The sequence below is a fragment of the Mytilus trossulus genome, chromosome 7, assembly GCF_036588685.1.
Source record: "Mytilus trossulus isolate FHL-02 chromosome 7, PNRI_Mtr1.1.1.hap1, whole genome shotgun sequence".
NCBI classification, from domain to species: domain Eukaryota; kingdom Metazoa; phylum Mollusca; class Bivalvia; order Mytilida; family Mytilidae; genus Mytilus; species Mytilus trossulus.
In genome coordinates, this window is record NC_086379.1 from 51,288,594 (window position 1) to 51,360,682 (window position 72,089).

The window sequence follows — 72,089 nt, forward strand, 5'->3', positions numbered from 1 at the left end:
CTCTATGCAGTTGTTAATATCTCTTACGACGTCGCATGTAGCTTCAATCTTATACCAGGTCCATGAGAAAACAAATCCACTAATCAAATCCTGACCATCGCAATGTATTGCAGACAACGAACCGCAAACTTCAACTGTTTTGATATACTGACTTTTAGACCTCCACCATCCTTCAATGTAAAAATATCATATACAAAGAAATACCATTTTGTGGAAAGAAAGGAATTTAATAAACAATAAATTTACAATATTTGTGAATAACAAACATAGATTAACTTAGCTGTATTTGGCAATACTTTTAGGAATTGTGGTTCTCAATGCTCTTCAACTTCGTACTTTTTTTGCATTTTATTTTTTTTTTGGATTCGAGCGTCACTGATGAGTCTTTAGTAGACAGAACGCGCGTCTGGCGTATATACTAAATTTAGTCCTGGTATCTATGATGAGTTTATATACACGGTATAATCTTACTGCACTAGATGCGCATTTCGACAATAAATGTCTTTTCAGTGATGCTTAAATAAATATTTGAAAAAGCAATACTTTATACAAATGTTGATGAGGGGAGAAGACAGGTACACGTATATAAATAACCATCTATAAATCTATGAAAAAAGACATCACCGTAAACATAATGATTTTGCAACAACGAAACGTGAAACTGAAGGATCATGATAGATCATTCTTCCATAGAACATCTTGTTAAGCACAGTCTGAATTATGCGCATAAAGGAAGACGTCGATAAGAAGAGCGGTTGTTTCTCTAAGGAATTGTAACCATGTGATCAAATGAACGAAATCAGAACGTAACAAATATAGTGTCAATAGAAAAGAAAACATCTTGTTTTGCTTAGTTTTAATCACATTTTCGTCACACAGTAACATTGATTAATCTCTACCAAAGACAACGTATTTCACTTGCCCCACTGAATGGAAAACGATAAAATCTAGATTAACATATTATTAACTAGGATGAATGAAGTAAAGGCAACTCGCCCCACTCATGGAAAAAGATGTTATCCCGTTGTATATGACTTAAATTCCGTGAATATTACTCCTGCCAACTCGCCCCACCTAAAAGAAAGATTTATATTATATTATTAACCAGGATAAACGTAGTAATGCCTACTCGCCCCACTTATGGAAAAAGATGTTATCCCATTTAAGTGGGGCGAGTTTTAATTTTTAATTCTATATTAATCTAAATATTACCGATTTCCATTAAGTGGGGCGAGTTGGCAGGAGTAATATTAAACATGATTTAACCAATTTCACATGTAGGGCAATTTTTTAAAAAGTGGGGCGAGTTAGTGATCCAGGTTGGGTTGGGTTTTTTAAAAGTGGGGCGAGTTGGTGATCCAGGTTGGGTTGTTTTTTTTAAAGTGGGGTGAGTTGGTGAAAAAGTGGGGCGATTGGGTGTGGGGCGACTTGTCCTGCTTCCGTAATTGTATCTTCATTGTTTTGTCTTTTTTTGGTCTTTTTTTTTGGTGAAGGGTATAGATTTTTTTTAGTGAACATGTAGTTATCGCTTTGTCCGTCTGTTTAAAAATTCGTTAGTCCATTTGGTACTTTATCCGTCCATGTGTTCGAAACTGATTGTTTCCCGATGATAACCAAAATACTCCCTACTTTTTTTAGGAATGACACCTTTGCAGATATAATGATTATACAGAAAAATAAAACAAGCTTTTTGCATTTAATTTTGAGGTCAGTAGGTAAAATTTTACAGTCTTTGTTACCATAAATAGATATATTTTGGAAAATGGTTTTCGAATGGTAACTTCAGTTTCCCTTAATTGTTTGGAATACGATGTTTAATTAAACTGATCTTGCGTGTTAATTCTTCTCCGGGAAAGGTTGCTGGATTAACGCCCAATAACGTGGTTCATAACGCCACATTCTAACTTAGGTTAGAAACCTGATATTTAGTAGTTTCCGTAAGTCCCTTTCTGTCATCTTTGTTTTTGTTTATAAAATAAAGTTGGTTTCTTGATTGAAACAATGTGAAAATCTGGGTACCACTTTTTGGGATCATAGAAGTTCCAGTTTGCCATATTGTGAACCATTTCAAAAATCACTTCAATCTTTCTGTAATTGTATGAGGTTTATCATTGGAATAACTAATAATGCAAATGATTGGATTTTTTTTGGGTAATCAAATGTTGGACTATTATAGGATACCTATATGAAACAGAAATTACAATTATTTAACAAACACAAAACTTGCGTTTATCTTTTGATAAGAAAACGTTATGCAGATTTGTAGAAAGGAAAAATACGTTCACATTCCTATTTTAGAGTACATATTTGAAATTTCGACCCAATTTTAAAGAAAAGGTAGCACATAAAGTCGTATTTTTTTTTATTACATATTTGATTTTTATCAGGTACAAATTAGCCTATATGTAAATATTCATCAAAATTTCACCATGAGATCAATGAAATTGAGAAAGAAATAGGGATTATTAAAGAGACAACAACCCGTCCATAGAGCAAACAACAGCCGAAGGCCATCAATGGGTCTTAAATGCAGGGAGAAACCCCCGCACCCGGAGGAGATCTTCAGCTGACCGCTAATCAAATATGTATACCAGTTCAGTGATAATGGATATCATACTTTACTCCGAGTTATACACAAGAAACTAAAATTAAAAATCATACTAGACTAACCAACGCAAGAAGCTCCTGACTTGAGGAAAAGCGCGCAAACATGCTGTGGGGTTAAACATGATTTTTGAGATCTATACCTTTAGCTTTTGTAGAAAAATCAAACACATTATAATACTAAACTGTATACGTATCGTATGCTCTTAACAACAATCTCCTTTGAAACAAACTGACAATATTTAACCAAAATGTTCCTCAATCTTCAAAAAGTTATCCTGTTTGTACAATGTGCCCGATGACCAAGCCTGTCAACCAAGATGGCCGATATGGGTTAAATAGAACATACGGGCAAAATTAAAGTATTTCCACTCTTTAGAAAATGACTATTCAGTCTTAGATGCATGATAATTTTATTAGATGTTAGTGGCTTTAAACTAGCTGTCCGTAACTGCGAGTACTCTCAGATCTGTACGGTGTGTCATTTTCTTGTTATGATATACAAGTAACCGGCCACATCCACTCTGTGTTTTTGTTATATATTTCTATGTATATCCATCTGATGAGTTAAGCCTTTTTCAACTGATTTTTATAGTTCGTTCTTATGATGTACTCTAACACCACTGTCCCTGGTTTGGGGAGTGTTGGGATTCCGCTTATATGTTTAACCCCGCCACATTCACTGTATATATGCCTGTCCCGAGTCATTATACTGTGAGTCAGTGGTTGTCGTTTTTAATGTGTAACATATTTGTGTTCGTTCAATTTTTTTTTGTATATAAATTAGACCGTTAGTTTTCTCGTTTGAATTGTTTTACATTTGTCATTTCGGGGCCTTTTATAGCTGACTATGCGGTATGCGCTTTCCTCATTGTTGAAGGCCGTACGGTGACCTTATTTTGTGTCATTTTGTCTATTGTGGAAAATTGTCTCGTTGGTAATCATACCACATCATGTTTATATAGATAGAAAAAAAACTGACAGAGACAGGAATGTTTAGAATGTTGAGTTCTACCTATTGACTGTTGACTGTTGAACTATCAGACGAATTTTGCTATTTTTTTTTTCCATTTTTGCTTTTATGTTAATAAACACCAAACGTGTTCAGCAATACACGATCTACAAATAAGTCAAATTTGCAAATTCGCAAATTCTTCAATTGAACTTTAATCTTGTAAACTATTGAAGTAAAACCAGATCTTCAATTAGCCAAAATTATGCAGCAAAAAATAGCAGATCGGAGTAATTGCCTTTAAAATACGATTTCTGTGTACACTTTTGTGTTTGGTATTTTGCGGGCAAAAACTTAATAAGAAAGTGAAAAACTGTAAACAAAAATTTCAGCAATTCAAGATCAACTGTTTACCATTGGCTGTTGTCGGTTAGATGATATAAATCTTAAATTTTGTTTGGTTTCACTTATTTGCTTTGGTTAAAATCTATTTCGAATGTATCTACATTCAATATTTTATGTTTTACTTGCGAATAAAGTGCTTACTTTTCTTTGTGCAGTATAATTCTACAAACACACGTCTAGGTTGCTTATTACACGACATAAAGTCATTTTCGCTCAAAGAACAGTTTTTCCTGGTTTTTTATTATTTTTCTCTTTTAATAATTGCGTTTGATAACTGCAACTGGTACCTTCAGCAGTAGAACATCCATACCGCCACAAACGACAATTCACATAATTTATGTCAACTGTTTCGTTCTGGTGACATTGAAGATTGGATAACTTCCTTCCACATATATAAGAATATTCTAAAAAGAAAGTTAATCATTCAAAGATAAAAACTAGAAAAATCTCCGAAAATCTATTGGATTGCTTGTTAATTGATAATATGTTATGATAACTCTTATTCTTGGTAGCTTATTGTGTTAATAATTATTTTACTAGTTTGGCCAATACATGCGTCGGTGGTAAAGTGGTAGAACCCCGGGTGCTGACGTTACAAGATAGAAGGACATGTATTCCATCGGAAACGGACGTAATAAAAGTTATAAAAAACTAGAAATGTATTTTGGTAAAACAGAGTATCTCATTCGTATGCGATCATTCTTTTATAATACAGCAGAAAAGTATTCAGCTTGCTCAAAGTTTAGAAGTGAAAATAAGTAAAACATAGAAAACTCAAATACAGATAGTACATGACCTCAAGATTAAACAATAAACTATTGTAAAAGTCAGATATGCGCAAAAGTATATCAACCCTTTAACGAGATTTTTTTTGTGTAACTGAATACAAGGAAGTAAACAGATTTATGTTTGTATATATAATTAAATAGCATTTGTTTTAATTAAACACAACATTGCCAAATTTTCTATAATTTTAAACACTTTTAAAATTCCTTACCTGTCCAAACCTGAGGAACCAAGAAGGTAAAAATTAAAATATATTCGGCATAGTGACTTTTCATCCTTTCTAAACTTTCAAAGAAGTATTAATATATACGCTGTTTTGTGTACTACTAAATACCGCCTATTTCCTTCCTTACTATTAATTGTGGATAAATATATGTAAACATATATACTATTGTCATTGATTTTTCAAATGAAAAACAAAATATATCTTCGCACTTCCAAATTGATATTTTGTATTCAGTCTGAGTACGAGTAACTGTTTCCGTATACCAGCCTTCTTAAGTTTTGTTTAATTTTGTCTCGTATGACTGCATTGTCAAATGAAATTTTGACGTTGATATTCCTTTTTTCAACATATTTACTTGTTTCACTTAACCTGTTTTGTTAAGGCAATCGAGGCATATCATAACACGTATGTGAGGTTTTTGTACTAATACTGAGGAATAGTTTTTTGGCGAAGATTATTATTTTTATATATTTCCAAGAATCCGTTTATGAAAATGTACCAAAAATCTCAACAACATTTTTTAAATGATATCTTAGTTTGTTTAATTTCTGCAGTTTAAATACATGCCGCAATATTCATTTCCTCAACATTGTTAATCTCTCATTTGCGTGCGTGCAAATGTCGTTTCAAATTCTCCGAACTTCTCTATTGCATAACAAATCTTTATGGGGAAAAGATAGAATGCATCATCGGTCAAAATGTTATATTCTTTTACTAAAGTTAAGGTTTTACACTAGTGATTTTTAGTGCCTTGTATAGCTTGCTGTTCGGTGTGAGCCAAGGCTCAGTGATAAAGGCCATTCCTTCACCTTTAATAGTTAACTTTATCATATGTTTTTTAGATGGAGAATTGTCTCATTGGCTCTTATACCATATTGATTTCATTAATGCCCGCGTCACACTGTCCCGATTTTTACGCCGATGGCAACACGATTATGTAAATTTTCAAAATCGGGACTGATCGTATCCAGATCGGGCTATTCGTAGTGCCATCTTTAACCATCGTAGAACCATCGGCCACTTTTTCTAGACTTCGGGGACAACTTCGGGAAGGGTTCTAAATTTTTTAACATGTTAAAAAATCCACGAAGGTGCGTTCGATGTTGAGGTTTCGTATTGAGTTCGTATCACCCTCCTGACCATCGTAATGTCACCGGAAATGCATCTTTGAACATCGTTTTGCATTCGTGTTTCCTTCGTTTCAATCGGGCAGTTTTGACATTACGATGTCTACACGAATAAATCACGAAGTTACCCGAAGGTCTTACGATGGCAACACGACTTCGTGAAGACCTCGTGATCCCGTTGTGTTGCCATCGAATAAAAGTACGAAGGCGACAAGATGGAACTACGACGGCAATAAATCCAGCTAAATGTAAGTTAATTTTCGAGCTAAAAATACATTTAAAGTGCCATGTGCGATATGCACTGGTCAGTTTAATAGGACAGTTAAGAAAGACGTTCACAAAACATGGAGCTCATATCATATGATTCTATGAGATCAAGAAAGGCGATAGCGTTGTTTCTATTAATTCAAATGGAACAAGAAGAGCAGATATTACAGGCTCAGGATTTACTTTTACAAATATTATTTTTTGTCAATTTTTCATAGCAAGTAACATAATGAAAATCCCAAACGCGCCTCGTATACCAACACTACAGGTACACCACGTATATAGGAAAAACCAACTTTTCTTCATTATTCCGATTTTTTGTATGTATCGTCTCAGTTGTTGTCATACGGCACACGAATGTTTACACCATAACCATTTTGTTTTCTATATGTCATATTTTGCCGCATTTGTTGCTTTCTCCACATCCTTCCTTTTATCTATATTAATATGATTTTCACCTGGAAAGAGCTCTTTTTGAATAAAAGGGACCAACGAACCCATTATCTTACCTTAAAGATAGATCAGTAAACATGGGCATAATTATGAGTGATTCTTCAGACTAGTCCACACATTTTACAGTTCAAACAAGGCAATGCCGAGCGTGGCATCCCATCGTATGTTACATATTGGGGACAAATATGGACACTATATTTGTATATGACACATGCAGAAAATGGTAAATTGAATATGCATATTTGATACATAAACCTTTTTTTTAGAAATCAACCAAAACATTCAGTAACTGGAAATACCTTTAATATTGTCTTTTGAACCAGCAGGTAAAAAATTGAGCAACCAATTGCTTGTGTATTATGATATTTGAAGGAGAAAAACAAGTTCATCTGCATGACCTTGACCTTTGGCCTTGAACGTTAAAAATGTCAGATCATTATAAGGAGAAATACTATATCAAATGTTGTTAAAATCTTTTTAAGCATATTGGTTTTAGAGTATCCACAAGGGTGATATTGTGTTGTATTACAACTATCACTGTGACCTTGACCTTTGAATTTTCAGCATTTTGGTTCTAGAGTGTCCATAACAATTTTATCACAACTTACATGTAGTAGGCGATGGGGAAAATAAACTAGTTTTTATATTATTAAGAATTAGACAAAAAGATCGATTTCCCGTCATGCATGGCAGATTGTACAGAAACGAAATGTTGTCGAAATTATGTTCGTATCATAAAAAAGTTCAAAACAGGTGAAACGCATATCAGACATCGTATGGCCATCGCGCCATCATCGTAATCTATCGTATAGCCTTCGTCATCCATCGTGTAGCCTTCGTCATCCATCGTGTAGCCTTCGGCTGATATATGAAGCCTAAATACCCGTCTTCGGTTAACCTTCGTATGTCCATATTTTGCTATCGTATATAATTTCGGCACCATCGTATAGACTTCGTTATTCATCGTACTTGCTTCGGTCACATTTTGGTATTTTAACGAGATCGGGACCAACTTCGTACGAACTTATATTTTTCGCATTCGGGACAGTGTGACGCGGGCATAAGGAAGAACAGCAAAAAGTATCGGCATAGTTGCCTTTTTTTTGCGAGGACATAAACATGAAACACGTCGTACTACATTATTACTATAAATATATATTTCATTGCGTTTTCTCATGTTTTATGTTTTATCCGAAGCAAAACACCGACAGAAAAATAACAACAGTAACGGTAATCAATTTAATAAATAGTCAATTATAACTATTCAACCATATGTGATTTCCGACAATAAGAATTATTTTGACATTATTTTTTTTATTTCAAACTTTTTTGACCACTTGAATATATCTCAAAATATGTTATCATTTAAGGATGTTTGCTGCTCAGTTTCAAAATAAATAACTTTCCATAAAACAAGTATATATTGATAGGGGATTCATTGAGGAATTGAGATATTATCCATTGTAATTTTGGCGGAAAATGTTCTCTCTTGACTTTTCATAGCTTTATCATTGACAAGTTAAAGTTCTCAAATACTATTAAAAAATAAATAAAATTTTATAAGACTTTTACAAATTGCTTATAATTATACATGTAAAAGATAAATAAAAAGAAAAATGGGGGTTCATGGGCAAATTTTTTTAAGGCATTCAAATGGATAAAACCAGAGGATTTCGAAAATCTGACCAACATTCCAAAACATGACAAGCAAACATCCTTAATAACCTGAACAGTGACGTGTACACCTCAAGTGTGTAGGCCGTTATTTTCTTTTGTTAAAGTCGTAAGACTCTAAATGATGAATTTGCAGCGTGTCATTGATAACCTGACATTTAAGAGTAAAGGCAAAGTATTGCCAGCTCCTAGTTTTTATGATTATAAAACTAATCATGAATATAGAAGGCAGCATGACTGTTTTGGGAAATCTGAAAACAAATTAAGATTAGACAGGAACACACCATTTAACTAAACCAACATCACTATACTGCAGTATACCCTACAACAAAACTATTTTCATTTACCTGTGTACAATATTCTATTTGGCGGCATTTTTTTTAAGGTTGTAGTTTGCTTTCTGCATTGTTTTAATATCTCACAGCGGTTTACTGCTGTTGCCTTCATTTATTCATCCCTTATTTTTACATGTTCCATCAATATTACAAACAGGCCAGTAATATCTGTTTGTCAGAAGTTTATTGTTTAATCATTTTGGTTTAATATTTATCCCCGAAAACATTTCTTTTAAATCGGCGATTGGTGGTAATAGTCCAGTCAGTCTATTTAGGAAACGCTTAAAAACTAAAACTACGAAAAAACACCCTACTTTTATGGGTAAGTGTCCATGATATCATCATGTATAGGTCTTCCAAGTTAAAAGTGGTGGAAATAGATGATTTTGGGATAAAATCATAGTTTTTTTTTTTAATCAATAAACATTGAGAAATATTTGTGGCATATATGATAAACTATAACTAGTATCTTTTATTACAATATGCAACATCACTGATTGTATAAATAAATTGGGGGGGGGGGGGGGGGGGAATCCCGACTAGATCTGAGTACTTTCAAACAAAAACAAAGATTTTTCCACTAGGTCGATGCCACTGCTGATCGACGTTTCGTCCCCGAGGGTATCAGCAGCCCAGTAGTCAACACTTCGGTGTTAAAATGAATATCAATAATGTGGTCATTTTTTTTATATAAATTTCCTATTTACAAAACTTTATTTTTTCGAAAACTAAGGATTTTCTTATACTATGCATATATTACCTTAGCCGTATTTGGTAAAACTTTTGGGAATTTTGGATCCTCAATGCTCTTCAACTTTGTACTAGTTTGGCTTCATAAATATTTTGACATGAGCGTCACTGATGAGTCTTATTTAGACTAAACGCGCGTCTGGCGTACTAAATTATAATCCTAGTACCTTTAATAACTATTATCATTAAATTCTCAAAAAGGAAAACCGAATATAAATTATTCTAAAATAGAAAGTGATGATTGTATACGGATACTGACAAAATGTCATGACCAATAGTTACTATTTTCTAAGAGCGTAATGTCGTTAAGCACCGGTTCTTCCTCAGTGCATTTTTTTTCTGTCTTTGCAGATAAAGAGCAGTAGTATGTTATCTATTATGTCGTTGATTGATGTCTGTCATAATAAGTTTTCGTTTATGATGTAGTATATTTCAGATTTCCTTCGCTTTAATGTCTTGCTTTATAGAATAAGGTTTGCAGATTATTAACGATGACCTGTAATTGTTCATATACGGGTGATTCCGGGTTAAATGATTTAACGGTTTGTTTTCTCAAGAGCAATCAAACTACATCTTATTTCTAAATCTATAACTTGTCTTCTGGTACCTCGTGAATATAATTTGTGTTAACCTTCTTTTCGATACAAAAAAAAAAAATTTTGCATACAGTCACCAAACAAAGTGTTATTACATCAACTAATTATTTTATTATTATCATTGTTTGATTGTGGTAAATGGTCGTATGTAATGTCTACTGTTTTAGTCCTCATCCATGTCATACTGTCATAGGCGTCATCAAGAGCCCGATCGTAGATATTGACGTCATTTTGGTTAACGTGACGTCGATTATTAGTTTCATCATACACACCTTCTTTTGAAATAGCATAATGGTCATAATTGTTTGATATCGAGGCTTCATTGTTTTCTTTTACGGTTGGTGGAAAAAAATCTTTTATTTCCGAATAGTTATCTACATTGTTTGGACGTCTTGTTTCATTCGGGTTTAGAACAAAATAATTATTTTGGTCGAGTGAATTTCGTTGCAATCTACTTGAAGAAGATGCAACAGTATTATATATGTCTGAATAACTATGGTCTATGGTTGCTTCTGATTCACTTGGTTCAATAAGAAAATAATTGTTCTCCATATTTCCTTCCATTCAATGCAAATGGTCCACAAATTTATTTCCCCTTTGAAGATCATATATTGGATATCATATATTTCCTGTTGCTGCATTTGCAACACTGTTAATAGCATTTCCATCTTCATACCAATGAAAAGACAGAACATCTTCACTAGACCCATCGCTTCTGTGTAAATTCTGGTAATTTGTTGGTGTTGATATGTTCAATTCAGAACTAGGTTTTGAACTTTTTTTTTCTATAAAATTAAAAATTGAAATCAAGAGTAAACTAAGAATGACAATATAATATGGTTATTAAATTACCTGGCTACAAGTATTTGGTATTTCTTACTATTGGTAAAAAAAAACTATTAACTGAAATACCAAACTCCAAGGTAAATCAAAAATGGGGAAAGTCTATATGTATCGATTTGCGTCTACAGTAGATTGCTAACTTAATGTTCAGAAGTATACATTTTATGAAAGTATATGTGAGACATTCATTTATGAAGTGTCATTGTTTAGGGCAAAAAAAAGCATGTGAATTTGATTAAAAAACCTCATCAAATACATGTATATCATATATATATATATATTTAATTTATTTCGTCAGACGAGGGTTTTGACTTCATAACACTCATTTGTGGCACTTGAGTCATAATAATGGTATACATTACATAATGACTACTGCCAAATTAAATACTATGTTTTGGAATTTTGGGTCCTCGATGCTCTTCAACTTTGTACTTGTTTGGCTTTATAAAATTGAGAATGGAAATGGGGAATGTGTCAAACAAAACACAACCCGACCATAGAACAGACAATAGCAGAATGTCATCAACAGGTCTTCAATGCAGCGAGAAATTACCGCACCCGTAGGCGTCCATCAGCTGGCCACTAAACACATTTATATACTAGTTCATTGATAATGAACGCCATACTAAAATCCAAATTGTACACAAGAAACTAAAATTTAAAATAATACAAAACTAACAAAGACCATTGGCTCCTGACTTGGGACAGGCGCAAAAATGCGGCTTATATGCGGCTTTACAATTATTTTGATCTAAGCGTCACTGATGAGTCTTAGGAAGACGAAACACGCGTCTGGCGTATTAAATAATAATCTTGGTACCTTTGATAACTATTTACTACGCTGGGTCGATGATACTGTTGGTTGACGTTTTTAGTCCCCGATGATTTCATCAGTCCAGTAGTCAGCACTTCGGTGTTGACATGAAAATCAATTATATGGTCAATTTTATAAATTTCATGTTACAAAACTTTGAATTTTTCGAAAAACTCAGGATTTTCTTATCCCAGGAATAGATTACCTTAGCCGTATTTGGCACATTTTTTTTATATTTGAGTCCTCAACTTTGTACTTTGGCTTAATAACTATTTTGATTTGAGCGTCACTGATGAGTCCTATGCGCGTCTGGCGTATAAAATTATAATCCTGGTACCTTTGATAATTATTTATGACTTGATTACTAGCAACTCTTTGAAGTATCTCAAATATAACTCTTATGGTAACTTTTCTGAGTCACATCTTGTTTATAATTAAGTGATGTAATTACTTTATCTAATTAATACTTTGAATCGTTACTTTGAACTATTTACTTAATTTGCTTCCGACTGCAATACATTCTGATGAATGACTCACGATTACACTTATATTATTATAAAACAAAAATATATTAATCTTAATAAACCATGGAAGTATTGTATGTTTTTTTTTGCTTATCAACAGGTTGGGAGCTTTGATAACTATTTAACCAAAATATGAAACAACTTTAGCTAGCTTCCTGCAGAAGCAAACACATTTTGAAAATATTTTCAAAAATATGCATATGACAATGACAACTCATACTATGGTGTCATAGATATATGTAAATCGCAATTGACAATTGCTTTACACTTTTACATAGTAATTTATAATAAAGACTCCCTGGATGTACAAAAATCTATTTAACAACTCTTGCTGAGGTTGTACGTTTTATTATTCGGGACGTAATGAAACAAAGACCCGTCTTACATGGGCTGGTGGCTTTTATGTTGTGTATAAGAACAAAATCACGTCCGCATTGGGGTGTTACTTCATATTCATTATTCATTTTATCAAAGGCGTGCAAACGGAGTAGGTCAAATCATTTTACTTGGGTGTGTTTAAATGCATTCACGACTGGAACAGTCGGTAACAAATTATGTGTATATCATCTTTTAAATTTTCTGCACACACAGCTCATATATAAAATTAAAAAAAAAATCGAAATAACAAAAATAAATAATGAATACTGAAACGTCTATAAAACTTCACAGCTTTACCAGTTATACAAAGACAGACGAATATAAAAACAAATGTTGAACATGTAAATGTGGTGAAATATTTAATGTTCAGTATGTTTTTGGTATTGAGATGGCATTAAATTTTTTATGGAATGGAACGATAATGGTCTTTATGTGGTCAAATTATATTTAAAACGACAGATATTCACGACCTAAAAAAATCAGGTTTGTTTTGTTCCTCTAATCTATCAAACCACATAATTACCATGTCATAAACAGTATTGTATGATCTTACTTGTTTGTTTTTTTTTAATTTATTTCCATTACACCACTTAGTGAAAAGCAGTGTTATTAAGAAATCATTTGTTACTTATATAAAATTGTAATTTGATGAAATACTGTTTTCTCCAAGAAAATCAGAGCAAATATTAATGCTTTCGTTTGGATAACTTGTAATCTTAAACTGAACAAATCAAATACCTGTAAATGGCGACGATGACAAACACTACAGTAGCAATAAGTACTATTGAAGAAATAACACCAATTGCTGTTCCTAAAAAAAAGTGTATAGCCATTTATCTTATACTTAATATTATAATATTATAAAATTCGATTTGATCATGAAAAACAGTCAATATGTGGTCAATAAAACAAACTGTAGTCTGTTATATCCAAACACTTTTTTAGTCCGAAATTTTAATGTCATTGCAATATTACAAAGTCTACATAAACAACTGACATCAAAACCTGAGTCTCTAAATGAAAAAATGAGAATTTATTAACGTATTTCTTGTAATTAAAACATTTCTCTACGAAAACGTGATATTGAAAAATACAACCACATATCTTAAATAAACAGTTATGATTATTTATTTCATATAATATTTCGTGCAATTTTCCCGTCACAATGAAATATCTTTAAAATGGAAGAAGCAATTACAACGACAACAAATAATTTGAAGCGGGTAATCTGTCTCTTCAACAATAAACATTTGCATAAAAAAAATTGCAATGATAGTTTAACATCAGCAACTAAATAGAAAATAGAATAACGGAGTTTAAGAAAATACATAAATAAATCAATGGAAGATACTATAATTTACATCTTCCTACTTACTTACTTACTAAATTACTTAGTCATCTTCATGTTCTTGAACACATAAGGCATCAACAAGGGACCATCTTCATTCATGTGACATATGATTTTAGCACTGTGCATTACAGAAGTGTGACTATTAATCGAAACAAGCATAAATATTAAACGAAAGAACAAAAATAACTTATCTGTTGTGTTGGAATGAATTTGTGGTGGTATCATCTCAGTTGATGAAACAGGACTTGTGTTTAATGCTGCAATGCAAATTGATAACAATTCATACAATTAAATACATCAGGCAAAGTTGGCTTTAGATGAATTGGGCTATTTATTTTAGGTATTTTTGACATATAGCTCTTCAACGATTTCCGGTACTTGTCTATCTTCGGATTTCAAATGTTTGATTTGAGCTTTCCTCGTTAAGGTAAATCAAGAAAAGCGCTTCGGTGGCAAGAAATTATTAAACGTGTTCACCGTGTAGAACGCCACATGCGGGGTGTCGGCTATGTTTGACACAGGGTGGCAATTTCGATGCAAAGACAAACAATAAAATAAGTTCAAGTATCAATATTTCTTTTTTTAGAATTTTTATTACAATATAATATATTGCACGTAAGGAACTGGAACATTATCTCTTTTCTATAAGCAGAAGCAGTCGTTTTCAGTGCTCTGTTTCCTCAAACATCTCGCCCTAGTTTTCCGTGTTGCAAATTTTGAGGCTTCATATGCACTTTCTGGATAAAAAAACTACTTTAGACAACTTCCTCCGTATTATTTATATAGAACTAGATTCTTTTTTATGGAATTTAACCAAATACCAGCTTCTTTCTTAAAATTCGATGGTTTTAAAACTAGTTTTTCATCAAAATATAAAGTGTCGCTCGGGGTGTTAGATTTTGCATCTCAAGGGGTAGAGGCTTCTGATAAAATAATATAATATTTTTGCATATTAATCGGTCTTTATCTGATAACTTTGAGTTCAAACACATCTGCTTTATTCATATTTTGATAACATATAACAAACTGAAGGTGCTTGGTTTTTCCTTGTTTTTAGTCTTATGAGACATGTGCTTTTGATTTCATAAAAAGTAAAAAAAATACTCAAAATATTTTGTTTTAAAGCCGGAATATGAGTAATTTTCACTTTCAGTTACTATCATGGTCAGAAAAAGTCACGGCTGTGGCTCAATGCAACGAAACATGGAGGAAAATACCAGATATGGAATTCCTACAGCAAAAAAAAAACCCAAGTTATCTCTTAAATTTTGATTCCTGTCTGTCTTCTTCTATAATGGGACCACTCTGCATCTAAATTTTTTAATGTATGATTCAGTCTCAAATGTTTACTTAAACCGTCTGTACATTCGTAGTGCATTTTGTCCGTTTACACTGACGATGTTACGTATGGTGCAATCTGCAATTAACTAAAATGGAGAAGCGTCCAAATCCTATGTGTGTGTTCCAGTAGGATTTTTATTTACAAAAGAAGTGAAGCATATTTTCCTCTTTTTGAAACCTTGGTATTTAGAAAAGTTAATAGATTTTACAAATGTCGCAGTAGTTGTTTCGAATACTACCTTGAAATGCGGGAGTTTCTCGCTACATTGAATACTCATTGGTGGCATATGGCTGTTGTCTGCTCTTTGGTCGGGTTGTGTCGCTTTGACACCATTCCCCATTTTCATTCTCAATCTAATGTGCTTATATGGACCGTAGCTTTAGCAAGAGTCAAGGTACGCCGTATAGTGTACTCGTATACAGAACAAGTTCCTCACGCTATATATATGGTTGACAATATGAGCTAGTAAGTGACTGGCGAAAGTTTTAATCAGGCGTTAGATTTGACAAAAGAGACTGACGATAACGTACTATTTATAACCCAAATTATCATAAGTCTACAGAAGGTCGTCAAGAATGTACTTAAGTGTTTATCAACAACAAAAAAATAAAGTTTCCCCATATATAACCAATAAAAAATTAGTGTGATTTTGTTAAAACAAATGAACGAGATCTGTGACTCTATTTTTTTATTTCGAAATTTTAAAGTCCAGAAAAATAAGACCATTTACCTAATTTGTTATCACATAAGCAACACGACGGGTGCCACTCGTGGAGCAGGATCTGCTAACCCTTCCGAGCACTTAAGATCAGCCCTAGTTTTTGGTGGAGTTCGTGTTGTTTATTCTTTAATTTTTGTATGTTGTGTCATGTGTACTATTGTTTGTCTGTTTGTCTTTTTCATTTTTAGCCATGGCGTTGTCAGTTTATTTTCGATATATGAGTTTGACTGTCCCTTTGGTATCTTTCGTCCCTCTTTTACAAAAAATCAATCGTCCACGTTGAAACAGCTTATTGTCCCAGTAATCAAATGACTGTATGAAAGAATATTTCGAAAGATTTAGGATAATAACGCAAAATTTTAATAGGATTAACATTTTCTGTGTCGAACTGTTAAATAAATCATTTAAGCCGCAAACTAATTAAATAAGATATCCACTTGCCTCCCCCTGTGGTCACGTTGCTAATAAAATTGCCTTAGCCAGAATAAAAAATAAAATATTCAAACAGATGATGTATGACCCTTTTTGCAAATTACAAGCAGAATGAACAGAATATGTATTTTTTCAATATTCCTGATCAATCTATTTTCTGAGTCTAATGTTAAAGGTATTTACATTTATAGCTCACTTGAGAACAAATTGTCTACTACCTTTCATTTTGAAAAGTGGGAGTTCGGGCACTCACTGGCCATCCTACATCATGGAACAGTTGAAAAACATACAATTACTATTTTGTAATGAAGCCAAGAATAAAAATTATAAAAATAAACGTGTTTTCTCTTGTTCATGAGATGAGGGTGAGCTCTCTATTTCTTTTTGTGTGGTAATTTTGATGATAAGTTATGTCATCGTGTTACTGCCTCATGTTTTTTTTCCCTTCATATATTGGGCTAATATGTAAAAACTTCGTAACAATTGTCATGGATCTGGAGATTGATATAATGTATTTGACTGAATACAATATTTTTCAACATTAACCTTTTTAGTAAAAATAACCCCGCTCGTGACAACCTTCAGTTAAAATCCATTGTTATTCGTACATGTAACAATAAGTATCTTCAATTGACACTTGTTTCAGAAAAAGAAATTTTAAAGTATATCAAAATAACTACACAAGCGTTTCACAAGAATGACCATAGTGTTGTCAAGACATTATCACTTGAGATTGCATCATAACTACTTGTGAATGTATAAAAAAATAAATATATTTCCTGGTATTTTATTTTTGTTTCTTTAAAAAGCAAACGATTAATGAAAAAAATACGTAGAATTCAAATAGAGATAAATATCCTAAACAAATAAGGAAAGTTGAATAATATATTTTAAAGACATTTTTTCACATTTATACATTAAGATATTATTCACGTCATAATAATAATAATAATAATAATAGCTTTATTTAAAGAGAGTAACTTATTTGGATTAAACCAATTTTCAATAAGGCTCTCTATAAAATACATACAATGTTAACAATATGAATAAAACATAATTAATCTACTATTACACACATGTTAAGAATAGATGTATAGAAAGTAATATATCAACAACAACAACAACAAAAACACCTATGGTATACATTGTGGCTTAACTTTAAAATTTAACACTTTTCAAAATAAAATGACTTGTAAGAGTTTTTAAATGCAGAAATACTTTTCGATTTTTTAATTTCACTGGACAATGAATTCCACACTTTTGGACCACTAAAAGAAAAACTTGATTTGTATAATTCTGTATTTGATTTAGGGACAATAAAATTATCCGATGATGAAAGTCGAGTATTGTATGATTGTTTACTACTTGTAGGCACAATAAGATTTGATAAATATTTTGGTGCCAGTTGGTGTTTTTATTTAAACATTAATAATGATTTGTGGTAAGATATTCTCTTAGTAACAGGAATAATTCCAGATTCCTTAAATAGTTCACTGGATGGTTTACGAATATCGTGTTCGTTTAAAATAATTCTAGCTGCCCTTTTTTGCAATTTTAGTAAACTGTCAACTAAAAACTTGTTACAGTTTCCCCATACTGAACAACAGTAATCCAAATGTGAAAGAATATACGCATTGTAAAATAGAATTCGTGCATTGTGATTCAAGAATTTCTTGATTCTTTTTAATAAAGCTAATGAAGAATTAACTTTTTTGATTATATGATTAATTTGATCATACCAAGAAAGAGTTTTGTCAACAAAAATACCTAGGACTTTCTCACAGTGACTTTCATTAATCTTTTGGCCATTAATGGATACATTTAATGTGTCATTACACATCACAGACAGTTTTTGTTTTGAACCTATACACATTGTCTTTGTTTTTGACACATTAACTAACATTTTGTTTTCATCAACCCATTGACAAATATTTTCTAATACAACATTAAGTGTCTGACTTATATACCGTTTGTCTTTTCCAATTACAGAAATAGTGCTATCATCAGCAAAAAGATCAAGATTATGATTAGGATTACACAAATACAAATCATTAATAAATATCAAGAATAATATAGGACCTAAAACGGACCCTTGAGGTACACCTGCTTTTAATGTAGATACATCTGAAAAAGTATTTGAAATTGATACGACTTGATGTCTATCAGCTAAATACGAAGTAAACCAATGAATAGAATTATAAGAACATTTATATTTTTTGTAATTTTTGAAGGAGCAGTTTGTGATTTAGAAGATCAAAAGCTTTACACAGATCTAAAAATACTGCTCCTACTAAATTTCCTTCATCAATGGCTTTTAACCATTTATCTAACAAAGAAGTCATAGCAGTTTGACAGGAATGGTTTGCACGAAAGCCTGATTGCATGACATACAATAGATTATATTTGTTTAGAAAATTCATCAAATGAGTTTTTACGTGTCGCTCAAGGATCTTAGATAGTAATGGTAAAATTGCAATAGGTCTGTAGTTAAAAACATCATTTTTTTAACCTTTATTTTTAAATACTGGTAGAACTTTAGCCAGTTTGAATAACGATGGATATACTGCTTTTCTGATGCTTAAATTAAAAATGTGGCATAATGGAACTGAAATTAGGTGTGATGACATTTTTAAAAACTTTGCACTGATATTATCAAGACCTGTTGCTTTTTTTCTCATCAAGTGTGATTAATTGATGGAGAACAAATTCACTAGTTATTTGTGGTATGGTAAAAAAGACATTTTCTGGTACACGACATGAAATATAATTATCAAGTTTTCCAGAACAACTGGTGCTTGAGTTTGAATTAAGATTAACATTTTCAGTAATATTTGTAAAATAATTATTGAAAGTATCAGCAATGCTTTTAGGGTCTGTAATTGGTTTATTGCTACAGTTATTTAAGATTGCATGGTTATGATGATTTTCACTACCATTTACATTATGCAAGTGCTTCCATAATTTGCTGCTATTTCCTTTTCTTGTTCTAATACTTCAGTATAAAAGTTTTGTTTTGAATTTTCTATGAGGTATTTAACCTTGTTTCTCCAAAATTTATAGTTATATGTGTCTTTTTTCTTATGATAATAATCACGTTTTTTCATGCCCTCCATAATTTCATCATTTATCCACTGATTTTGATAAACATGCTTAACTCGCTTTTTAATGAGAGGAGCATGATGATTTAACACTTCAGTAAAACTATTTATAAAACTTAGTAGCGCTTCATCAGGGTAATCAATTTCTAGTATACTGCCAAAGGGACACTGAGATAAATGGTGAATAAAATCAGTCTCGTTGAAATATTTTTTAGATCTATAAGTTATATAATCATGGATTTGCTTTTTCGTTTTAAACCCTCTTTTATGAGAAATACATACTGGATAGTGATCACTGATTGAATATTTTGGAACTGCAATATAATTAATATTTTCTGGCAGATTACAATACACATGGTCAATTAAAGTAAATGAAGTTTTAGTTACTCTGGTAGGTTCTGTAACCATTTGACTCATGTTGAAAATATTTTTGATGTGTGACCACTGGTTTTTACTTGACATTATATCAATATTAAAATCTCCCATAACAATAGTTTCCTTTTCTTCAGTGTCAACTTTTAACATCATAGTTTCAAACATAGTAACCCAGTTAGCATAACTGTTAGGTGGTCTATATACATAACCTAGTAAAATAGGCTTTTGATGAATATTAATAATTTCTATCTACATTGACTCAATTTCTTGCATTTCCAAATCGTCCCTTCTAAGCGTATTTATTTGTTTTGAAGTATAAAGTAAAAGCCCACCCCCAGATTTGTCAATTCTGTCTTTTCTATGTAAATTATACCCTTGAATATTGATCTCTTTATTTTTGACACTGTTTGACAAAAAAGTTTCACTCAAACACAAAATATGCGTGTTTGATTTTGATTCCGAAATTAAGTATTGTATTTCGGCAAATTTTGGTAAAACATGGTTTATATTTAAGTGACAAATGTTAAGGTATTTGTGTGGGAATATAAAAGGATTTATCTGGGTATATTTGGAGCATTCTGATTTTTGCTCAAGAAGAAAAATAGCAATACACACATATACAATGAGAATAACTATAGAATGATATAAAATACAATCGTTTGCTTGACTTGAGCAGATTTTAAAAGTTTCTTCTAATTCCAGACGTTTGGACGAAATGAATGTGGATGTCGATAATCTTGATTGGTTGTCTCTAACGGCGCATATCTCCTCCCTGTTATCCTCTCCGAATAAAAATTGTGTTCAAATTGTGAATTTGAATTGTACAATCTAAGCATTGTGTTAACACAAGAAATAATGTTATGGCTTAGAACTTTAGCACCGTCTACGTTGGTATGTACATGGTCCTGAAAAAGCAATTGATTAGGACGATTGCCGTACAAAAAGTCTAACGTGTTATCCAGTATTTTCACTTGATTGTCTTCAACTGTTAGTAGCTGCTGGTTGACTTCAGAAATAATTTGGTTTGACTTGTAATCTGTAGGCCTTAGTAGAATTGATGAAATAATTATTTGCGTTTCCGGTAAGCTCTGTTTTACCGTGTGAATAAGATTTTTATAATCATTTATTATAGTACGAACAGAATCTCTATCAGACACATTGTTGGTTCCAACATGCACAGCTATGACATCAACAGAGTCGAGTTTGCCTTCAGATATATATTCTATAAGGCAATTCTCAATATCCCTTATTCTTCCTCCCCGGATTGTCTTTACTTTTGTTGTGATGCTATTTGTTGTCATTTTTCTAGCCGACATTCGTTTTAGTGTAGAACTTCCTATTAGAAATAAGTTTTTCTTGTTATTTTTTTTCTCAAATAATGCATATTTGGGACGTTCCAATTCTGTTACATGGTAATGAACGTTTGGTATTTGTTCATACCTTTGCCTCAAAAACGGCTCTGGTGTGTTTGGAGTAGTTGGTTGGCTTGTTCTATACTGTAATCCACTTTTTACTGCATTACTGTATGTTCCAGGTGTCATTTTTGCTGTGGTTACATTTTTGTTTTCACTTTTGCTGTTTGGGGTTCTGGTATGTATTTGGGAAACTTTTTCTTGCATAGCGATATTTTCGTTAGATGCCTTTAATGATTTAACTTCTTGGAATACTGAGTTAAGTTTATCCCACAAACTCTTAGATTTGTCAACGAACGTTTTGCTATTAGAGTTAATGTCGGCTTTTATGATCTGAGTTTGTTCTAACACTTCTTCAACAGAGGCTGATGTTGAACTAGTTTGCACTTTTACTGTGTTTGCCAAGTACCTTGTTCTTGCTGTAGAGGAGAAGTTCTCGTTCAGCATTCATTTTTGCCGCACACTCTTTGTGCCAGTTAGAATAAGATGTTATAAGTTATACCATTTCCTTTCTCAATTTTAAATAAGGCCAATATCGTATTGCATGGTAATATTTAGAAATAAACGACTAATGTACCATTCCTCTCGTATCTAAACCTGCCACCACAATAATCGCAAAATCCGACTGCGTTTCAACGTTTATAATCGTCAATTAGATTATTAGTATCTTTATAAGCAAGTGATTATTAAGTCCATTTAATAACTGTATATTGTCTAACGTATCTTGCAAATAAGTGTTCTTTAAATGTATATTCGTAGACCCATGTGTGATTAAAATTGAACTCAAAGCTCAAAGATTTGTTTTGTTCAAAATATATAGATGCTTAATATTTTTCCCTTTTAGCAATACTATTATTTTTTCTTAACTAGTTACAGAATTAATAGGTACTTGTGTTTGTGCGATAGAAAAACAAATGTTATTGTTCTGAATAACAATGGGTTACAATACGAAGCTTAGAGAATAAATATGAAATAGAGAAAAATGAAGGAATAAAGAAATAAAGTGCCGCCTATCCTGACTCTGAAAGACTATAAAACAAGTTACTATCATTAAATGAATTCTTTGCTATAGAAAAACAAAATTTATTGTTATGAATAACAATGGTTTGTGCTCTTCGGATGTATAAACGTTATCTTCCAGAAACCCCGCTCGTGACAACCTGTAGTTAAAATCCATTGTTTTTCGTAACAATTAGTCTATTTAATTTACACTTGTTTCAGAAGTAGAAACAATGACGAAAACAAAAGAACTGAGGTGTAACTTCACTGGCGTCATACAACAATGAATATTTACTGAGATTGTATCTTAACTAATTGTGAATGTATAGAAAACGATATCTTTCCTGGTATTTTAACTTTAAAAAGCTAAGAATTATTGAAAAAAATAATCTTAGAATTCAAATATCGATAAATATCACAACCGAATATCAAAGGAATTTGGATGTAACCCCACTGCCGTTATACAAAAAGGGCTGTCGTCAAGACACTATCACAGATATAGCATCGACAATAATTGTGAATGTTTAGAAAAAAAGATATATTTCCCTATTTTCTTTTAAAAGCCAATGGTTAATGAAATAAAAAAAATAATAATCTTAGAATTCATATATCGATAATCAACTTGACAGAATAACTTTATAACTTTATAATTTCCGTCTATTTAACATGTTCTAGTATATTCAGTGTCCAAAAGAGAATGTTGACGAAGGATTAATACTGGGGCCTAAATCTTTGATATTTTTTTCAAAATCGGGCCAAAAAATTACAATTTTGAAAAAGAAATACTTGTCATTATACTATTTTGACAAAAATATTATTTTTTTTGGCAACGTCGTTTAAAATTTATGAAGCTAGGACCCCTTAAATGAACATTATTTATTATTTGTATTCTTAGGTAAATTTTGGTAATTGTTAACACAACTTTAATTGTATTTGGCATTATTCAACTTGGCCTCAATCCACGATCCAAAAAGTTTTTATATTGATGATTTTTTTTTTATCAAAATCGGAATCTTTTGGTTACAATACCTTTGGATCGTAGGTGGCGGTCAAGGTGTTTCTAAAGCTTTTAGGTCTGAAATTGCACACAGTCATTTGACAAATTGACAAAGTAAGCTTACTTTGGAGAATATCACGTACTTTTATAAAAAGAACTGATTCATTTAGCATTATGACTTTTGAAAAAGACATATTTAGGAACCTAATTGTGACCTTTTGGTGTTTTATGATAAAGTTGATATTTTAGGCCATGTTGTGCCATACGTGAACCTTGACTAAAAATTAAACGTTTGCAGGACACATTTGTTATAAAATATACAAAATATGATCAAGGTTATATTTAGATGAAAAAAACAAATAATGGGTCATAAAGATTTGCAATTAAACAGGAATACCGTCAATTAGTATAGTCTCAATTGTAAATGAGTATTATAGATCCAATCGTCGTTTCAAAATATTCTCAGACTAAAGATTGGTCTTTTATTTACAACAGTGATTCACTATTATGAAGCTACCCGGTGTTGATATTTATAAGGTAATCATTCAATGATATTCATGAGATGAGACCGTGTTTGATGAAGAGGTGTTGGTTATTTATAGATAATGAAGTGATTCCTATGTTTAATTACAGTGGGGATAAACAAGAAAATATATCTACGGTTCTTTAATATCCTAAATCAAATGATTATATTTAATCTACATGTAGCTTTAATTGAAAGAATTTTGGTTGATTTTTTATACTGATCAAAACTTTGATGACTATTACCCACTCACACATTGAGTGTATATTTCTCGCAAAAACTAATAGTGTACACAAGACCTAATGTACATTATGTAAATTAGGCCGTGTTCACACCAAACGCCGTGTAGAGTAAACATGTTTACAATTAGTTTAGTGTAGTGTACACTGGTTTCACATTGTTTAGCTACCTGTACATACGATTTGTTCACACTTGTAAACTATATGTCATTTAAATGTTCATTACGTAGAACTGAATTCAAAATTTTTGGACAATTTTTCTAGCGGTAAGGGGACAACCATTTGTCTTCAAAAGCGGGTTGGAGGTGGAAATGGAAATATTCCAATCCCAAATTTGATAAAAAAAATGGTCTTACAGATGATATTTTTTTTTATTCTGAATCAAGAGTTTCCCCATACATTAAAGTGTTAAATATTGAAAAAAAAGTATTTGATCACCAGCATCGAAAAAAAAGGAATAAAAACGTACGGGCGATAAAAAAAATCTGACTCCGATAAAAAAAAATAACCCTCCCCCTTTTTTTAAGTTAAGTGGTTGCTACTTTATGAAAGCCATTTTTATTATTTGTAGTAGTTTGAATACACTAGAGATGTCTCGATTACGCATTAGAAAACGTTAGCTGCATCAGCGTGCTTACAGCCGAAGAAAAAAAAAAAGGATTGAGATATTAGGGATCACTACATTTTTATCTTTTCTGTTTGTTTCAAATGGCATTTCTTCTCCAAGGAGTATTTGGTAAAGGAATAGGGTAACGTTTTTTTAATTTATTGTAAGTGTTATTTAACGGATCTGACAAACATATCATTTACCTCACACTTTTTTTAAGTCATGCATTTATGCGTGAATCGTTGTTTGAGTAAAAGACCAGTAAAAGACCAGTGGCGAATATTTCTGTGTACGTCAAGTCGATTCGGGAAGACCTTTTCAAATGAATTAGGCAGCAACTATTTACTTAATTTTTGGGGAGGGGAGGAGGAGGGGGGGTAGGGGGTAGGGGGGGGGGGCGTGTGCTATTGGTTTTTTTTTCAGGACAAATTTTGGTGACAAGTCGAAATCAATTTTAGCATGATATATAGTGGCAGCTGAGGGTGAAACAAACAAAAAAATTTCAGGGCCAAAAACTGGAAACATTTTTGGTTTCCAAAACAAAATCCGTAGCTCACCATCCAACCCCCTTGCCTTTATGTTATATACTCTCAACTATAATACCCTCCCCCCCCCCCCCCCCCCCGAAAATCAATTGGTTGCTGCCTTATGGGTTCGGCAATGATGCTGCTTTGAGTCTTGATCAGGGGTTAATAAAGTACGTTAATTTTTTTAACAAAAAAATCTGTAAAATTTAGACAATAATTTCTGTAAAGAACTATACTAATTATTATCAAAAATATCAATTTTACTCTAAAATAGTTTCCTCCTTAAATATATACACGGAAAAACTAATGTCCTAAATGCCTAGTTTTGTGTACATTTAACCTACACAAGGCCTACATTGACTATCGACTGTGTGTAGATAAAACATGATTTAAACTACATGTAAACATTGAGTTTCATCAATGGGAACGCAATTGTGTTTAGTTTACGTATGAGTAACACTAACACAACACCGAATTTATGTCAATGTGAACACGGCCTTACATAAATAATAAATTATGACAACATATATAAACAAACTGAAATACATGATGATTATTATATTCGAAATCTGAATTTACAAAAAATATGTTGCAACGTTTTCCCATTCAGTTTGCGATTGATTGATAATGGTCTCCGCCAGTCTCCATTATGTCAGAAGGGATAAGACATCCGGATGTATCAACGTGTTGTATTTGATTTATTTTCTGATGTGCTGCGGATTGACCTTCTGAAGTAGGTATTACCGATAATGGCGATTCCTCATAGTAATGTTCTGCCATGTGGTCTGACATTTGATGTGGTATTTCGTTGTAGTTGTTTTCATCTCGTCGAACTGTCAATGTTGTGTAGGAAGCTTTTATCAATTTTCTTCTCTGGATATAGATACTGAAAAAATACTACATATCTGTGAATTAATGCAAATGGAAGCAATCGACAACCTCATAGTCACATTACTTTACAATACCAACTTTAAGGTGGTACCAAAAACCTTAAGGTATACTTATTTGGCAAGTACAATTTTCATAAAATGTTGACCCAGTATTTACTATTACCGTTTGACAATAATATTATTATTTCCAAAAAAATTGAACCACATACTTGATCAGAAAAATGTCATTGGCTATATCGCAGTTTGACAAACACTGATTTTGATCATTGAGAAGGTTGATATTTCCTTAGGAATAAAATGTGATAAAAACGTTCAGCTGATTTCTACAGAGTTATCTCCCTGTAGTGTTACGTACCACCTGAAATGAATTTACAGTTGAATGTATCTCTAGTTTGCCATTGAGATTATTCACGTGTTTGCGCATCACGGTTTGAATAATAAAAGTATTTGTAAACTAGTTTGATACCAACTTTTATCTATCATATAGAAAGGATTTATTGTGACAACATTGAATAGAGTATCAAAATTGAATTATTCAATGTTTAAAAAAATGAGTGAAAATGGAAAGAAGTTTCAAGTGAAGTTGTGCATTAGCATAATATCATATCCTCTTGCATCAGCATTTCAACATCTATCTTTGAAGTGTGTATGTCTACTCTCTGCCTGTACTACTCACAGGCGCTTGAGGAATACTAAGATACCCCTTTCTTTCTTTCTTTTTTATTTATTCTTTTGTCATGAAATTGTAATTCATTTTGATAGATATTCCATAAAATTTTGATGAGCTACCATCTCCCAGTACAAAAGTATAAGTTCCTTCTTGTAGTTCATATATCCTTATTATATCATTTCAAAACTTACATGACTAACAGAAAAATAATAATAATTGCAAAGAGTGAAGCGCCTCCAGCTATACTTTTGATACACAAATCTAAAATATACAAAACAATTCCTCGTTAATGGAAAAACACAACCTCTTTGAGTGCTAAAGAAATCTTGCTAAAAATTTTTGAGGACTTTGAATTATATTTGATGAAGTGCATAACTTCTGATTCATATTAGAAAATAATATTTTTGTCACTGATAGTCAAAATATTCAGACATTCGCTCTGGTTGTCAACATGTTTAGATATCAAAAATGATTTACTATTTATTTGCGTAAGTCCTGAATATGGATGAATTACTTAGATCTTTGCGTCAAGCCAAAAAATGTTTGTAAAACAGTCAATCTGCAATATATATATTATTGATTTTATCATATCTTATTCTTATTATTCTTGAGTGTGTTTAAGAACTAAATGAAACGAATTGATTTTTTAAAAGATTGGTGTAGCATTTTAAAGTTTTAGAATACATAAATGAATTCTTACACAATAGTATTTTTATATACTAGTATACTGGGGGAAAATATGACAAAGCACATTGCTATCTGTTTATTCTAATGCATTAACATGCTTCAACACAAAAATATTACAAAGACAACAATTTTACAGAGTATAGAAACCACGTCCACTCTTTTTTGTTAGATGTATTTCTGCATTGTATTTATCTGATGAGTTAAGCCCACTTTATCTGCATTTTATAGTTTGTTTTTATGTTGCACTGTTACACTACTGTTCCAGTTTAGGGGGAAAGTGTGCGTCTTCAAACTAGTTTAATCTCACCACATTCTGTATGCGCCTGTTCGAAGTCAAGAGCCTATGAATCAGTAATTGTCGTTTGTTGCTGTATATCATATTTGTTTTACGTTCATTTTTAGTACATAAATCAGGCCCTTAGTTTTATCGTTTGAATGAGTTGTTCACATTTGTCATTTCGGGGCTTTTCATAACTGACTATGCAGATTGGGTTATACACATTGTTGACGGTTGCATGGTGACCTATAGTTGTTAATTATGTGCCAATTGGTCTTTAGAGGAGATTTGTCATTTGGCAATCAAACCACATTTTTTTTATATATATTAAGTAAATTCAGTTGATACTGCGTTACTGGAAAGTGTTGAGAATTATTTAACCATTCATTATATGCCGTGTTTAATCGGGTAGTGTATTTTACTGCTTACTTAACATTTTTTTTTATAAAAGTGTGGAATGAAATGTCTCCTTTATTGCTGAAGGAAATTTTCTCAAATTCATTCTATATATGGATATAAGCTTTTAAACTTAAAATAAGATTTTCAGTTTATCCTTTATAAATAAGATTAGCGACAAAAGAGATACTGTTGGTATTCTCATCGTGTACCTTCCCTAGATATAAAGCACCTGCTGATGTGGTATATAAATGTACACTCCCTTTTTCCCCTTGATATAATTTGTGTTTTCAATCATGATAACTGCTTGTTATGAAACTATTAACAAAGGACTCCTAACGGTTACATATCTTGAAATATATTTGGTGACACCATTATGAATTGTTTGAACTCTACTGATTATATGCGTCACAGATTTGATCGTTTTGTGATAGTAACAATTTCGTAATCTAATAGAGTTGACCTATATTTAAGATTTATTCTTACCTATTAAACTTCTAAATAATTTGTAACAGAACTAAAAATCTAAAATGAGACTGTTACAATCAGTTCCAGTGAAGGGCAATCAAAATCAGCTGTATGATAGATCTGTCAGCGGTCACGTCTACTTGTATTTGTAGTTTTTGTATTTTATCCATCTGATGAGTTAAGCCTTTTTCAACCGATTTTTATAGTTCTTATATTGTTCTGTTATACCACTGTCCCGGGTTAGGGGTGGGCTGTGATCCTGCTAACATGTTATACCCCACCACCTTCTCTATGTATGTGCCTGTCCCAAGTCAGGAGCCTGTAATTCAGTGGTTGGTGGTTGTTTATGTGTCACATATTTGTTTTAGTTAATTTTTTGTACATGAATTAGGCCTTCATTTTTCTCGTTTGAATTGTTTTACATTGTGATTTCGGGAACTTTTAAAGCTGACTATCGCGGTAATTCGAATTGAAAGGAAGAGCATGTGATCGCGATTAGCGAATTCAATTCGAATTTAATGTACGTATGCAATAGTAAATTGGACGATTTCCTCTATGTTGTCTTATTTGTATTTTGTCCTGACCTACTGATAATTTTTGCTTGATTAAATGTCAATTTATCTTTATAGACATTATATTTCTTTTTGAATAAGGCAATAAAAATAGATATTGTAAAAAACATAATCAAAGGGCATTAACTCTCATAAGGAGTAGGCTAACGATTTCGAAAATATAAAAATTTATTTGTAGAACTTGTCATGCTGATCATTTTTGTAATTTAATGTGTTTTCAAGATAATGGATAAAAATCGCCGCATTAACCAATTCGCAGTAGAAATCCATTTTGTTGATACGAATTAAAAGTTAAATTTTGGACAATTAAAACAAATTTGACGCGCATTGCAATTTGAATTTGAATTTACGTTCGGACGTAAAACGCGAATTACTATAATTCGAATATGTTAATGCGAATCTAATTCAAAGTAGTTAGTGCGAATATAATTCGAAAAAGTTAATGCGAATTAGATTCGAAATAGTTAATGCGAATTTAATTCGAAATAGTTAATGCGAATTAGATTCGAAATTGTTAATGCGAATTTAATTCGAAATAGTTAATGCGAATCTTATTCGAAATAGTTAATGCGAATCTAGTTCGAAATAGGTAATGCGAATCTAATTCGAATTAGTAAATGCGGATCGAATTCGAGTAACGTGTGAACGCAGCATAATTACAAGTTTCATTTCGCTGATAAAAGTTGTAGGCTGTCACTTTTATAAAAGGAATTGTCCAGACCCTTAAATTGGTTTAATCCAAATGAGTTACTCTCTTTAAATAAAGATATTATTATTACTATTATTACATAAAGACTTTGTACCCTCTTTGGTGTTTAAAGCCAAAACTTAAGAAAACAGAGTAAAACAGACTAAATGATCAGTTATTCCAGATCAACAAAACAGATTTTTCTTATGAATTCTACTCTTGTCATCAACGTTGTAGAGTGTCCGTTGTTGAATATGCACATAGAATAAGGTGAGCGACACAGGCATTTTAGAGCCTCTACTTTAAATACTCAAAGTATGTTAAAAAAAAATATGATTGGGGAGGTATGTATTTATGCATTTGTTGTGGTTACGGGCTCAGAAATATGTAAAATTATTGTTAAAATCTTGCAGCATATCAAACTGAAGCTGTTGATCGTATATTAAAGTTTTTTGGATTGAAAGGATTTTTGGAAACGAACTAAAAATGAAAAAAAAATTACCATAAACATTTAGTTTCTCAAAGGATAGTTAGTTGCCTTGGATCCTAATCGTCCAATAGCAGTACCAACCAAAATGGTTATTCAGGTAGAGTTTATTGATTTGTTTACTCGGTCGACTCACTCAAACACTTACAAAAGTCGGGAAAACTTGATGTTTAGTTTTTAAGAGAAAGGAAGACTTTACACAATTATTTAGTACGTAAAATATATATCTATATATAATTTATCATTCCAATTAAATGATAAATGTGTCATGAACACTTACAGAACTACTTCCCCTGTGTAGAAATAAATATGCATAACGGAATGAGACTGATTTATATATACATATATATATCTTTCGGTTCCCATGACACCAAACATTGAAATAAGATTTGCTTCTTTTGTTTAGGTTATAGTGAAATTATGAAAAGAGGCTGAAGAGATACCAAAGATATCCAACTTAATAAGCGAGAGAAAAAAAACAACACCATGGGAAAAACACAGGCGCTGTGGTAACAGTTCCCTTTTTTATAAATACTTTCACGTGGAAAAATAATAAAAGAGGGTAAAAATTGATAAAATACTGTTATTGTGATATCATACATGTATAAAAAAATACACATTAAGTAAGTGAAAATGAGGGGAAATATTACAAAATATTTACTACGAAAAACTTAAATACAAGGAAATATAATCAGAAAAATGCTGTCCAGTCAACATGCGACAAAAAACCTACAAAAAGTCACTACATGAAAAAATAGAGACTTTTCTTTGCCTTTGACCAAGTGTGAAAACTCAAGCCTTTGATTTTTGTTCGAATTACTTATTTTACTTTATCGATGAGTATTTCATGTCGGCAAACGAATAATTTAGTTTACGTTATATAGAGAAAATTTCAAATTACAGACTTAATGACGGTATAAATTATTGTAGAAAAAAATCGAACTTTCCCACAACATAAGAAAACAAATAAATAATCCTAGCATTAACATGATAAGTTTTTGCTTATATGTAACGAACGAAAGTAATCTAGCAATTCACACCCAGTATGATAACCCATAACAGCCCATCGTATAGTTATGCGGTCGGGCTGATATTGGGTTATCAGCCTATGTACTTTCGTACATGGTAGTATACGATTAAAATATTTTTACATGTCCTTTTCAATATCGGCAAGGGTATCATACATTGACCCATATCAGCCATCGATAAACGTCACGGCTGATACTTGGGACGATATGGAAATTCTCTGTATAGTATCATTTGCTATTAATTTACGCGTTATTAGTTTCTTATATGCGAGTTTTTTTTACTTTTTAAGGGGGCTCGCGAGTGTAAAACATTTTTTCTATTTAATATTAGATTTCGCTACTTTTTTCTATAAATGAACTTTATCTTATACCTGATAGAAAAAAAAAAATAAAAAAGAGGGGTCATCGATCATTTACGCTCACAATCTGCCTTTGAAAGAAGCATACATTTTTGTAAAGGTACTTTATTCTGTTGAACATATAGGAGAAAACTAGGTAAAATCAAAATTAAAAAAGTACTTAATTCCAGAAATCGCTTAAATTTTACAATTATTTAGTTTATGTATAGCTTATTTGAAAACAATAATAAAAAATATAGGTCACCGATGAGTAAAAAAAGATATTTCAATTATAATGCCAAAAAATAGCACTTTTGCATCAAAGGGAGATAATTTGGAGCTTTTTCAATGATATAAACATTTCAAAAGTCATCTGGGGCAAAACTGAATCGATTTTTTGGATAATTTTTGTATCACATCTTAAAGTAATAACTAATAGTGTAATAAATAAATTTTGTTCTGAAAAAACAAATGTTTAATTTTTTGCTGAAATGTTTGTACCCGCAAGCCTCCTTAAAAAGTTTAAAAGCCGATTACCTGTTTTATCCGAAAAATGATTTTCTGAGTGATCTGAAATAAAAGTTTTGAGCTTTATGAATTATGCCACTTACAAATTTTTCTTATTTTTTGTGATACTTTTTAAGTGACTGCAGGTTTTTTTTGTTGCTTACAAGGAATACAAGGAAAAAAGTAAGGTCATTCATTTGTTATACTAAAGTTCCTGGCATGTATTAATTCTATATTCGTATAGCATTCCATTGTTTTTAGAACATAAAAAAAGCACCTTCTGCATTTAAAAGTATAAACTACAAATATGACCGATTCGAAGAAACAGATTTCGGCTGCTTATGCTGTTTAACTTAAAAAGCATTCAAAAACAGGCTTATATCGATATCAGTTTACCTATGCTACTGGGAACTTACTGTAACACTTAACAGTTGCATCTCCGATAGAGTCACAGATCTCTCGTGAATCATTGGTATTGTCTGGCCTGCATTCAAACAAATCCGTAATATCAACAGGACAGTCAACTCCGTAGCCTATTCGCGATAGTTTTGTACTCCTTCGAATATCACCGGCAATCCCGTCATCAGATATATTTAAATGGCGACAAACAAACCTAGCATACTCATTTTTCCATTTGTTTGCACAAAGAGAGTAGGTTGTGTTTCGTTTCTTGTTTATCATCAACAGTCTGAAATCTGAATCTACATCCAAAACAAATTCAATTTCGCCTGAAATATGAAAATATAGATAATAAAATGTGATTGAAGTAATTTGTTTTATTGTTGTTGTTGATTTTTTTTGGCGAACAGTACTGAGCATTTTTCAATTAACTAAGCTAGTGGTCTTGATTTGTTCAGACGATGAATTAAGCACCGAAGTTCCGTTAGATAAAGGCCTGCTATTAATTCTATATGTACATTTCTTTGATTATTTACAACACGGAAAGTCAATGGAAATGTTAAAATTTCATATACATGTAGTATGGCTAGATACCAACACAATTTATGGCTTTGATTTTTAGCTTATCTTTATTGCAATCTGTTTGAATTGGTATAATTGGAGAAATATCACTTAAACGCGGGAAATAAATATTATGCTTAAAGCTTGCAAAAGTTGTTTTTTCGTTTATTCGTGTCAAGATAAGTAAACAAACTTAAAACTTTAAATCCGAAAAATTATTTAGAGTCACGATTATTTTTCGACCATAATGAAAAAGATGGACAGGTAACGCTCTTTTATTACAATTCGTTATTACCTGTATTTGGCGGTTTTATCATATCAAAAACAATTGTACTTGGTGACACGTCTTCTTTATCAAAATAACTATTATTTCCAGCATAGTTTACTGTTGTTGTAGGTGAACCAGTTCCTTTTGTTAAAGAAGAATTTTCAACGTAGAGCAAACTGTGATATCACAATAAATATGACGTGAGAAATACAAATAACGTGTGTTGGTAATATATCAAAATATTATTTTAAAGGATCAAATAAAATTAAAATCATCTTCAAATTCTATTTAATATATTGCAAAAAACATTTTAGGTTGAGTTGCGCGAAATGCTCTCAGAAATTTCATCATGACTATAAGATTAGATATATAAGACGACAAAACTATGTTTAAACCCTTTTTTCGAAAAATTACACACTGACATTTAATAACCTAAAATAACACACTGAGATTTAAAAAAAATAAAAAAACACACACTGTTAATTCAAAAATACACACTGAGATTAATATGCGTGTGTGTTTTTCATTTTTGTAATCTCAGTGCGTCTTTATCATGTTTATGAAATCTCAGTGTGTGTTTTGAAATTTTTAAATCTCACTGTGCTTTGTTTTAATTCTCAGTGTGTAAATTTTTGACGAGAACGGCTTGCCATAGATAAGGGACAGTCCATAATCAAAAGTCAAAGAGATATCGTTCAAAAAAGATCAAAAAGTCAATCGACAGATTGAGCCGTACAAACGACGTACACAAAACATGGAATGATCTTAGATGATCCACAATATGCCATCGTTCAATGAAACATTGCAATTTGTTAATGACGTAGTTTCACACTAGCAGATTGGTAAATATTGCAAATTTCTCTGGTCTTATCCTTACAAATAGAAAAGTAAGAAGGCCTTACAATAGCCATAAATCGGGCCAGAAATTTTGTATGAATGTCAATAAGATGCGTGTAATTATAAGAGTATAATTCAATGTCGTCTTTTCAAGAACTACTTCACTTTTTATTTAATAGGTACTTATCATATATAATAGATCAATGTGACCTTCTACCTTTTGGTAGAAAATGAAAATGAAAAATTTAGTTAAAATCAAATATACATTACCCTTTAGTTTGAATAATAAACAAACCTTTCCCTTTACATTGAAATATTACAATCACAATTATTTCTGTAGAAGATATTTTAATACTGCCACCCAAAATGAGTGAGGCAATGTTTTGCGAATTTATCACTATTCATGTTTGCTATTTTCAATAAAGAAAATAGCAAGTCTATTTAAATGTATCGCTTTCATGGTAAAATAAGATAATGAATTTACATAACATCAGTAAAAAATATGCAATTTTATTTAATATAATATTTAGTTTTTACCTCCGTTGCAGCTGTAAGTTATTGGTGCCCTCAAAGTTAAATAAAAACAATCCGTATTAACATTTATGAGGTCACAACTACGATAGCCAACACACAAATGTAGAATTTTCGCTATGCAGTTGCTGATTTCTTTTACGTCTTCGCATGTAGCTTCAATCTTATACAACCAGAAAACAGATCCGCTAATCACATCCTTACCATCGCAATGTATTACAGACAACGAACCGCACACTTCAACTGTTTTGGTATACTGCCTATCAAACCACCGTCCTTCAGTGTAAAAATATCATATACAAAGAATTACTATTTTTGTGGAAAGCAGGGAATTTGATACACAATAAATTTACAACATTTTTTGATAACACACACGTTATAATTTTACTGCACCAGGTGCCCATTTCGACAATATTTCTTTACAGTGATGCTTAAGACAAAACAATTTGAAAATTCAAAGCCTCATACAAACGTTGGTGAGCTAATCAACCCGAGAAGATAAAGCACAAACAAACGAGGGAAGACAACAGGTATATGAACAAGTATCTTTGAATCTATTAAACCAGATATTCAGGAGCCTGTAATGCAGTAGTTGTCGTTAGTTTATGTGTAAAATATTTTTTTTTTAATTATAATTATAATGTATAATCCTTTCAATCTAAATGTGGAATATTATTGTGAAGGGTATAGCTTTTTTCGAGAACATGTAGTAATCGCTTTGTCCGTCTTTTCGAAAATTCGGTAGTCCAGTTGGTACTTAATCCGTCCATGTGCTTGAAACTAACTGTTTCTCGACGATAACCAGAGTTCTCCTTACTTTTTTTTAATGAAACCTTTGCGGATATAATAACTATATAGGAAAATAGAAAAAGCTTTTTGCATTTGATTTTGAGGTCAATAGCTATATATAGGTAAAAGTTCACAGTCTCTATTACCATCAATAGATATATTTGGGAAAATGTTTTCCGAATGGTAACCTCAGTTACCCTTTATTGTTTGGAGTACGATGTTTAAATCTAACTGATCGTGCGTTGTAATTTATGCACCTCTTCTTCGAGAAAGGTTGGAGGATGAACGCCAAATAACGTGGATCATTCCGACACATTATATCAGGTTAGAAACCTCTCATTTAGTAGTTTCCGTGAGTTCCTTCCTGTCAAATTTTTGTTTGTTTAATTTTTTTTTCTGGATAATGTCGTTGATTTTCCAGTTTTTCATGTCGGAGCTTAACATAGCTGACTATACGATATGAGTTTTTGCAACTTTTTGAATGTCTCACGATGACCTATATTTTTTTTTAGGTTGATAGCTGTCTGAGTGGTATGCCATAATCATGTCGCAATATTACCACAGCTCCTCGTTTGTATGGAGATGACTAAGTGAAAAGGGTACGTATTTTAAAATTTCATGTTTATAGGTCGAAAGATCAAAGTTATTGTTACTAAAATAGATTTAACAAAATAAATTTGGGTTCTTGATTGAAACAATGTGGAAGACCGGATACCACTTCGTATAAGATCCAGTTTGGCATATTTTGAACAATTGCCACAATCACTTGAATCCTTTCTGTAATTGTTTGAAATTTATCATTGTAACTGATACTGCAAATGATTGAACTTTTGTTATCAACTGTTGAGAGCTATTATTGATGGTTGAATACCATTTGATTTAGTCCACACTGACTGACCCGCAGTACCTTATAACATATAATGCCAGTCTTTATGCAGACAATATGTCTATATCATATTAAAAATCAAGATACCCTCATCTGATGTCGATCTTTTTTTGATTTTTATATCTATAAGAGAAAGATAGTTAAAACAAAAGGAGAAACATTTTGGCTAAAAGTAATTCTTTAGGTTGAAAAACTCGATCATATTATTTTGAACTTGGGCTGCACTGGAAAATGAGGTAAAGTATACTATCCATGTACTAATTCATAGATTACCAAATTTGCACTTTGTTACTTGAAAACGAGAACACAGACCCTTCTTTTAAAAAAAAAGACATTTGGTTTGATTACGTATGAAGATTATTTGTACCAATTTTCATTAAAAAGTCGTCATTGCATGTTTTTATAATCAATAAATATAGAGGAAAACATTGCGGGTTTTTTCTACATTCATGAGTATTTGATAAACATGAGTGATTTCTATAAAATGAAAAAGGCGGAAACTTATAAGATACTTAATATATAAAACAGAAATTACAAATAATTTTATAGAAAACAGTTTGCGTTTATCTTTTAAAACGAAAAACGTATGTATTTCTGTCGAAAGGGAAAATACGTTCACAATTCCGAATATAGAAATCATCAATATTCTAATTCGTTTCTTTCAGTTTTTCAATATAGTGCGACTGTATCTACACCTTTATGTTATGTTTTACTAGGGAATGACGTGCTTACTTTTCTTTATGCAGTATAATTCCACAAACACACGTCTAGGTTGCTTGTTACACGAATTGAAGTCACTTTCGCCCAAAGAACAGTTTTGCCTGGTACTGCATTTCTCTTTTATCAATCGTGTCTGATTTCTGCAACTAGTATCTTCAGCAGTAGGACATCCATTCCTCCACAAACGAAAATTCACATAATTTATGTCAACTGTTTCGTTCTGGTTACATTTAAGGTTTGACGACTTCTTTCCACATATATAAGAATATTCTAAAATTGAAATTTAGAAATATCTTCGAGATTCTAACTGAATGTTTTATTATTGATAATATGCTATAATCACTCTTATTCTTGGTACCTTATCGTGTTTTAATAATACTAGTTACCAATTAATGCATCGGTGGTAAAGTGGTAAAACCCCGAGTGCCGGCGTTACAGGATAGATGTATTCCATCGGAAAGGGACTTTATAAACGTTATAAAAAACTAGAAATGCGCATGCATTTTGGTAAAACAGAGTATCTCATTCGTATGCGATCATTCTTTTATGCATCAACTGCGTGCACTTGGCGTCAAAATACCATTACATTCATCCATTTTTAATTAAAAAAATCCTATTAAAAAGATTACAGCAATCTCTCTGTTTACTAAAATGTAAACCTATATAATACAGAAGAAAAGTATTCAGATTGCTCAAATTTTAGAAGTGACAATAAGTAAAACATAGAAAGCTCAAATACAGATAGTACATGACCTCAAGAATAAACAAAAAACTATTGTAAAATTCAGATATGCGCAAAAATATGTAAACCCTATAACGAGATTTCTTTTGTGTAACTGAATACAAGGAAGTGAACAGATTTATGTTTGCAAATATAATTAAATAGCATTTGTTTTAATTTAATCCAACATTGCCCAAATTTCTATAATTTTAAACACTTTAAAAATTCCTTACCTGTCCAAACCTGAGGAACCAAGAACGTAAAAATTAAAATATATTCGGCATAGTGACTTTTCATCCTGTCTAAACTTTCAAAGAAGTATTAATATATACGCTGTTTTGTGTACTACTTAATACCGCCTGTTTCCTTCCTTATTATTAATTGTGGATAATTATATGTAAACATATACTATTGTCATTGATTTTTCAAATGAAATATAAAATATATCTTCGCACTTCTAAATCAGAAAATTAATACTTTGTGTACAGTATGTGTACAAGTCAACTGTTTCCGTATACCAGCCTCTTCTTTTAATTTTGTCTCGTATGACTGCATTGTCAAATGTAGTTTTGATGTTGATATTCCGTTTTTTAACATATTTGTTAGTTTCAGTTAACCTGTTTTGTTAAGGCAACCTAGACATATCATAAAACTTGTGTATGGTTATTGTACTAATACTGAGGAATATTTTTTTGGCGAAGATTATCAGGTTTATATATTTCCAAGAATTCGTTTATGAAAATGTACCAACAATCTCAACAACATTTATTTAATGATATTTTAGTTTGTTTAATTTCTGCAGTTTTAATGCATGCCGCACTATTCATTTCCTCCTCATTGCTTGCGTGCAAATGTCGTTTCAAATTCTCTGAATTTTTCTATTGCATAACAAATCGATATTGGGAAAGGATAGAATGCATCATCGGTCAAAATGTTATATTCTTTTGCTAAAGTTAAGGTTTTACACTGGTAATTTTTGGTGCCCTTTATAGCTTGATGTTCGCTGTGAGCCAAGGCTCAGTGTTAAAGGCCGTTCCTTGACCTACATGTATAAAGATTTACTTTTATAATTGTTTCGGGGATGGAGAGTTGTCTCATTGGTACTTACACCAAATCTTCCTATATCTATTATATTGATTTCATTAAGGAAGAACAGCAAAAATTTTCGGCAATCGTTGCCTTTTTAATTTGCAAAGAAATTAACACGAAATACATCGTACTACATTATTACTATGTACATATTTCATTGTGCTTTCTCATGTTTTATTTGTAATCCAAAGCTAAACACAGACAGAAAAATAACAACAGTAACGGTAATCAATTTAATAAATAGTCAATTAGAACTATTCAACCATATGTGATTTCCGACAATAAGAATTATTTTGACATTATTTTTTTTTATTTCAAACTTATTTGACCACTTGAATATATCTCAAAATATGTGAACATTTAAGTGTGTGGGGCCGTTATTTTCTTTTGTTAAAGTCGTTATACTCTAAATGAAGAATTTGCAGCGTGTCATTGAGCACCTGACATTTAAGAGTAAAGGCAAAGTATTGCCTGCTCCTAGTTTTTATTATGATTATAAAACTAATCATGAATTATAGAAGGCAGCATGACTGTTTTGGGAAATTTGAAAACAAATTCAGATTAGACAGGAACATACCGTTTAACTAAACCAACATCACTATACTGCAGAATACCTTACAACAAAACTATTTTCATTTACCTATGTACATTATTCTATTTGGCGAACCCTTTTTTCAAGGTTTTGGTTGGCTTTCTGAATTGTTTTTATATCTCACAGCGGTTTACTGCTGTTGCCATCATTTATTCATCCCTTATTTTTAAATGTTCCATCAATATTACAAACAGGCGAGTAATATACGTGTGTCAAAAGTGTATTGTTTAATCATTTTGGTTTAATATTTATCCCCGAAAAAACATTTCTTTAAAATCGGCGATTGGTGGTAATAGTCCAGTCAGTCTATTTAGGAAACGTTTAAAAAATAAAACTACGAACAAACACTCTACTCTTATGGGTTAGTGTCCATGATATCATCATATATCGGTCTTCCAAGTTAATAGTGGCGGAAATAGATGATTTTGGGATAAAATCATAGTGTTTTTTTTAATCAATGAAAATTGAGAAATTACAATATTTGTGTTATATATGATAGACTTTAACTAGTATCTTTTATCACAATATGCAACATCACTGATTGTATAAATAAACGGGAAATAAATTCCGACTAGATCTTAGTACTTTCAAACAAAAACAAAGATTTTACCACTGGGTCAATGCCACTGCTGGTGGACGTTTCGTCCCCGAGGGTATCACCAGCCCAGTAGTCAACACTTCGGTGTTGAGATGAATATCAATATCAAAATGTTTTTTTTTTTTTTAAATTTCCTGTTGACAAAACTTTAAATTTTTCGAAAACTAATGATTTTCTTATCCTATGCATCGATTACCTAAACCGTAAATTTTTTGGAATTTTGGATCCCCAATGCTCTTCAACTTAGTACTAGTTTGGCGTTATAAATTTTTTGATATGAGCGTCACTAATGAGTCTTATTTAGACGAAACGCGCGTCTGGTGTATTTAATTATAATCCTGGTACATTTGATAACTATATTATCATTAAATTCTCAAAAAGGAAACCGGAAAATTTGTCAAATTTAATTTATTCTAAAATAGATGGTGATGATTGTATACGGAAACTGACAAAATGTCATGACCAATAGATTTCCTTCATCCTGGAAGCTTTAATGTATTTCTTTATAGAATGAGGTTTGCAGATTATTAACGATGACCTGTAATTGTTCATATATGGGTGATTCCGGGTTAAATGATTTAACGGTTTGTTTTCTCATTAGCAATCAAACTACATCTTATTTCTAAATCTATAACTTGTCTTCTGGTACCTCGTGAATATAATTTGTGTTAACCTTCTTTTCGATACAAAAAAACAAAATTGTGCATACAGTCACCCTACAAAGTGTTATTACATCAACTAATTATTCTATTATTATCATTGTTTGGTTGTGGTAAATGGTCGTATGTAATGTCTAGTGTTTTATTCCTCATACATGTCATACTGTCATAGGCGTCACCAAGAGACCGATCGTATATATTGACGTCATCTTGGTTAACGTGACGTGGATTATTAGTTTCATCATACATTCCTTCTTTTGAAATAGCATAATGGTCATCATTGTATGATATCGAGGCTTCCTTCTTTTCTTTTACGGTTGTTAGTGAAGACTCTTCTATTTCCTTATAGTTATTTGCATTGTTTGAACGTTTTGTTTCATTTGGGTCAAGAACAAAATAATTATTTTGGTTGAGTGAATTTCGTTGCAACCTACTGGAAGAAGATACAACAGGATTATCTATTTCTGAATACTTATTGTCTATTGTTGCTTCCGATTCACTTGGTTCAATAAGGAAATAATTGTTTTCCACATTTCTTTCCATTCCATGCAAATGATCCACAAATATATTTCCCCTTTGAAGATCATTTATGGGATATGACGTATTTTCCGTTTCTGCACTTGCACCAAGAAGAGAAGCTGGGCTGTTTGTAGCATTTGCATCAACATAAAAATGAGAAGTTTCATTTAAACCATCGTTTCTGTGTAAATTCTGGTAATTTATTGGTGCTGATATGTTCGATCAAGAGTTATGTTTCAACTTTTTCCTTTTCCTATAAAAATCGAAATTAAGTTTAAACATGTTAAATTACGAATGGAAATATGAAGTTTTTAGATTACCTGGCTACAGTTATCATGTAAAGTGTAATGGCAGAAAAAAACCTATTAACAGAAATTCCCGGTTCATTGAAAAGGGGGGAGTCCATGAAATCTGATGAAATTAGACCTTAGACTAAATCAATCAAAGCAACAAATGGAAAACATATACCCTTAAATGGAGATAACAATTTTCAGTGACTGTATATCAAATTAAAATATACACATTGCAATTAGAATGCTCAAATAAAGCGATTGCAGTATATATCTTTTTCATTGATTTGATCTAGTAACAATCTGTAGTACAGAAGTGTTGTCAATAATAGAGTATTCCGTTGGTTGGGGTCTGCCTTAAACATATCGGGCCAGGTTTTGAATTAGGAAATTGAAATACATTGCATTATAATCGTGTCTCAGTAATACACTGATAGTTTTTAACGAATTACAATAAATGTTTGAATATGTATTTTCCCGCAGATCCGTTTAACTGTGTGGGAATTCAAAAGATGCGATCAAATTTTAGAGGAGCTGATTCCAAGATCAATAGTTAATTTCAGAGGATATTGGATATTTGTCAGAGTGAGAGGTTTGTCGAGGTGCAATACTTGCTACCAAAGAAAAACCAGTAAAATAACAAGCTTAAGTCAGAGGAAAATTCAAAATGCAAAGTCCCTAATCAAATGACAAAATAAAGCTCAATCATATCAAACGAATGGACAACTGTCATATAAAAGCTACTGATGACTTGTACATGAAGGTACAACAAGCCCTTTAGCGAGCATTTTTACAGGCAATTTTTCTTTAATAAGAATTTTATTAAAAAAAAAATTGAAAAAGATATTACCTATGATGCATATATCTTACTACTGGCTTTATATTTTCGGATTTTGCAATACATACCTTCAATCACGAATGACTAGAAAACTGTTTCGAAACTCGTTTATTGTGCATAACAGTAACGTCGTCGTGTTGTAAAAGGTCAAGCTAGTTTGTATCATAAAATTTTAACGATTATACCAACTCTGCAAAGTTTTATGCCTTGATTACTAGTAACTCTATAAAATATGTCAAACATAACATTTTTGTCATCTCTCGGGAGTCACATCTTGTTTATAATTAAGAGATGTAAGTACTTTATCTAATTAACACTTCGTTACTTAAAACTGTTTCCTTAATTTGCTTCCAGTTGCATTACATCTTGATGAATGACTCAGAATGACACTTATACTATCATAACCAAAACTGTCTATTTATACATGTACTAGATTTGACTTCATGAATCGTGAAAGTAGTGTGTGTGTGTGTGTAAGCAATTTTGCTGTGCAACAGTTTTCAACCAAAATCTATATCTACCGTAACTAGCTTCCTCTAACGAAGTGTGTACGTTTATTTGTCCGGGGTGTACTGGCACAGAGACCCGTCAAACATGGACTGAAGACATTTTAGTTGTGCATGAGTTACACATACAAAATCAGGTCCAATTTTGGGTGATGTCTTTTCTCAAGGTTATGCTAATAGAAAAGTTCAACATTATTTTACTAGGGTGTGTTTAGATTCGGACACGACTTGAACCGTCGATAACGATATATTTTCATGTGCATTTTTTAAATGACTTTCTATGAGGAACAGGACCGAAATAAAAAATTACAAAATACTGCACACTAAAACGTGTAAAAAACGAATTATACAGCTATAAACCAGTTACACAAAGACAGAAACAGAACATTTAATATGCATATTTGGTCAAATGCTTAATGTACAATTGGTTTTGGTATTGATTTGGAATTTTAAAATTCCTAATGGAATAAAATGACAAGTATATGTTAATGCTAGAATTATGTGGTTTAATTCAATACAATATTTGATATTATAAATGGTATTTATGAACTCTTAAAGAGTTAATTATGTATGTGCTCTACGCGTGGTAATTTTTGTCGCGTAGTATCTTTTGTAAGAACCGGTTGGAATTTAGAGGGTAGCATATAAGAAAAGGATCACGTTTTTTTTTCACTTATCGTGGTTAGGCAATGACCATGTTGATTACTTCAATGTAGACATATTTACAGTAGTGTATAACTGTTATGTAATTCAGAAATCAATTTGATGTGTACTATTTATGATATTTGTTTATTTTTAGATATTCTGTAAGACCAGTGTACCATAACAAATTTTTTATTTAGTGGACGTTATTTGTATTCAGTTAATCCAATGTTTTGTGGCCAGTGAAATGATAATTTAGCTTGTATATATAATGTCTGATAAAATGACATGGTAACCGTGCTGGTCAAAATTACAAATGTGTTTCTTATTTTATACGAAGAATGATATAGTATACAGTTTGGGTTTGAAGTAGGTTTCAGAAAGTAACTAGCGATTTGCACGAAAATACTTTATGTTCGTTTAAACAAGTGAATTAGAACATAAATACATTCTGCTTCTCTTATTCTCAATCCTTTAATTAGGTCTTTCAACCTTTTCGGTTGAAAGACCTATTGGTTTTGTTCTGATTATTATTTTTTTTCTTCCGCCAACTTTTTTGTCCTTCACAGTTTTTTTGTTTCGCAAGATGTCGCTTAGATAAATGAAATATGATATCGAACAGTTTATGCGCTTTTGAAACTGACACCGCGAAACCGAATACTTTCTAATATAAGAGTTATCTCCCCAAACACTGTTTTTCTTGTTATCGCGTAATCTTCACAACCGTATAAGAAACCGACAAATTTATTTTTCCAAATTGCTCGTTATATCCTCAGGATGTTCTTTCTGTTTCATTTTGACCGAAGCTATTCGGAGACTCCATATGAGAGTTATCCCCCCTTTTATATATGATATAAGTGATATGCATTTCTAACTGGTAAACCATAAGTGATAGAGACCTAGGGTCTTTTGATTTAAGATCCTTGGTCCAAACAAATGAAATAAGGTCAAGGTCAAAGGTCAAGGTCAAATTCTAATTTTAAATTTTGACTTATTTTGACTTATTTTCATTAACCTTATAAGATATTGACAAATTATTTTTACTAAATTGTTAGTTGCGACATGTCGTAACTTACAAATTTGGGTTGCAAGGGTGCTTAGACAATAAATAGGAGTTTCGCCTCTCTTATATTTAGAATTATGCGTAAAGTGATATTACTCATGAACCATACATAATACCGAACTATGGTCTTTTGATCTGGGATCCTTGGTTTATGACCTTGAAATTGAGGTCAAGGTCATAGGTTAATTGAACGTTCTAGATTTTGACCTTTGCTCGAAATTCATATTTATACATCATAAAGCCATAGGAACTGACATTTTCAACTGAATTTTAATATTTTCATATCAAAATAGATCCTTATTAGTTGAAAGACCTTCAATTGTTCTTTGAACAATTGGTTTTGAATTGATCTAGTTTTCCTTTTATATTTTTGAATTGCGTTTATTTCTACAAATAGTATGCATTAATTAACGTTAAACTCATTACGTTCATAAAAAAAATCAAATATAACCTTATTTTTATGAAGACAATATATACCAGAGGGACATTCAAACTAATAAGTCGAAAAATAAACAGACAACGCCATGGCTAAAAATAAAGACAAACAGACAAACAACAGAACACAAAACATAAAATAGAAAACTAAAGACTGAGCAACACGAATACCACCCCAAACTGAGGATTATGTCAGCTTATGTATCATATGTTTACTTTCAAAATGACACAGACATTAACAACTATAGCTCACCGCACGGCCTTCAACAATGAGCAAAGCCCATACCGCATAGTCAGCTATAAAAGGCCCCGATATGACAATGTAGACAATTTAAACGAGAAAACTAACTGCCTTTTTTATATACAAAAAATGAACGAAAAACAAATTTGTAACACATAAACAAACGGCAACCACTGAATTACCTGCTTGGGACAGGCACATACAAAAATAATGTGTCGGTAAACTTATGTTCATTATATGATCTGTGTATGGTATGACTCCAATTCGTGTGTGGTTTGAAGATTTGATCTTCTGGAACTGGTTGCAAATAATTTGGAGGTGTTGTTGTATCGTATTAAATTAAAGAAAATAAACTCTTCTTAAATATAGATCCTTTCGGCTAAACGAATCTATACTTACCTTCCAAAATACTATTCCCCTTATTTTAGTTTTCATTATTCCGAAAGTATTAAATCTTATAAAAGAACCCGGATCTATATGTTTGAATTTCTGATAAAGTCATGCACAGCTGTTGATACCACACAAAGAAACTTTTCTTCAACAGCAATTCTTGATGTGAAATAAGTTCACCATAATCAATTACATACAACATTTTCACATTATAATTTGTTACTTTGTACTTGACGCTGTTATCACTGTTCATTTATAGAAAGAAAAAGTAACAACATACATTTGTATGTCTTCGAATCAGGCAAAAGATATAAGGACTGGCATTAAAAAACAGGCTACTTTGGTGTTTATAGTTGCGATATCAGGGCGTGTGACGCTTTTATATAAAGATTATTCATACCCTCCTGACTATACGAATTCCCGTGACCCATTACCAATTACTACATATAAAAGTTCTTTTTCTATTATTGCGATTAGAGTATTACCTTCAACACAGCTGTACTCAATCTCTAAACTAAACGGCATAAAGAAACAGAAATGACTAGTTACTTTCCTGTTGGCACATGGCATTTGTTCATTACACGCAGATGCGAGTTCACTAACTACGCATTGTTCTATTTTCTCCACTGGTTTATCGCACGAGACAATATTGTTGTAATAAAATTCAGCATAAAAGTGAGTAATGACACTATTCATGTAATCGCACTGTACATTTTCTATTGAACCACATATATCTTGTTTTTGTTTATTCCTCCAGCCTGAAATATCAGAATGACACTGTATAACCTAAACCTAATGAGTAATAATAATAAAGAGATATAGGAAGATGTGGTGTGAGTGCCAATGAGACAACTCTCCATCCAAATAACAATTTAAAAAGTAAACCATTATAGGTTAAAGTACGGCCTTCAACACGGAGCCTTGGCTCACACCGAACAACAAGCTATAAAGGGCCCCAAAATTACTAGTGTAAAACCATTCAAACGGGAAAACCAACGGTCTAATCTATATAAACAAAACGAGAAACGAGAAACACGTATATATTACATAAACAAACGACAACTACTGTACATCAGATTCCTGACTTAGGACAGGTATAAACATTTGCAGCGGGATTAAACGTTTTAATGGATCCAAACCTTCTCCCTTTTTCTGAAACAATAGCATAACATCACAACATAGAAAAACATACGATAAAATATCAATTGGCAGACTTAACTCAATCAAAAAACGTATGATTACACAATGAACGAAAAGGTACATATATAAATTCTCTGTTTCCTCCCTTGGTAACGGCAAATTGCAAATGAAATTCCAGTTAAAACCTAGTTTCATCACGTCCAATTGCAATTTACATGGTGTATGTGTGTATTAGTTTGTAGTAAATAGATATGTTACACATCGTTGAATCTTTATTCTTGATAAGAGTCAATTGGAATTAGGAAGACTTTGAATATACAACTATATTGAACATTATGTTGTTTTTCTTTTTTTGTTTCGATTTTGCACATTTTTGGTAATTAAAATATAATCATCAATTGATTGAGAAATCAAAACTTTTTGTTTATGTATGACCATTCAGCACTTGATAAAGTAGAGTTGCTTCATGTCACAAAATGGACTGCTTAGCAATAACTTTACTTTAAAAAGTATATGTTTAGCTGTCTAATATTTACCATTAAAGTGAGTGCAAGTAAAATTTAAATGAATATGCCTTAGAACTTTGATAGATTGACCATGTATGAAGGTGTTTGTCTCCACTGCACACCATTTTTGCCCATTACATTGTGACTGTATGTGTCTACCCTTGTCATCACAGTAACGTAATGTCCTGCATCGTGAGCCATGTTGTGGAAAGATAACTTTTTCAATAGAAAGGTTCCCATCGGCACAAGAAATGTTCGTTTTCTCATCTTCACATAAGATAATTGTACCTAAATGTGAATTTAATTTTACAAAGGATCATACTATTAATTCCTTCATATATCAAATAAAACAATATTGAAAGACCATAAGATAATACAAAACACGGCTATAAAGGAGATGGTATAGTTTGGGTCGAAATATATCATAAAATCAGATGAATGTTTTCTTTTTTTCTTTTTTAAGCATTACAAATTTAATCACTGTACTTTAACGATTGAATTAAAAATTTGTTATTTTTATATAAATGTGTAATAACGACTGTGCATTCGACAGTAAGTCAAAGCACACAAACTCTGAACCATATGACACACACATGCAAATAAATAGTATAGAGCACTACCACTTACATGGTATACATTGTTACAATATATTATTATATATGAAAATAGCTTAATTCTTTCCAAATCTTATTCCACAAACCTTCTGGTTTTACCCTTTTAAAAAAAGTCAAAGTCAAAGTGTGGCACTAAACCGGAGTTGATATTTACACGCACGTACAGGTAATTTTCTTTGCAAAACTATAGGATTGATATGATAAAGGAATAATGTACATGTAAAAATGTTGTTTCTAAGTTGCATTTATCTCTTAACGGTACAATCTCTGTTGATAGTCGATTTATATGTGCAACGCAGAGAATCATGCTTAGTTTCAATCGTATACAAATTGTGAAAATATCAACTATGTTTATCAGTAAATATTAATATGTTATAGGTACAATGTACTAACAACTTTCATTTAAATCTAATGTATTCCTCAACGCTACAAATGGCATATAAACCAGACACATTAACTTCTAAACGATCATAGTAGATGTTCAAAGTATGTATTTGTTTTAAATAAAATGAAGCGTTTATACATTTATTTATTTTTACAGGAACCTAATAAACTAACATACATCATGTCACATCCTTAATGAACTAATTGGCAAATGTTACATGCAGTACTTATTTAAGTTAGTACACTTAACTTACTATCCTTATCACGGATGTTGACATCAAAGGTGACATGTACATTAAAATAGATTTTTCACTGACGCCACGATGATAACTTAATTTTTACTCCTCCGCTATCTTGGCTATACCGTAGTTGAATATCGAAATGAACATTTAATTTCTATCTGTACAAAAAGTGAAATAACATATTACCGTACTCGAATAGATATTCAAAACGGAAAGTCCCTTTTTTACCTCTCACATATTACATTATAATGTATACATATATTTTTTCTGCATAAAAGTCAAAGCATGACCCCCTACGTATACTTAATGATGCCCTCTGAATATCGTTTTTGAGTAATTTTTTTCGTTATCTTGATTTCTCATTGTCGTTTCATCCCAAGATCGAAATCTATTTATATTTAAAGTTTAATTTAAAGTTTTCACGCAAAGGAACTTGTCTTAGAATTTTTTGTACCATATATACCTTATTTAACACATAAAGTATATAGCAGGGGGGATTCCGAGACAAGTGCATGTGTTTTAACGGACTAAATAAAAATCCCATTTGCATTTAAATAAAGTATACATATGTATATAGTTTTTAATAAATTCTGAACAATTTAATTAAGAAAGGAAAAAGAAATTTGGTCGCACTGAGAACAACCCGAACAAAGACCAGAAATAAACCCATCTCAAAGCCATCAAATAAACTCATCATAGATACCAGGATTAAAATTTTATATTTACTCCAGACGCGCGTTTCGTCTTAAAAAGACTCATCAGTGACGCTCGAATCAAAAAATGTTTAAAAGGCCAAATAAAGTACAAAGTTGAAGAGCATTGAGGAACAAAAATTCCTAAGAGGTTTGCCTAATACAGCTAAGGTAATCTATTCCTAAGCTAGAAAAAGTGATACCCTTGGGGAAACAAATCTCCACCAGCAGTGGCATCGATGGGTCTTCAACACAGCGGGAAAACCCGCACTCGTAGTCGTGCTTCATTTGGCCCTTAAATATGACTTATCTATTTAAAATCCAATTCTATACTATTAAACGAGAACCTCATTTTGTGTGTCGCTTCTCGTCCTTCCACGATAAATTAATCATCATGCCTCTGTGTTCTATGGGTAACATGCATAGTCGCATTTGTCATCCATTCTTATGATTATTCAGATAGAGTTATTTTTGGAAAAAAACGACAAAAAAAGAATTCCGGATATTGATTCCGTCATCAGACTGACTTTAAGTCATAGATAAGACTTCCGGTTTGAAACATACACACGTACAACTTATCGTATGATAGATAACAAAAATGAAAAATAAATGAGCCAATCACAGCGTTCTCATTATCATGGTGTTTAGATCGCAAGAACCACAACTATCATACCTCCTTAGAGAAGACAATTATTTTCGCGTTTATCTACATGTAAACTAAGATTATACTACTTTAATATATAGAGACTCTCTGTATTCTGTCTACTGTTTTCTTTGAAATGTTTACTATCTAGAAGTAATACCAGTTGCATATATGTTAAAAAAAGTAAAACATGTGGAAACAAGAATGTGTCAATAGTACACGGATGCCACATCGGCACTATATTTACTAAGTTTCGAGTTGATTGGACTTCAAATTCATCAAAAACTACCTCGACCAAAACTTTAACTTGAAGCGGGACAGACGGACGGACGAACGAACGAAGGCACGGATTCACAGACTAGAAAACATAAGTCCATAAATTGGGCATTAAAATTTATTGTTGAAAGTGTAAGTAGTGATTTGGGAAAAATGAAAGTAGGGTACAGATTAGAGTGAGGCAAGACCTTTTCGGGACGTCGGGATCGGGTTATTGTTAAAAGTGTAAGTAGTGATTTGGCAAAAATGAAAGTAGGGTACAGATTAGAGTGAGGCAAGACCTTTTTCGGGACGTCGGGATCGGGTTATTGTTGAAAGTGTAAGTAGTGATTTGGCAAAAATGAAAGTAGGGTACAGATTAGAGTGAGGCAAGACCTTTTTCGGGACGTCGGGATCGGGTGTTTTTAAGCTCGGGATTTGGGATTTGATCCTTACGGGATCCGGGAATATATTTTTCGATTTCGGTATTTCGGGATATGAATTTCTTTAAATTCTGCATCTAGGGATTTTATGTTTTTAGGCCCTGGATTTCGGGATCAGAACCCCTCCGACCACCCCTCAATTAGCATTAGTCGGTCTTAGTCATTTTTTCAAGATTCATATTCTACCATTGGCATTTTAATAAGGCTCCCAAAAGAAAAAGCATTGATGGATTGTCCTAGAAGCATATTTTATTAGACTAATAATGGTCTATCATAAAATATAAGCAGTTACATTTATTTCATGTTTGAATTTTTTAATTCAATTTGAATTTTACCAAAAGTACATTGTAGCAAAGGAGAAGAATAATTGTGGTCTGAAGCCAGAAACACGAAAATTATTGAATTTAACAGAAAGGAAACAAATATCGGACTTTGGAAAAAGGGAGAGGGCTTTTGATACCTTTTATGAAATTCTCCATACATAATATCTTTTACAAAAAATCATCCTACAACAGTTCACAAGCTGTATATGCCCGTGATTTCGCGGGTGTGTTCTAGTAATATATGAAATCATGTGTGTTTACGACAAATGGTATAAAAAAGAAATATGTCTCGATACACAATTTTTATATCTGATGAGATCATATCTGAATGTCTGCATTTATTATATTATTATCGTCGTGATATATTTTCGACGAATTGACAGTTTGTACAGTTTGACTAAGTGTCAAATACTATAAATAATTTTATAATAATGTAATAAGTAATGATTCATTTCATATAAACAAAAAATGTACGTCCGATACAGAACAGAGAGGAAAGATACCATACACGGATATTTTTTGATCAGATGATGTACAAATAATAATAACTTTTTACTCTCGATTGATGGCACTAAAGGATCAAGGGGAAAATACAAGAATACAAATAAATGAGTTTTTTTTTTGGTTTTTTTTTTACTATTGGTATCGCTAGGTTGTTGGAATTCATTATTGTAACAAAGTTCTATGATAACACAAATATACTTACACTTTGAAACCTAATTCACAGCGGAGATCAATATTTCATACAAAATACAACAATACTTTATAAACATATTTCCTTTTGCAAAACACATCGATTAAAAATACCAGTAATGCAATATGTGGAAACCATTTTACAGAATTATTAGAGACGCTCATGTACATATTAAAAACAAATTAATATAGCAATAAAGAGAAAAGAGAAAAAAGTATGTATCTATATGTATATACAAATCTACGACGTCTATCTGAAATGTCTCTGCAGAGTTTGGCACACAAACGGATATTGATTACTTCACCTAGAATCACAGATAGTTATCTTAACTACAAAATTATCAAAACCACCGTATAAGTTATAACAACCGTCTCTAATATAGTAAGATTTTTGACAAAATAAAAGTACACGCTGTTAGAATGGAATTTACACAGCAAAAACACAAGTTGTCTCTTAAATTTCGATTCCTGTCTGTCTCCTTCCATAATGGGACCACCCTGCATCTAAATTTGGCGAACACACGTCTGTATGATGTTGTTTATTTCACTTTAATGTTTGATTCAGTCCAAAATTTTTACTTAAACCGTCTGTCCATTCGTAGTGCATTTTGTCTGTTTCTAAGGACGACGTTACGTATGGCGCAATCTACAATTAACTAAATGAAGGAGCGTCCAAATCCTATCTGTGTTCCAGTAGGACTTTTATTCACCAAAGTAGTGAAGCATATTTTCCTTCTTTTTGAAACCTTGGTATTTAGAAAAGTGAATAGATTTTAAAAATGTTACAGTAGTTGTTTCGAATATTCCCTTGAAAAGCATGTGTTAGTATGGACCGTAGCTTTAGCAAGGATCAAGGTAAGCCGTATAGTGTATTTTTATACAGAATAAGTTCCTCACGCTCCTTGTATATTGTTGTCAGTATGAGCTAGAAAGTGACTGACGAAAGTTTTTATCAGGCGTTAGATTTGGCAAAAGAAAACTGACGATAACGCACTTTTTATAACCAAAAGTCTAAGGAAGGTTGTCAAGAATATATTTGTTTTATCAAAAAATGGAATTCAAGTTTTCCCCCAAAAAACTAAGTTATTATGATTGGATTTAAACGAATGAACGAGGTCTGTGATTTTTTTTTTAAATTTTGAAATGTTTAGAGTCAATAAGTGTTTTGAAGAAGTTAAAAAAATACATCTTCCACGTGGAGACAGCTCTTTGTCACAGTAATCAAACGCATAGAGGAATAATTCGACACATAAAGGTTAATAACGCAAAATTTTATCAGGATTAACATTGTATGTGTCGAAATTTTAAATGAATCAATTAAGCCGCAAACTAATTAAATTATATATCCACTTGCCTCCTCCTGTGGCCACGTTGCAAAGGGAGGGAGGGGAGAATTGCATGATCTAATTGAAATGAAATTGCCTAAGCCAGAACAAACAATAAAATATACACAAACAGATGATGTATGACCCCTTTTTGCAAATAACTAGCAGAGTGAACAGAAAATGATTGTTTTCTTTTTCCTAATCAATCTATTTTGTGAGTCTAACGTTAAAGGTTTTTACATTTACAGCTCACTTGAAGAACAAATTGTCTACATCCTTTCAATGGCGGATTCATGATTTTGAAATGTGGGGGTTTTGGGGCACTCTCTAGCCATCCTACATCATGAAACAGATAAAAAAAAACATTCAATCACTAACTTGTAATGAGGTCAAGAATGAAAATGATAAAAATGAACGTGTCGTCTCATGTTCCTGAGGTGAGGGTGAGCTCTGTATTTCTTTTTGTGTGGTGATTTTGATGTTTAGGTTGTGACATCGTGCCACTGCCTCATGTTCGTTTTTTTCATTTAAATTCTAATTCGTGATCTCAACTTGTGGTCCACAAATCTGAAAATAAATTATATGATTCTGTACACTTTGACTGCAATGGCTCGAATGACTTAAAACCATCTGAGTTCACTCGTGCATGAATTCAATATGTTAATCGAACCCAATCTAATTAAAATATTGATCTCTGATTACGTTATACTGCATATATGCAGTATAACGTAATCAGAGATCAATATTTTAATTAGATTGAATCGAACCGACCTTACTATAATTAACCAAACACGTGTTAAACTATAAACAAATAACAATTTATATGTTCGATTTTGTACAACTTTGATAAATACATATATTCGGCTAAAATGTAAAAGCAAAACTGCTCGCGTCGTAACAATTGTCATGGATCCGTGGCTTGATATTAGATGTCAAACTGTATTCATTTGAATGAATACAATAATTTTCAATATTAACCTTTTTAAGATAAAAACAACCGGAGATGAACACAAGAATTAGTGCAGGAAATACCAACGACGTCTTTCCTCAATCAAACCCGTTCATTCGTGTACATACGTACATCAAGACAATGAAAAAAGTCCAAATTGAGCAAAAATATGTACAATTCGTTGCAATGTAATTTTTCGAAAAACTAAGGATTTTCTTACCCCAGGAGTAGATTGCCTTAGCCGTATTTGACACAAGTGTTTTGAATTTTGGGTCCTCAATGCTCTTCAACTTTGTATTTGTTTGGCTTTTTAACTATTTTGATCTGAGCGTCACTGATGAGTCTTATGTAGACGAAACGCGCGTCTGGCGTATAAAATTATAACCCTGGTACTTTTGATAACTATTTACACCACTGGGTCGATGCCACTGCTGGTGGACGTTTCGTCCCCGAGGGTATCACCAGCCCAGTAGTCAGCACTTCGGTGTTGACATGAATATCAATTATATGGTCATTTTTATAAATTTTCTGTTTACAAAACTTTGAATTTTTCGAAAAACTAAGGATTTTCTTACCCCAGGAGTAGATTGCCTTAGCCGTATTTGACACAATTTTTGGGAATTTTGGGTCCTCAATGCTTTTCAACTTTGTATTTGTTTGGCTTATAAAATTATAATCCTGGCACTTTTGATAACCAATTAAGCACAGAAGAAGAAAAACAACGCATGCTTCAAGAAGATTTGTTAATTTTCCTTTCTGATAGTGAAGAAAAATCTCTTTTTCCGAAGTTCATAAAGTCTGTCAGGAGAAAAGATTATGGATATTATTAAATTTAAATTATTTTTTATTATCAGTTCAAAATTAAAAAAATATATATAAAATTAATGGAAAATTACTTCGCTACTTTCGGATATAGAATTCAACAACATTAGAAACGGTGTTCGCTACACTTTGAGGGAAAATGTACAAAAAGAATTTGACTTTTAATCGACATGCACATGTTATTCCTTAAGAAACAAAAATCATGTTGTTAATCAAAGAGCTGAAAGCTCTGAAGAAAAATGACGCCACTGTCTCTAATATTGGGATAGTTTTTATGCAAGTCTTGATTTTCACATACCGTAATTAGTTTAATAATGCAACATGTCTCGTAAGCATATAATTGATATTCGTATATGTGTGTGTGTGAAGTGAAGGTGACAACTGGCTGGTTTTTTTTAAGACAAATGAATAGGTCAAGACTACCTGAATTGTACATGTACAAATCAATACCGTAGAAAGGCTTGTATATTTCTCACTGGTACATAGTCTGAATCCGGGTCCGTTTGCGCCCACTCATGTTCGCCCCCTTTCACTTTCACACCCTACATGTTCGCACCCAATCTTAATTGGTTTTGTGTTTAATAACTCTGTAAGCAAATGTTTTCTTATAAGTATAATTGTTGTCATTGTCTCAAAATATTAAAAGTGAGACAGCATTTTTTTTTGTGTTGAATAAATCTTAGTCATGTTTTGGATAGTGTATTGTTCAAAATAATAATAATTCTTTCTAAATAAAGTGGTATTTTGTCAACGTTTTATTTTGTGTTGAATAACTCTTAATAATGTTTTGGTTAGTGTATTGCTTAACTTTGTTTCATTGACTTGTTTCAAAATGAAGTGAGATTCTGACTATGTTTTTTCTGTGTGTTGAATAAATTTTATCATGTTTTGGTTATAATAGTGGATTGCTACATGTATATTTTGGTTCCTATATTTTATTGTTTCGTTGTTTCAGATCAAGGGACCAAGCTGTTAAAAACAATTATCTTTTGTGTTTTTCCTTTAAAATCTTCAATGTTTTACTCATACCAAATGTTCTGGAACTCATTCATCATTTATTCTTCATGTGATCATCATTTTATAATATTTATGTTTCATTGCGTACATCGCTTTATGTGCTCCAGTTTTAGGAGTTTTATACAGGAAAGTGTAGGAATCCGTGTTACTTTCCCCTCTCTTCTCAGTGACGAAACTGCTCAGCAGGCCGTGTGCACAACTGCAAAGAACATTGAATTTCAGCGGACACGTTGTCCAAAAGAACGATTCGTGGCTAACCACAGCGTGAATTACCTTTAAAACATTACAAATTATGTATTTACATCAGCGATGAACTGTTTTAATATATTTTCCTATGTTATAAAGAAATTATGAACATTTTACCATTCAAACTGTTAGTATCTGCGATAAAACAACTTTATTCAAGACAGAATCCGACGTGTGCAAGAATATTTATCTATTTGTCATTATAAAGAACATTAACACCTTTATACATCTACGAACTGTTTTATATCCGTATTTTAATGGACTTTAATTATCATTGAACACATTGTAAAATTGTATTTATATTTGTATTTTCAGTTTTTCACCATATGGATTGGTAGTGAAATAAAAGTCAGCTCCTGATTGTTTTATCTTTAGTTAAACCCAGTCATCTTGGTTACACTCACTGGTCCGACCAGTACACCAAGCTATAAATACATTCAGTATTTACACCAAAGCAATTTAAAACAACAATCATGATTTTCCAATCATTCAACTTGAATTTGAATTAAAATTGGGCGCAAATGAGTAGAGTGCGAACGTGGGAGGTGCGAACGTGTAGGGTGCGAAAGTGTATTGGGCGCGAACAGACCTGTTACCACATAGTCTGAACCCCCTTCTCCCACAAAATATTAAGTAAATCAAAGGTCTAATGAAACTCAGGTAATTTCAAACATTTGTCAAAGAATTCTAGTCAAACCGGCGCCTGGTTAAATTGGCACCGTGACAAATCAGCACCTGGTTAAATCGACACCTGATATAGTCAATTCGTCACCCATGGTAAATAAATATTTTTAACAGTATTTTAAGCATAAAAAGTAAAAATAAGAAAGGGGTAGCCAGAATTTTTTTCAGTATTTAAGCAGAAAGAGTTAGTAAATACTAACTTTCACATTTTTGGGTGTTCATGTACATTTTGTATATATTTATTTTTCTCAACTAAATGACTTTTTTGGTGTATTTTTAATGATATATATATACATTGTATGAGTATTCAAAATAATGATTACGTCTGGCGAGGCTTTTTTAATTTTATTCTGGGACACCTTCCTATGACCGCAAGGCTATGTTAATTTTTTTCTGGGACGAACGTCGTAGGAAGGCGTCCCAGAAAAAAAATAGCCTTGCCAGACGTCATAATTATTTGGACTAATACATGAGATATTGGATATGTTTATGCATTATTTTAACCAGTTGAGCATTTTACAGGATTGTTGGTTTAATCATGTTAATGCTGTTTAAACTTTACTGGAAAAAAACACCTTAAATTTGCTAGTTTAATATTTGGCATGAAAGTTTGATTTATTGAAAGGGACTCATAGTTTTCCATTTTATTTTAATAATTGTCTAATTGTTTAAACAACAGCTTGGGTAAGGGCTTCGTTGTTTACCTTTATCCACAACAACATATTCACTTTGGTTTCGTTGTTTACCTAAATACACAACAACATATTCACTATGTACTTGGTAACAGTTATTAATTAATTGAATAGACGTCAAATAGGTGCCGATTTGACTAGATGCCAATTATTTAACCAGGTGCCGAATTGACTTGTACGTTTGAACTTTCAATTCCTCTGCGATCGTTTGCGGTATTTTCTTGACAAAACCTATTTTCCATCATCAAAGAGAAGAAGAAACTGCTTGAAAATGATTCTGAAACGCTTCATGATTGTTAAAATAAGTTTAATTCACTCAAAAAACAATTTTAAAACTTGCGATGTTTAAACAGGAAGTTTCAAAAGCACGTGTAAAAGAAGAAATTAACCGGTAAGAGTGGAAATCCGTACATGACAGATATCACTATAGTACACCTTTGAAAGCAAAACAGTTCCATCCTTTTGTAAAACAGTCTTTATTTTACCTATCACATTAATGTTTGAAGGGTCTTAAGCTTATTCAAACCATATAAGTCGGTATGAAACACCAAAACGGAATGAACAATAACCGATTACGTTTTGTAGTTTACAAATTCTAAACTGGTTCCCCGCATTGGCTGATTACTACACAATGATCATGCATAATAACACAGGCAGATTCCAGTTTGTATGGCAAATAGTAAATACGAAACCAAGCGCGGTAGGCAGAGAAATGTAATGAAGTTCAGGTCGCCAGTAATGGAACAATGACTGCGTCATTTTCCAAAAAAACGAGTGTCTTAGATATGATGACACAGACACATTATTTCATACCATGTTTTGACAATATGTATAAACGTTGGTCTCCGAAGTTGTCAAGAACATCGCAACCTTTGTCTGGGAAACTTTAAATTAGAATTAAGCCGATAATGGAGAGCACGTATTGGTTTAAAGGAAAACCGTGTATACGACTTTCAAATCATTCAAAATAGACAAAAATCAGATAGGTAACCCGTTATTCAGCTAAAAAGATCTACACAAGAAGATACAAGAAAAAAAGGGCAAAGGAATATTTGTTTTTATTTCTAGACCAATTTTAAACAACTAGTCGTAAAAATTGAAGTTGTAGTAAAAACTGTGATTGAAAAAGCCGGATAGATGAATTACACACCAATCATTCTCTAAGGCCCACCACGGCAACACGTCTATTCAATACCAACAATCCAGAAAGGCTGATACAGGATCAAACAGGTCATCGGAGCAATGATTTATGGTCATTCAGTCAACCATCAGAACCACAGTATTATAAAGTGTTTGAAGTCTTGCAAAAACATTGGGATAGTTGCACCAACATCGACCATACTGTCTCAACACACGCAACCACCAACTCGACCATACTGTCTCAACACAAGTAACCACCAACATCGACCATACTGTCTCAACACAAGCAACCACCAACATCGATCATACTGTCTCAACACAAGCAATCACCAAAATCGACCATACTGTCTCAACACAGGCAACCACAAACATCGACCATACTGTCTCAACACAATCAACTACCAACATTGGCCATACTGTCTCACCACCAGCAACTACCAACATCGACCATACTGTCTTAACACAAGCAACCCCCATCATCGACCATACTGTCTCAACACAAGAAACCACCAACATCGACCATACTGTCTGAACACAAGCAACCCCCAACATCGACCATACTGTCTCAACACAAGCAACTACCAAAATCGACCATACTGTCTCAACACAGGCAACCACAAACATCGATCAAACTGTCTCAACACAATCAACTACCAACATCGATCATACTGTCTCAACACAAGCAACCCCCAACATCGATCATACTGTCTCAACACAATCAACTACCAACATCGACCATACTGTCTTAACACAAGCAACCCCCATCATCGACCATACTGTCTCAACACAAGAAACCACCAACATCGACCATACTGTCTGAACACAAGCAACCCCCAACATCGACCATACTGTCTCAACACAAGCAACTACCAAAATCGACCATACTGTCTCAACACAATCAACCACAAACATCGACCATACTGTCTCAACACAAGAAACCACCAACATCGACCATACTGTCTTAACACAAGCAACCCCCAACATCGACCATACTGTCTCAACACAAGCAACCACTAACATCGACCATACTGTCTCAACACAAGCAAACACCAACATTGACCATACTGTCTCAACACAAGTAACAACCAACATCGACCATACTGTCTCAACACAATCAACTACCAACATCGATCATACTGTCTCAACACAAGCAACCACCAACATTGACCATACTGTCTCAACACAATCAACTACCAACATCGATCATACTGTCGCAACACAAGCAATCACCAACATCGACCATACTGTCTCAACACAAGCAACCACCAACATCGACCATACTGTCTCAACACAAGCAACCACTAACATCGATCATACTGTCTCAACACAAGCAACCACCAACATTGACCATACTGTCTCAACACAAGCAATCACCAACACCGACCAAACTGTCTCAACACAAGCAACCACCAACATCGATCATACTGTCTCAACACAAGCAACCACTAACATCGACCATACTGTCTCAACACAAGCAACCACCAACATTGACCATACTGTCTCAACACAAGCAACTACCAACTCGACCATACTGTCTCAACACAGGCAACCATCAACATCGACCATACTGTCTCAACACAAGCAATCACCAACATCGATCATACTGTCTCAACACAATCAACTACCAACATCGATCATACTGTCTCAACACAAGCAATCACTAACATCGACCATACTGTCTCAACACAAGCAACCACCAACATCGACCATACTGTCTCAACACAAGCAACCACCAACATTGACCATACTGTCTCAACACAAGCAATCACCAACATTGACCATACTGTCTCAACACAAGCAACTACCAACATTGACCATACTGTCTCAACACAAGCAACCACCAACATTGACCATACTGTCTCAACACAAGCAATCACTAACATCAACCATACTGTCTCAACACAAGCAATCACCAACACCGACCATACTGTCTCAACACAAGCAACCACTAACATCGACCATACTGTCTCAACACAAGCAACCACCAACATTGACCATACTGTCTCAACACAAGCAATCACTAACATCGACCATACTGTCTCAACACAAGCAATCACCAACACCGACCATACTGTCTCAACACAAGCAACCACTAACATCGACCATACTGTCTCAACACAAGCAACCACCAACATTGACCATACTGTCTCAACACAAGCAATCACCAACACCGACCATCATGTCTCAACACAAGCAACCACCAACATCGATCATACTGTCTCAACACAAGCAACCACTAACATCGACCATACTGTCTCAACACAAGCAACCACCAACATTGACCATACTGTCTCAACACAAGCAACTACCAACATCGACCATACTGTCTCAACACAGACAACCATCAACATCGACCATACTGTCTCAACACAAGCAATCACCAACACCGACCATACTGTCTCAACACAAGCAACCACCAACATCGATCATACTGTCTCAACACAAGCAACCACTAACATCGACCATACTGTCTCAACACAAGCAACCACCAACATCGACCATACTGTCTCAACACAAGCAACTACCAACATCGATCATACTGTCTCAGCACAAGCAATCACTAACATCGACCATACTGTCTCAACACAAGCAACCACCAACATCGACCATACTGTCTCAACACAAGCAACCACCAACATTGACCATACTGTCTCAACACAAGCAATCACCAACACCGACCATACTGTCTCAACACAAGCAACCACCAACATCGATCATACTGTCTCAACACAAGCAACTACCAACATCGACCATACTGTCTCAACACAAGCAACCACTAACATCGATCATACTGTCTCAACACAAGCAACCACCAACATTGACCATACTGTCTCAACACAAGCAACTACCAAAATCGACCATACTGTCTCAACACAAGCAACCACCAACATTGACCATACTGTCTCAACACAAGCAACTACCAACATCGACCATACTGTCTCAACACACGCAACCATCAACATCGACCATACTGTCTCAACACAAGCAACAACCAACAGCGGATATGCTGTATTGAAACAAGTCACCACAATCAGCGGCCATGCTATAACGTAACGAGCCACCGCGAGTAGTGGTCATGCTATAAAGTAATGAGCCACCGCGAGCAGTGGCCATGTTATAACGGAAAACAATTCAAACATTAATATTTATTAAAGAAAGTGATGATTAAGTTCATTTAGATACTTTATATTGTATAATGTTTCTTGTAAAAAGAGTTATTTAAATGTATGTTCTAAGACCAACATAGGATTAAAATGTAACTTCAAGCTAAGGAGTATTTAAAATATTTTTTTTTATTATAAATATATAGATGCTAAGTATTTTCCGCTTTAAGAACTTCATGCAATATTTTTTTTTTAAAGTTACACTATTAGTAAGCACTTATGTGTATGCTATAGAAAAACAAATTCTATTGTTATGAATAAAAGTGGATTGTGCTCTACGGATGTAGAAACATTAATTTCCATAAACCCCACTCGTGACAACCTACAGTTAAAAACCATTGTTATTCGTAACAATAAGTCTATTCAATTTACACTTTATTCAAAAAATGGAAAGTATATAAAAAAAAACTGCACAAGCGTTTTACAAGAATGGGTGTTGTCAAGACATAATCACTTGAGATTGCATCATAACTACTTGTGAATGTATAAAAAAACAGATATATTTCCTAGTTCTTTTGATATATATAAAAGACTCACAAATCATTTGTTTAGGATATTTATCGATATTTGAATTCTACGATTTTTTTTCAATAATCATTTGCTTTTTAAAGAAAACAAAAATAAAACACCAGGAAATATATCTATTGATGTAAGCTCCCTTTCAATCTTTATAAATTTCAGATTTTAAGTTTTGGATTTATGGGGCTTTATTAAAAAAAAAAAAGGGGGGGATTTTTAACACTTCGGACAATAACTCAAAAAGGCTTTCACCAATGTCTATGAAACTTTGGTGAATTGTTTGTGTCTATTGATGTAAGCTCCCTTTCAATTTTTAATAAATTTTTATGACTATGTTCATGCTCATTGTCATTTTCACATGAAAGATATAAAAGCTCTCCAGGTTTTTATTTGTTATTGGGACTGGGGCTTCAACAAATACAAATATCGACCAAATAAAGTACACCTGTTAGGGTGTGCTCGACTTTGGTGACTCAGCACGAGGTGTTTTTGGAATTTACAGGTTGATTAGAACTTTTTGTAAACAATAAACGCTAGCACATCACAGAAAAGCAAGTGAGTAATCACTGTTTAAAATTTTATAACAAAATCTCTGTATTAAAGGCTGTGGATTTTCTCTAAAGATCTTGGTTTATTTGACACAAAGTCCTCTTTTTCTATTAAATGCAATGAAACAGTAAATAACAATGCTTTGCATCAAGTTTCTCCTTATATATATATATGTATATATGTATATGTACAAAATGGTTTTTCTCTATTATTCATTATAGTTGTTGTTTTGATACTATTGCAGTTTGAAAAGTTCTTGCATAAATGGCTACAGAAGGGGTCATAAACCTTAAATATTTACCTCTAGACGAGATAGTTTTGTCCATACTAAAAGGTACGGCTACATTTATATCGAGATCAAAGTTATTTAATCGACATTTCTATTATCATCCTCAATAAAATTAAGACTTTTGAAAGAGACCGATTTAGGAACCAAATTGTGACCTTTTTGGTGCTTTATGATAAAGTTGATATTTTAGGCCATTTTGTGCCATACGTGAACCATGTCCAAAAATTAAACGTTCGCAGGACACCTTTGTTATAAAATATGCAAAATGTAGTCAACATCGTATCCCAAGGTTATAGTTATAGAAGGAAAAAGACAAATAACGGGCCATAAAGATTTGCAAATTAAAAAGGAATACCGTCAATTAGTATAGTCTCAATCATCTATGAGTATTGTAGTTCCAATCGTAGCTTTAAAATATTCCCAAACTTATTTAAAGATTGGTCTTTTCTTTACAACAGTGATTCATTATTATGAAGCTAGTTGGTGATGATCTTAATGAGACTAGCATTCAATAATATTCATGAGATGAGACCGTGTTGGATGAAGTGGTGTTGGTTATTTATAGATAATGAAGTGGTTCCTATCTTTAGTAACAGTGGAGACATACAATAAGATCTACCTATGCTTCTTTAATATCCAAAATCTAATGATTATATTTAATCTGCATATAGCTTTAATTGAAAGAATTTCGATTTGTGTTATTATATTGATCAAAACTTTGATGATTATTACCCACTCATACATTGAAGACCTGTTGGTGACCTTCTGCTGTTGTTTTGTTGTATGTTTCTATGTTCGGGTTGTTGTCTCTTTGACACATTCCCGATTTCCATTCTCAATTTTATTGAGTATATGTTTCTAACAAAAACATATAGAGTGCAATAGAAGTAAATGTATATTATGTAAGTTACATAAATAATTAATTATGGCAGCATAAATAAACAAACCAAATGCATGATGATTATTATATTCCAAATGTGAATATGTACAAACAAATGTGTTGCAACATGTTTCCATTCAGTTTGCGATTGATTGATAGTGGTCTCCGCCAGTCTCCGTTATACCAGAAAGGATAAGGTATCCGGATGTATCAACGTGTTGTATTTGATTTATTTTCTGATGTGTTGCGACTTGACCTTCTGAAGTAGGTATTACCGATAATGCCGATACCTCATAGTTATGTTCTGAAATGTGGTCTGACATTTGATGATGTATTTCATTATAGTGGTTTTGATCTCGTCGAACTGTCAATGATGCGTAGGAAGCTTTTATCAATTTTCTTCTCTGGATATAGATTCTGAAAAATATCCTACATATAAAATTGAGAATGGAAATGGGAAATGTATCAAAGAGACAACAACCCGACCATAGAAAAAACAACAGCAGAAGGTCACCAACAGGTCTTCAATGTAACAAGAAATTCCCGCACCCGGAAGCGTCCTTCAACTGGCCCCTAAACAAATATATACTAGTTCAGTAATAATGGAATGCCATACTAATTTCCAAATTGTACACAAGATTAAAGTTAAAAATTAAAATAGTACAAGACTAACAAAGATCAGAGGCTCCTGACTGGGGACAAGCGCAAAAATGCGGGGGGGGGGGGGGGGGGGGGGTTAAACATGTTTATGAAATCTCAACCCTCTCCCTATACCTTTAGCCAATGTTGAAAAGTAAACGCATAACAATACATACACTTAAAATTCGATTAAAGAGAAGTCCGAGTCTGAAGTCAGAAGATGTAACCAAAGAAAATAAACAAAATGACAATTATACATAAATAACAACAGACTACTAGCAGTTTACAGCTCCAGACTTCAATTAAACTGATTGAAAGATTATGATTTTATCTAATGAATATTTGGCACAATCATTCTCGTTAGGGGTTTAGTATCATACCATCATAACATATATGAAAAGAACATACCCCGTGTTATGCCAACAACTGGTTTTTGAATAAATGTGCAAAGACCCTATAAGTGAATCATATACATCTATGTGAATTGATGACAATGGAACCAACCGTAAGCCAATTGTATCGTATATAAAAAAAATAAGGAATTTTAATTGGAAATCAACATAATTTTCTTTTAGATTATGTAAAAAGAAACAAGAAATAAAAAGGGATATATAAATGTTCTTCAAGTATATTTTGCATATATTGCAGTATGCGGCATTACACCCTCAGTATTTGAAGTGTCATTGCTCTTCCCTCTGTCTGTCCCACTCACAGGCGCTTTGGGAATAAAACCCATTGTTCTCTACATTTTATATGTATATATATCTTAAATTGAGTGTAAATCATATAGCCTTCCAAATACCATTTTGATCCCTAACTTCACTGAAAAGACATTTTTATTCGAAATCCAGATCTGGTGTACAAAACAAATATTGACAATTTATGTTTGTGGCAAAACATCTTGGCCACAAGTGTATTATTTTCTGTTAAGTATTAAATTATAATAAGAATCATCTTGATACATCTTGTGATCAATTTTATTTGGCAATCGCCAATGGCAGTCAGCAGGGTTAAAGAACATCAGTTGTTCTACCTGTTAGTCAAATGCGTTTTGTTTAAATATACTTTTTCACTTTTTTGGTCTTTTGGAAAATGTTGTTTGTGCTGTATTTAGACTCTTCTTCAATGAAATTTGTTTTACATGCACATGTATAAATATTGCGGTTTTTATCCAACGCAATCATAGGTTTGAACGTAGTTTTCACTTTAGACTTGTTTATATATTATATAAGTACGTCTATATTTGTTTCATGTTATTTTTTTTTTTTTTTAAGTTCTCCGCATCCCTGGTAAAATTGACTTTCCTTAAGCCTCGGTCACACCTTACCGGATATATACATGTAAGACGAACGGACGCCTAACGGATGAAAATGAAAGTTGTCCGTTGACAAAATTGTTATCCGTTGGGAGTCCGTTGGTGAACTGACGGACGCCTTACGAATACATAACGGACATGCATCGGACGAGAAACGGAGACGTACCGGACAGAACGGATGTCGAACGTACATCCAACGGACAAGTACCGCTTAAAACGGACACCGAACGGAAGCGTACCGCATAAAACGGATAAACAAGATATAGGAAAAAATTAAAGGCGACTATAATAATGCATGTAAATCGCATTGATATTGAAAATGTTTTGTGTAACTAGTTTTGGTTTGTTCTTCAACAGGCCGCTAAAGGGCATTGTCTGGCCTAAATAACAGCTGCTTGATTGTAACGATGTGCCCTTACTCTAAGATCGATTATGAATAATAAGAATTCACTAACTTTTATGCAGATGGAAAATTGTAAACAATAGTTTTTGTAATTTTTGTACACAAGAAGAAGATTATGATCACTTCTTTATACTGTGTTCGTATTTATTACTTTTTGGGAATAGAATAAAGGAAGTTTTAAGGAACAGTAAAATAACTTTAAGATAAAACTTAGACACTTAGTATTTGGATATAAAACTTCTGAAGAAGAATATTTTGACTTAAACCTTTTTTTTAACAATTGTGGGGTTTTCAATTTACAAAGCCTACTACATATCTGATCAAAAGACAAAAAATGTTAATGTTTTCTCAATTTTTCTCAATGATTTCAATAGAAGAGTATGTTTGGAAATTAAAAGTAGTGTTTTAGCAACTTTTAGAAAACATATGAATAGTCATATTAAGTGATTAAATGGTATTATCTATATGATGTAAAAAATAAATAATATGTATTTTACAACTATTCACTACCCTGAGTGATAAGTGGATTGTAACAGGGAAAATCAGTCGGAGCGCACCCGGAAGCGTCCGTTAGACGTCCGTTCAAAGTTTTGAACATTCTCGAAATTTTCCACAGGTCAGAACGGACGACGACGGATAAAACGTACGCTTAACGGACATGCAACGGATATTGACGGACGTCTTACGGATAAGAACGGACGTCTAATGTACATGAACGGATTGAAAAAAAAGTTATCCGTTAGGCGTCCGTTCGATCTATCCGGTAAGGTGTGACCGAGGCTTTATTATACTTAATAAATGCATCAAAACATTACTTTGGAACTTACATGATTAAGAGAGATATGAGAATAGTTGCAAAGGACAAAGATCCAACCACAATAATGTTGATACACCAATCTACAATTAAAACGCAAAATGTATCGTTAATGAAGAGTTCAATCTTTATGAGTGTAATAAAACGAAATCTTTAAAAACGTTATGACTTCGAATGATGTCTACCGAAGTTTGTTTTTTAAATTATATACTCACTATTTTCGATATAGGAAAAAAGTATTCAAGATACCAAACAGACATTAAACATTCATAAGTCATCTAGAAACCGACAACATTATAGAAAAATTACAAGAGCGACGAAAGATAATCAACAGTCAATAAAACAATACATAGCAACGTAAAGCTTACTCAACAAGAGAAGCCCTTTTAAATATTATCTCATGTGCTCCGAACGAGTTAGCATAACTTACTCTAAACCTCTTCACTCTGGCACCTGACGTGAGGCCAATGTAAGTACAACCCGATGAAAGGTTACATTAGGACAATTATAAAAAAACCCGAAGTGTTATGGGTAGTTTTATTTGTTTTGTGCATTTTTCATTAAATAAATTGCAAATTTGAAGCTTTGTAATCATTTTGAAAAAGTAATGTGAAAATTTTGTATTGTTTATATCTGCATATTATATTTTATAGCATCTAACATGTCTAAAGAAACTTTAAACCACAAAAAAGAATGAAACATGCTTAATTATTTTTATTAAATTTGAGATTCTTTACCTTGACATGTTAAAAAATTCAATAAAAGGTCAACTAATGAATTACGAAATCTAGATCATAGGTTGATAAAAAATATGAAAACACCTTTAGAGTTGTTTTAAATACCATAAAGACTGCTAAAAAAAATGTCTATGGTCTCTTTAATTTCTAGTTCTGGTGTGTATATCAATGGAACCCAATCAGAAAAGTTCGGGTTCTTAGTTGAAAGAACATCATCAATATATATATGAAAGTGAAGCACCGTAATTGTGCTGTAGTCAAATGATGAATAACCAATTTTTAACATGATCTATCAACGGTTGTTTGACATTCATTTTCTTTTCCTCTCTTCAAGTGTGAAACATATTTTTGTTGTTGTACATCGATTTATTGTGTTTTACTTATTTCATATACGGTATGCTATGAACAAATTAAACAGTTACAGTTTTGACATGATACTTGCTGACAGAAATTCAGTAGTTTACCTATCAAAAATATCAACCTGAATTGAACTACTTCAGATTCGATTCATGGTTTATATAGGTACATATATGATTAGTAATAAATATACATCACAAAAATATACGAGCATGGCAAAACAGACTGTAGTATTAAAGAACAATGATAAGTTATTTAAAGTAAAATATATGGTAGGTCTATTTTTATGTTAATATTATCTTATAAATTGCTGAATCAACAATGAGTTTTCTATCAAAGATGATCAAATTCAATAATGCATGGGTTATTTTATAATATTGGCCGTTATGGAATAACCGTTTCACAAATGATATCGGATATGTTCCTGCCGTCGTAACTACAATCCACTTCCCTTTCATAAATGTGACCTACCAAATAAGACTATTCACCGGATTTGCCATCTCATAACCATCACGGCGGGTGCCACATATGGAGCAGGATCTGCTTACCAATCCGGAGCACCTGAGATCATCCCTTTTTTAGGTGGGTTCGTGTTGTTTGTCTTTAGTTTTATATGTCATGTCGTGTGTACTATTGTTTGTCTGTTTGTCCTTTTCATTTTTAGCTATGGCTTTTTCCGATTTATGAGTTTGACTGTCCCTCTGGTATTTTTCGTCCCTCTTTTATAGTGTTGTTTTTATTTACCAAAACATTATCTCTATATTGTGCTTTATTTGCAATTGATGGGATAACTTTAAAATCGTTATGTTTAACTATACTGTATGTTATGCATGATTTATTTAACTTGACTGGTCGGAGTTTAACCGGTTCGCTCATCATAGACAAGTCCACATACAGACAGGTGTTATGTGATATAGTAATCAATGAAGTGTCCAGTAAGCAATGTGGTCATTGATCCGGTTAAAATATGTAAACTATATACATTTTGTATTTGCAATAAAAAAAAAATAAGAGACAACCATTGTTTTTGTTGCAAGCAAAGTTGGAAAATATATAAAAGTTGTCATATTTTGGAATTTGTGGATATGAAAGTAACACTATGAAGGCACTTGTTGCAAAATATGCATATGTCGCCATTTTATAATGTTTTTTAATTCCATATTTACCCTTATATTCTGAATGCTTGTTTTTGGCTGGGGTCATATTGAAGGAATGAAAAATAGTGCCCAAATATTTTATTTCTTTTTTGATAATCACGTTTAAAATAAAAGAGGCTCGACAAATACCTGCTAGATATTCAAACTCATAGATTTAAAATAAATTGACAACGACATGGCTAAAAAGACAAACAGACTAAAAATAGTGCACAAGCCACAATAAAGAAAAATGAAGACTACGCAACACGACACTACTAACGTATAGCATCAACTACAATTATTTATTTATTTATTCTTTGTTTGTTTCTACTATCCGTGTCAATCATTTTTTTCCTATTAACATTTTTGCCCTCACCTGTGTTATCCGTAAAATGACTGTCCGTGTCATCTGAAATAAAAATATTGAAATAATTGAATTATATCCGGATAAATGTTTTTATATAATAAGTTTGTTTTGCTTAGGTTTAAAAATACAAAATATAGTGAAGTTGTCTATTTTTAATAATCAAGTTCGAGGTTTGAATACTTTCTGCTTAAAATTTCTATGATACCGCTGTTTGCTGTATATTGATCTATATTATAATTGCGTTCCTCTCTTTGGAACACAAAAAAGATCATTATGCATTTAAAAGTGTCAAATGTTTTAAAACCATTCCATATAATATTATTATCAGTCGGAAGAAAAAGTGGCTGTTCATACTGCAAATAAACTCATCATAGATATCAGGACTGAAATTTTGAATTCGTGCAAAACGCGTGTTTCGTCTACAAAAGACTAATCACATGAATCAGTGACGCACGAATTAAGAAAAGTTTTAAAAGTCAAATAAAGTACGAAGTTGAAGAGCATAGGGGACCAAACACCCTAAAGTTTTGCCAAATACTGCTAAGGTTATCTATTCCTGAGGTAGAAAATCCTAATTTCTAACATTGACAGTTTTGGAGACAGTTAATTATAATAATTATTACGACAATATTATCATAATTCATGTCAACACAGAAATACTTAAGGCATAAAAAATCACTAATATATCTGAAGGTAGATTTACTCATTTAATAATGGTGCTAAAACTTACTATAACATCTAACACTTGCGTCTCCAGTTAATTTACAGACCTCTCTTGCAGCATTGGTATAGTCTGGTTTGCATTTTAACATATTTGTAAAATTAACAGGACAGTCTAGTCCGTATGCTATTCTCGATAGATTTTTATTCCTGGGAATAACTCCTGCAATCCCATTATCAGATCTCTTTAAATGACGACAAACTACAGTAGCGTACTCATTTGTCCAATTATTTCCACACAGAGAGAAAGTTGTGTTTCGTTTCTGGTTAATTATTAATAGCCTGGAATATTTATCTAAGTCCAAAATCCATTTAACTTCATCTGAAGTAAAGAAACACAGTCATATACAAGGTGGAGTGTATTGTTCATTGTTATGCACATCAAAGATTTTTTAGTCAATCTAGCGAGCGGCAAATACTAAAGACCAGCAAAATAATTGGAAGCAGTATGTTTATAATGGGATTGTCAATTTACATTGACCGTATTAGTGAATCAAAAAATGCAGTTTTGTACACATTCTAGCGATAATTTTTTAAAGAACTACATCCAAATTTTCGAATGTCAATCTTTTTGATATTTTAGAATATTAAAAAAAGTTAACACAGTGGTAAGTGAAATCTTAAAAAAAATCTACAGTTAGATCAATAGACTGACGTCAAAGAAATATATTAAATAAGGATACTTTATTCAGCAAAAATGATCAGAAACACTATATCTAAATTGGGGTAATATTGAGGAAATCAGACGAATAAACATTGCACTTTGTAAATACAGCTGTTTCCCAAACCAGGTCTCTTTAGAGAAGATATCTACTATCCATAGATGATGAATATTGTTTATGTACTGGTTCCCAATATGATCTCTATGTTTCATTTCGTAGAGACATAACATAGGAATGTTACCAGTAAATATGCATATGCATATCAGTCATATTAAAATTTGTGGAAATCCTAAGGTCAATATATTGGTAGTATAGAATTTCAGTGTAAGATTAAACTCTTGGAAGTTTTGGGCATATAAACGTTGAAGTATGCCGCTCACTCCTATATTTTGGAAAAAATAGTAGTGCCTATGATCTTTCCATTCTAGAATATGTTTTTTTTTCTCAAAACTTAATAGTAAAAGTGACACAGTTTTAGCAATCCTAATTCTATCTCACTTTTGAATTATAGTTTTTCATGTGTGACGTCATGCTGTTTCTAAATTTCATAAATTCAATGTGGCGTAACGTTTGCCTTTTCGCCATCGTATGTGACGTCATTTTTTTAATTGCTTTGACGCCTGGACTGATTTATGCTGTATTGAACTTAGCATCATGTATTCGGGTTTAGTTTTCTGTAATAAGTTTATACTTCAGTTTCATTATGTATATATCTTTCATATTAATTTGTTAAAATTTACTGTTTGCAATAGCATGAATCGTTCTATATAATAATGGTGTTCTTATCCC

General features: G+C 32.4%; 3 protein-coding genes across 3 annotated transcripts in view; all 3 read right to left on the minus strand.

Moving 5' to 3' along the window:
• Positions 1 to 4,245, minus strand: part of LOC134727121 (uncharacterized) — a 9,757-nt gene extending 5,512 nt beyond the window's left edge. Inside the window, exons 1-2 of the mRNA XM_063591503.1 lie at positions 4,103 to 4,245; positions 1 to 170 (exon numbers count right to left, since the gene is read on the minus strand). The exon at positions 1 to 170 is cut by the window's left edge and continues 109 nt beyond it. Of these exons, the coding sequence (XP_063447573.1) occupies positions 1 to 170; positions 4,103 to 4,160 (228 nt within the window). The 5' untranslated portion in view covers positions 4,161 to 4,245. The remainder of the gene's footprint in view (positions 171 to 4,102) is intronic.
• Positions 4,246 to 25,863: 21,618 nt separating this feature from the next.
• Positions 25,864 to 38,416, minus strand: LOC134726504 (uncharacterized). The gene is made up of 7 exons (XM_063590910.1): positions 38,311 to 38,416; positions 37,369 to 37,626; positions 34,968 to 35,237; positions 33,621 to 33,734; positions 32,782 to 33,093; positions 27,109 to 27,178; positions 25,864 to 26,243 (listed from the first exon to the last, which is right to left on the minus strand). The coding sequence occupies exons 1-7, from the start codon at positions 38,372 to 38,374 to the stop codon at positions 25,964 to 25,966; spliced, it is 1,368 nt and encodes a 455-aa protein (XP_063446980.1). The 5' UTR covers positions 38,375 to 38,416; the 3' UTR covers positions 25,864 to 25,963.
• Positions 38,417 to 64,215: 25,799 nt separating this feature from the next.
• LOC134727122 (uncharacterized) overlaps positions 64,216 to 72,089 on the minus strand; it is a 21,415-nt gene continuing 13,541 nt past the window's right edge. Inside the window, exons 3-6 of the mRNA XM_063591504.1 lie at positions 70,649 to 70,960; positions 69,928 to 69,960; positions 67,335 to 67,404; positions 64,216 to 64,567 (exon numbers count right to left, since the gene is read on the minus strand). Of these exons, the coding sequence (XP_063447574.1) occupies positions 64,288 to 64,567; positions 67,335 to 67,404; positions 69,928 to 69,960; positions 70,649 to 70,960 (695 nt within the window). The 3' untranslated portion in view covers positions 64,216 to 64,287. The remainder of the gene's footprint in view (positions 64,568 to 67,334; positions 67,405 to 69,927; positions 69,961 to 70,648; positions 70,961 to 72,089) is intronic.

What these genes read in the sequence shown, in the direction of transcription:
- LOC134726504 (XM_063590910.1), bottom strand. Translation starts at nt 38,374, where the DNA reads ATGAAAAGTCACTATGCCGAATATATTTTAATTTTTACGTTCTTGGTT. An exon ending in GATAAAACCGCCAAATACAG is followed by an intron (nt 33,094 to 33,620) that starts GTAATAACGAAT and finishes TTCATATTTCAG; the next exon opens with GCGAAATTGAATTTGTTTTG. An exon ending in TGCAACTGTTAAGTGTTACA is followed by an intron (nt 27,179 to 32,781) that starts GTAAGTTCCCAG and finishes TGTATATTTTAG; the next exon opens with ATTTGTGTATCAAAAGTATA.